The 72089-nt window shown below is 35.4% G+C and overlaps 1 long non-coding RNA gene and 1 pseudogene across 2 annotated transcripts; both read left to right on the top strand.

Annotated features, from left to right (window-relative positions):
• The first annotated feature begins 36510 nt into the window (after positions 1-36510).
• LOC116663666 lies at positions 36511-53772 on the top strand. 2 transcript variants are annotated; one of them, XR_004319946.1, is made up of 2 exons: positions 36511-36522; positions 53569-53772. It is a non-coding gene; the product is annotated as an uncharacterized LOC116663666 (long non-coding RNA). The 2 variants fall into 2 exon arrangements; XR_004319942.1 differs by lacking the exon at positions 36511-36522 and adding an exon at positions 39677-39711.
• Positions 52421-53699, top strand: LOC102507372 (annotated as a pseudogene).
• Positions 53773-72089: the final 18317 nt, after the last annotated feature.

Below are 72089 nucleotides of genomic sequence, written 5' to 3'. Positions count from 1 at the left end.
GTAGAAGGTTTATAGTTTCACATTGCAAATTAGATCCTTGTTCATTTTGAGTTAACTTTTGTATTTGATATAAGGGAAGGATCCAGACTCATTTTTGGCATGTAGATACCCTGTTTTCTCAGTATCATTTGTTGAAGAGAGTATCTTTTCCCCATTATGAAGCCTTGGCACTTTTGTCAAAGATCATATGACCATATGCAAGAGAGTTTATTTCTGGGCTCTCTATTGTGTTCCATTAGTCTGTATGTCTGTCTTCATGCCAGTACCACACTGTTTTGTTGATTACTGTAGCTCTGTAGTAAGTTTTGAAATCAGAAACTGTGAGACTACCAAGTTTGTTTCTCTTTTTCAAGATAATTTTGGCTATTTGCAGTTCATATGAATTTTAGAATGAGTTTTTGTATTTCTGCAAAAAGTGTTGGAATTTTGATCGGGATTGTATTGAATCTATAGATTAATTTGAGTAGGATGGATATTTTAACAATATTAAGTCTTCCAACTCATGAGTACTGCATGTCTTTCCATTTTTTTTGTATCTTCTTTAATTTCTTTCATCTGTTTATGTAGTTTTCAGTGTATGTCTTTTGTGTCCTTGATTAAGTTTATTCTTAAATATTTTATTTTTTGATACCACTGTAAATGGAATTGTTCTTTTAATTTCTTTTTTGGATTGTTCATTGTTAGTGTATAGAAGCACAACTGATTTTGAGGTATTGACTTTGTATCCTGCAACTTTACTGAATTTGTTTATTGGTCCTAGCAGTATTTTGTAGAATTTTTTTGGTTTTCTATGTGTAAGATCATGTCATCTGCAAACAAAAATTGTATTTGTTTCTTTCCTATTTGGATGCATTTTATCTCTTTCTATTGCTTGATTTTTCTGCCTAGGACTTCTAGTACTGTGTTGAATAGAAATGGCAAGAGTGGGCATCCTTGCCTTGTTTTTGATATGAAAGGGAAAGGTTTCAATTTTTCACTATTGAATATGATATTAGTTGTGGGCTTTTCATGGATTGCCTTTATTGTGTTGAGGTAATTTTCTTCTACTCCTAGGTTATTGAGTGTTTAATCACAAAGGGATGTTGAATTTTGTGAAATTCTTTTTCTGCATCAGTTGAGATTATGGTGTTGTTTTTGTTCTTCATTCTGCTAATTATTCATAGTAATCATTTATGATCAGTTTATAATTCTGTTTAAATGTTAGATTCTGTTTGCTTGTCTTTTGTTGAGAAAGTTACATCTATATTCATAAGGATATTATTTTGTCATTTTCTTTTCTTGTAATTTCTTTGTCTGGTTTTGGTATAAAGGCAATACTCACCTCACAAAACAAGTGAAAACTGTCCCTTTGTCTTCTATTTTTGCAAGAGTTTGTAAAAAATTGGTGTTAATTTTTTAAAAAATATTTGGTAGTTTTCACCTGTAAAGCTTCTAAATTGTTCTTTCCTTGGTGGGATTTTTTAAACTTACTAAATCAGTCTCTTTACTTATTATATATCTATTCATATCTTCCATTTCTTCTTAAGTCCGTTTCAGTAGTTTTTATCTTTTTAGAAAACTTTCCATCTCTTTTAAGTTTGTTGGTATACAATTGTTTATAGTATGCTCTTATTATCCTTCTTATTTCTATAATGTCAGTAGCTATATCTGTTCTTTCATTCCTAATTTTAGTAATTTGAGTCTTATCTCTGTTTTATCTTGGTAATTTTAGCTACAGGCTTGTCAATTTTGTTGATATTTTCAAGAATCTACTCTTGTTTTTTATTGACTTTATTATTTTTTATTCTCTACTTCATTAATGTCTTCCCTAGTCCTAGCAATTTCATTATTTCCATTTTCTTTAGGTTCAATTTACACTTTCTCTAGGGTCTTACAATGGGAGATTAGGTTATTGATTTGAGATCTTTTTCTTTTTTAAATGCAGGCATTTGTAGCTATCAGTTTCCTTTAGAGTACTGCTTTTGCAACATCCCATACATTTTATACCCAGTATTTCTCCCTCCGCCCATTTTCTTTTCATCATATTCCTTATGTCAGCTCTTCTCTCGTTAAGTATTGATATTATGTCTTGGCTTATTTCTGACAGACCTTATTTGGGGAGACTAATACTTTATTTCCTAAAACTGCTGATGTATTCATGTGACAAGAAATTTGGACCATGATGGGACTGGTACCCAGTACCATCCATAAACCAAGGCAAATAATGTCTGTTTGGGGCCCTGCTTCTTTTAAGGTTCCACATATTACATACACTTATTATACACATAAACATACATTTATTGAAAACAATATGGGTGACTCTCCCTTTAGCAAACACTCAGTTCTACCACAATATGATCTATTACCCTGAACATCTGTTCTTACAGATAATAATGTCCAGGCTCCAGGAAAACACTTATCTTTCTCTTGCCTTAATACAAAAGACAACTACATATAATGCTGTGAAAGTTTGTGGGTTGGGCTATTGTTTCTGTCTGGAAGAGAAAAGATAAATTAATTGACTTGTCTAGTCTTTCCTCTCAGATACCATGAGCACTGCAGATTCTTGTTTCTCAGGGGTGCTGAGTATCCATGTTTTTGCTTTTCTTTAAATAATCTGTGGTTCCAGAAGCACTCAGAAATTAGTCCAGAATTTTCATGGAAACTGAAGAACTTTTTTCTGTATTGAATATTAAACAGTTTAAATCATTATAGGCTTAATATATGTGATGACTTTTTCACGCCAACTTTGGGCAAATTTTTCTCACCTGCCTCTCTATTCAAAGGCATGGTGCTATCATGTGGTGGCCCCTTGAGCACAGATTTTGTGGAAGGGAAAGAAGGCTTGTGTCATCAGATATATCATCTTTTGGGCAATCAACCTTGGTGCTAACTCTGTGTCTGTGAGATGTGTTTTAGCAAATTTATAGTTTGGTCATTAAGTTTAATGTTCCTTTAACATGTATTGGGCACCTGCAATGTAACAATTACAGTGCTAGTCGGTGAAGGTATAAAGAAGAATAAGCCACTGCTAATGTTCCCAAAGAGCTTTTGGTTAAGGGACATGTGAAAAAAACTACTATTAATGACTATGATATTTAACAAAAATAATAATTCAGATTATAATTATTTGAGCACTTAGGAAGAGATATGAATAAAAACCTGAGATTTAAATAGGGTAAATAACCTTCCCTAGACTGAATAATAAAGTTAAAATAGCAATAGAAGTAAACACCCATGATTCTCATAAGAAGGATGGTTCCAGAAGGTAATGTCAAATTGATTTGGAAAAAGGAAGAAAAAAGAGGACATTTACATCAATTGGAAAAAAAGGCTCAGCTCTATTCTCTCCACCTTCTAAGAACGTTTTCATATACATGCACTCTGTTTTCCTGAAAATTTGACTCTGACACATCATCCTACACAATGGCATCAGCACATTTTCTTTCCTGAACAATGTGGGCAGAAATTATGCTCAGCGACAGGGTCAGTGAGCCTCTTGGGCCCAGAGCCTCTAGACAAATAATTCCTGGATGGTTGTAGTTTACACCACGGTACTTAGAGCTGGAATGCTTATTTAAATCCTGGCCTTGATTCTTCCTCTGTAAACAATCTTGTGACAGTTAAAGAAACTCTGTTCCTTGGGTTTTTTTTTTTTTTTTTAATCTGTAAAATGAGAATGATACCCTTCATAGAATAGTTATGAAGAGTCAATGAAATAATAGATGTGAAGTGCTGAGAACCATGTTTTGCACAGAATAATCTCCTATAAATGTAAGCTCTTCTAAGAGTATTAAGACTTTGATAGATTTGTCTTCTCAGAGGGTCATAAAGTAAAAATAGGAAATTCACATTATAGGGTAGATAAGGAGAATTATATTCCATTAAAGAGGCGTCAACTGCCTGATGTGCTCTGAGTCAGAGGTAAGGAAGTGAGAGGAGAAGGAAGTGCACTGTGCTCTTGTTTTAGTAGCTGTGGTGGCTCTGTTAGAGATAAAGAGAGATAAAGCCTGGATAGTTAACAGAGGTTTTTTAGATCCAGATAACTTTTTAACTGTCAGTCCTAGTTTTTTTTCTTTGATGTTTTAGTATTTCCATGGTTTCATAGATATTTTTAAGGAGAGAAGCTGCTTTAGGGGTTGTTATTAAGATTGTAAAGCACAAGTCACGACAGTTTTTTGTTTGTTTGTTTGTTTTAAACTAAAACCTAAGTGGAATGCATGGTATAGCACAAAAGAATTTCTCATAAGAATTGACCAGGCCTCTTCACCTCCCACCTCTCCTACTCAGATTCAGTAGATAATGTCATATTCGAAGAAAGTAAAGATGATAAAGTAATCAACAGACAACATCAAATGACAAAGATAATTTTAAAATAATAAAACTACTTTGTGACCTAAAACTGCATCTCTGAAAATGTAAGGGTTTGCTCTGGCAGTGGTGGAAAGCCTTGAGGACTTCCTAGTTTCGTAAGAGCTGGGATTCTCTCTTTCCTGTGACTGCTGAGTGTCCTTGGGCCTGACACAGTGCTGACACATAGTGACTGCCCAGTTAATTCCTCTTCCAGGATTAAAGATCTGGCAGTGGTAGGATGCTAACTAGGATCAGAAAAGAAGGCAATGTGTGTGTAAGGCTTGACCAGCAAACCTCATGCAGCAAAGTGACAAAATGTTAAAGCAGTACGCCATGCACCTCCTATGAGAGAGAAACTGAGAAAAGGCAATCAAATTAGGTGGAATGATCTCAACTATCCACCCAATAGAGGCCAAGCCAGGATGAAATCCTCAGTAGAAGCTAAGTATGTAGATGAGTTCTGTCTCCGTCCTTCAACAGGCCATCTTAAAATTCACAGAGAAAATCTTTCCATCGGCTTGATTCTTTTTTAGGGAACAAAAACTTGTACCTTATTTATCTGTAAGGATAAATAAGAAGCAGCACCAAATTTAACACAGTGATCTTGTGGGGAAAGGAAAATAAGCGAGCAAAAAGACATTCATCATAAAATTGAGATTTAGAGATTGAAAATAGACAGAATAAGATGTTAAGGATACCATGAAAGGGAAAACAATTGAAAGCACATAAATCACAGTAAGCCTGAAAGTCAGGTTTTCAAAAAGGAACCCTACAATGAGGAAAATTATCTTTGCAGAAAGAGGAAAATCAGTTAAAAGATGAGACCAGGGTACCTCAAAATTGTGTCAGGTCAAGGGCATAATAAACATTAGGCATGTCAAAAAAACAATTCAAGGAAAATCTGCAAGATTCCCTAATGCCAATAATAATTTCTTTAAGCACACCAAATGCAGAAAACCAGAGAAACAAGCACTTGGCATTGGTTCTGTGAAGGCTGGACTTGGGAAGGAAGAGAGAGAGCAAGGAGAATAAATGAATTCTTTGCTTTGGGGTTTTCTGAGGAAGACGTTAAAGGAATCTCCACTCCCAAATTATATCTTAACAAAGACAGATCAGAGATACTAGATCAAACGCCAGGAAATGCTATGTCTGTTCTATATGTAATTGAAAAAGTAGATGAAGACAAATAACTTGGACTGATATCATCCATCTTAGTTTTTTTTTGTCACAAAAATGCCTTTGCTCCACCTACTCTTGAACTCACTGTCTAGCATGGTAGATATTTGCAAGTGTCTCCCACTGGCCAGCTTCAGTACAGACTGGTTCACACCCAGGTGAGAGGAGCGTGAAGGCAGCTGGTCAACCTCTGAGACATCTCAGTAGAGACCCTGCTTTCTTCTCTGCTGTGTCTTCCATTCCTGTTTCCTCCGTAGCAGCCAGGCTCCTAGTAGCACGCTGTCTACCCGCATGCACCATCACTGACCTTTTGGGTTCTAGAATCTCTCTTAGTCTGCCCTTTGTAAGTGTATGCACTTGAGACCTACCGCATATCGGGCTTACGATGTTGTTTGCCTACACTCCAGCACTTGGTAAAGGATCTGTTTTCTCTTTCCCTATTTTGTGGTCCTAGCATCTCTCAGATCTCTTAGGCCCTCTGCTGCTAATGGAACTCAGGGGTGAAATTGTGGAGTCATTGGCATAAATATGCATGCTGCCATAAAGAAGCCTCTCTGCTATGTGATTGCCGAGGAAACTCCCAACCATGAGTGAGAAGGGATCCCTGGAGACCCGAGAGTTACAGACCAATGGATCTCATTCTTTGTTAGGCAGACTGGTGGGATTTGTAACAGAGGATTGTTCCACTGATCACTGGAGTCAGCACTTCTGAGACTTTCCCAAAGATGACTTAACATGGCCAAGTAGATTGAATAGGTAACACCCTGGGAGTTGACGATGGTACATTCTGGGCATAATTTGAATAAATCTCCTGTAAGAACAAAAGTGCATTTTAATTTTTGTATTTTATTTGATATTTTTGTGTGAATCTTGCATTCTACTACATAATAATATTTGCTTTAGGAGCTAAACTATGTTTTGGTTCTGGTTCCTGAAAAAAGTGATATAGCATGAGCTATGAGCTCCTTCTCTAAAACCAACCAATTGTAGAGGTTGGAGGGCAGCTTAAACCTGAGAAATGAACACAAAAACTATGAGAAACCTTGAAGTTGGAGGTCACAGTAGCTCAGAGTAGAGGTCAGCCAGACACAGCAGTGGAAGATGGCGGTTTGTAAATCCTGCTCTTGCTTTTCCTCCACAGTTGGGCAATCATTGCTGACCCCGTCACCTCAACAACTGCTCAGGCTGCCGGGTGTTGGATGGTGATATGAAGTCATAAAAAGAGTTGCTGGGGTAAGTAGCTGATGCCCAATGACTGGCTGCCTGGCTGCTCTCAAGTATTTGCTTCTCCAAACTCCCAGGGCAGCTGGGTAATTAGTAAAGAGGCTGCCCCTTCCCAGTGCTGCTTTATTCTGGTGGTTAAGAAATGGATTGCTAATTAGTAAAATGTGGCAATAAATGGGAGCAGGAAATGCCGCCTGTGATGCAATCTTCCCCAGGGCTTTCGCTTCACTTCTACAACTCACCAAGAAGGACAAAACTAAGGACTGGATATTGGACCTTCTCCTTTACACATTACTTGGTATGGTAGCTGATAGACTCAGGGGCACGTAAGTCCACTGACCAAAATAACCAGGCAATTGAGACATTGAACTACGGTAAAGAAAAACAACAGACCATACAAGATGGAATTACTGGAACTGGTGAATTAAGAATTTACAGTAAGCAAAATAACATGCTCAATGAGCTACAGGAGGCGATGAAGCAGAAAAATTCATACAAACGATCAAACAAAAATGTTAGGTCTAAAAAAAATAGTGGAATCAAGATCACAGAAGCTGAGATAAACAGTAGAATGGATACAGTTGAAAATGAAACAGTGAGGGGAGTTCAGATTGAGGAAATTTTTTAGTCAGTGGCAGGGAAGAATAAAGGCCAGAAAAATTAATAGAAAAATTAGAGAGTAGAAGTAGTAAGTAAAGATAGTAAGTCCCAGAAAGAGACAAAAGATATGTTTAAAAATTCCAGCTAGTTATTTGACATTTGTCCTCCAAAGTTTGAAGTAAAAAGGAAGATTATTCTGCTTACTCTTTACCCTCAGGAAGATGAACTGCATTCATTCTACAGATTGATATTCTGCCTTTACTACAGAAATACCAGGGGAAAGGTGTCTATTAGTTCCACAGTATGCCTGTCTTGATGGGGGAGGGGCAGTGATGTGCTGGGGGCCATGAGTTATAAACCAACACTCCAGCAAAGAGAAATCAGTAAGCATGCTTTATTTTGACTTAAGATTTTGCCAAAGATTTACATGAAATGCGTGTACACACACACACATACACATACAGAAGTTATCGTTCTGATGTTGGTGATGTTACTTACACCTGGGAGATTCGTATAGGAAAAGAAATGAGGAAGTCAGCATACCAAAATATAGGAAAAATCTGATCATTTCTTTGACTCCAGGATTGTTAAAATGAGTTCCCGCAGGTATTTGGTATGACTGGACCTCATGAAAACTTTTAATAAATTTCTTAGGAGTTTTCAGTAAAACCTCCAGATTTGCTAATCCACTGAGGACCTTGCAATGGTCAAATTCCTAACAGATGTGCTGAGAAGTTGGACAGATTGGTAGTGTCATGTAGCTTGGTTCCTTGGTCATGTTAAACTGAACTTAGACCAAGACATGCATCAAAGTTAACATAATATATCTTTCCTTATTCTTAATATCTATGTTACTCTAGACAATCCAGGGAAGCTTACAGTTGCTGGAGGAAGGAGATAAGTATAACAGACAGCCTAACATCAGGGAAATTGAAAACAAAATATATATTTTTTAATCCTGGAAAGCCTAAGCCTGAAATAATATTTTATTAAAGTTAATTTATTGAGCTAATAAATTCATGAAATGTTCATATAGATTCGTTCACTAGATTTCAGTGCCAAACTCAGAGGGACCCTCTGAGGTACCAAAAGAGGTAAATTTATACATGGCTCATGAAATGGTTTAATTTTATGTGTCGATGTGGCTAAGCTATGGTGCCCAGGTATTTGGGCAAACACTAGTTGAGATGTTGCTGTGAAGGTGGGTGTGAGTAACATTTACCATCAGTTGACTTTGAGTAAAGCACCATAAATGATGTAGGTGGGCCTCATTCAGTCACTTGAAGGCCTTATGAACTAAATCTGAGATTTTCCTGAGAAGAAGGAATTCTGCCCACAGACTAACATGGGATTTTGCCTGAATTTCCAGCCTGCTGGTTTGCCTAACCAGTTTTGGACTTGCCAGTCTCCACAATTGTGTGAGCCAATTTCTTAGAATAAATCTCTTTTGCTGAGTATCCGATTGGTTTCTTTGGAGAACCCTGACTGATACAGCTCACAAATTTGGGGAATTCTTTGGATAAAGAGGCACTAGACAACTCAGTTTATTTAAATTTAATTTATAGGCAAAAGATAGATTTAGATTTATGTAAATCCTAACACATTTACCTTCCAAATATCTCCTGAATGCAATTTCATTACTTGTACGGTCAATCCGATCCAAGCCACCCTTCTCTCAAATGGACAAGTAACAGGGCCTCCTAACTGGTTTACTGCCTTCTACTCTCCCTCATCACACCTCTCACCTCTTGCCAAATGATCTGTGGCAATTGGAAATGCTTATCCAATCCCAAACATATTTACATACCTTTGAAGGGTATGTCTGGTCTGGCCTTACCTGTTTTTCCATCTTCATCTTGATCTAGGCTCTTTTTTTCATGCCCCTCTTGGTTCTAGCCACACAGATTTCTTCCATTCATTTATACATGAGATAGTTGGTTCACCAGAAAGCTTTAACAATGTCGTAATTGCACAGTGCTTTGATGTGTCTGGGAGAATGTTCACTCATTCTTTAGATCAGCTCTCTCGTCACTACTTTAGGGGAGCGACCATTGACCTTCATCAGGTCTAATCCTATTATTCATAGGCCTTCACAGCACCCTGTAGCTCTCATTTGTAGCAGTTATCACAACTCAAGTTTTATGTTTGATAATATATCGATGTGATAATGAGTGGTGTCTATTCTATTAGATATAAAGCTTCATGAAGACAGGGATCATGACTGTTTTGTTCCTCTTTTATTCCCAGAGTATAGGACAAGATGTGACAAATAGCCACTCAATAAAAACTTAATGCATAAGTTGAGTTACAGATTCATGAATCATCCATCTAGAGTGACACAGACTAGAGATATTTGGGGTTACATCATAAACACCCAAGTTTGGCAAAATATACTCTGATGTAATTTATAATATTTAGATTAAAAGGAACAAGGAGAAATATGCTTTTTTATTCCATTTTATGCAATAAATTACAAATGTAAGTTTTAAACATATAAGGTGCCCTGAATCTAGGCAAGTTTTCACTTGATTTTTGCTGTGAAATGTTATGTGGTTTTAGATTATGCTCAGCAGAGTATGTTCATATATCTGTTATGAACTTTTCCTTGGCAATCAGTAAAGTAAGGAAGAAGCAACTTAAATCAATTAGTAGCTGCTGATTCACAAAATGTAAGAGTTTAATGGAAACTTTGGCCAGCACATTAGGTGTTATTAATTGCATGAAGTGGCATGCTTGGTGGATTAGCTGAGTTGGTTAGATTGAGAGACATGATGGGGAAAAATAGGAGTCAAACAGGAGCAAATACATATGAGAAACTGAGTTTTTCTTGTTTGTTGTTCTTCAGGCTTAATAAATTTTAAGGAATAGGTAATAGCAAACATAAAATAATATCACCCTATTATTATAGATAAGGTTTATAAAATGCCAGATAATAAACCTGATCTATTTGACTATTAGTATGGTTTATTTAATAATATGATATTAACTTGTAAAGGGCCTATAACGGTCATTTAGCTCAAATTCCCACCTCCCTTTAGTGGGGAGGTACCTAGACCTAAAGGGGGATCATTGGGAGCATTTGCAGTGATGAGTGAGTTTACTGCCTCCATAAGGAAACCTCTGAGTTCAGACAGCTTTGATAGTTAGAAAATCGTTTCTTAAGCTCAAACCTACAGCTCTGTAATTTCCACCCTTGGGTTCCAGTTCTTGGATCTACATAGAATAAATTGAGTACCTTTCTCACATGTCTTCACTTCTTTCATTAAGTAACAGAGTTGCCATGTGGTCTGATTTTCCTTAGGCTAAACAGTCTGAGATCATTAACCATTACAGGCTTTCTTGATAATCATCCTTTCCCCTCTTACAGAGTCTTCCACTTTTAAAATTATTTCCTTAAATATGTTAATAAGAACTGATACTCTGGCAAGCACAAAAGGCAAAAATGCCGTTGTGGGACTATTATTTTAGTTGATTTAGAGATACTACTCCTATTAAAATTTTATATATATATGTATGTTTTTATTTTGGCCACAATTATAGACAGATCAGTTGAACTTGCATCCAATTGAAATTCCAGGCCTTTACTCATGATTTGTTAGATTCTTTTTTTTCTTTCTCTGTGCCTGTGAAATTGATGTTTTTAGGTTTTATGCAGAGCTATTCATTTATCCATATAAAATAGAATTGCATCCATTGTAATTCATTTTTTCTAGATATTATATCTCTAAATCTTCATTTAAATTTATGTTATTTATTGATGACTCCTAGATTTGTGCATGTGAAAACTGATAGGTATGCCTTTTGTATTATGATAAAATGCTGATTAGTACAGACTAAGAGTATTGGAGAACAAATCCTCCCTTCAGGTCTACAACTATTATTTATCTGTATTCTTTGTATAACTGTTCAAGTAACTACCATCTTCGAGTTCCTATGTCTCCAACAATGCTAAGAGAGAATTGACCAAAATCTACTGACACTTAGCAATAAATATTCTTTTAAAAACCTATTTTTGAAGTACAGAGAACCCTGTTTAATTATAGCTGGATGGTTCCAGAGGGAGGTATGTGACATCGTCAGGACACAGTCTTTTTCTCTTCAGTGCTTTCTTCTGGGATGCCCTGACTCTGATGCAACTTGTCTCTACATGGTGGTCTTCAGCAGATCTAGGATCATATACACGAGCCTCCGTGTGTAGTCCAGATATAGCAGATAAGGGGAGCACCCTCTCACGTGCCAGAATTTCTTAATCTCCTGGCTCTCTCTTCTGTTTCTTTAATCATTTTTTCCTCCTGTGTATTATTTATTTAATTTTGTAATTTCTGTGTTGAAGAACCTGGGTCAATTTATTCTGGAGAGTTTCCCACACTCTAAATTTTGCTAATTGCATCCCCTTGGTGGAGTTTAACATCACTTATTTCCTGTAAATTGGTAGTTTGATCAGATTGCGTGTCAAAGTTGTCAGCATGACTGTTTTATTCATGATTCTGTCTTCTTCCACCAGGAGGCATATAATGCCTGGTTACTAGCAGTCCCTGACACTCACTACTTAGATCAGTTATTAATCCATTTAGTTATGGTGATATTTTACTTTTATCATTTCTTCTTCATTTATTACTGAGAGTATTTGTATAAAAAGACACACTTCCCTTTATCTTGACATGATTACCCTGTGGTGATATGTGGGAAAATTTCCATGGATATCTGATTATTTCCTTCTGTTTTCCAGTTTTCAAATAATAAATTGGGACTATTTGCATACTGAACAATTAGGTTAAATTTTTTTTTACTATTATTTGAACTAATAGTTTGAAATATGTTTGGTATGTTTCAGGTCATTACAGTTTTAGTTCTAATTGATGCTCAGGTCTCCCCATTTTTGATAGTCAAAGCCTTTTCAGATTGGCTCGTAAGTTATTCTGACCCCAACTTAATAGTCTTTGGTAGTTTCTCTGGTATGTCAGAGTGTTACAGATTCATACAGAAATGAATCAGCCAGTTCTCTAAGAAGTCTTGGTTCCATTAAGTATAAAACGGCAGATAGAGACTACAGTGTGGACAGTAGGAGTGCACATTGCTACTGGTTTGGACATTGTTTCTAAATTTATTCAGTGAACAGAACGAGGATGTATTTTTTAAAGATAAAATATATCATGAGTTTGTTTTGATACTTCTATGAGTTTGAAAGAAAGAATAAGAGGGTTTTTACTTGTTTCTTTCTACTATCTTGCCTTTTTTACATAGAAGAAATTACAGTTCTCAGTGGTGGTGCTGAAAATGGTAAAAATGTCCCTCAGTTATTCATTTGCTTTATCCCTGAATACACAGATGCAAAAATCTGCTACTACACTAATACAAATAATTTTGATTAGTAAAAAAAAAGTTGAAGACCCTGTTCGTATTTTTTTTTCTCTAGAATATATTCTATTAGTCATGTAACATTGAATTACTGTTTTAAAGTCTCTTGGAATGGTTTATTCGACTGAATACATATTTAGGTTTATTTATTTTATTTTTAATTAAAGGGATTGATTTATAATTTTAATATTGTTAAAGTTGTTTGAGGAAATACTGCTATAGTTCCTAACTCATATCTTGAAAAGATATATTCAAAGATCTCAAACTTCTTTCCCTATTCCTTTCACACTATTCTGTCTCTTCTAAATAACCACTGAAAAAGTTATGATCTATTCTTCCATTATTTGTTTTTTAAATAATTTTGAGTATACTTTCTGATGTTCAGGAAGGTTGCATTTTTATACTAATGTTTACTTTTATACCAACACTTTTATGTTATTTTCTAAGTTCCTTTTTTTTTTTTCTTACTTAGTTATTTTCTATTGATTTCCTACTATTAGCAATATTGGAATAACTAGTAATCTCTTCTTCCCCTCCCATGTTCTTCCCATCTAGATATTACAGAAATGACATTGCATTCTCTTTACCTCCTATTAGGTGGATGCATGATTCAATTTATCGCATAACTGATGGTATTATCTTTGATTACTTGATAAGGTTGGTTTATGCAAGACTTTGCCATTGTAACTTACTCTTTTCCCTTCACAATTAATAAATATTTAAGGAGAGGGTTGTACTTTGGAACCATGTAAATATTGTGATCGTCATCAAACTTTCAACATATTCGTTAACCTATATCAATATGAATTCATGGATTCCTATTTTGAATAATAGGTCATAATTTGTTAATACCAGTGTGTATTTCTATGCTCAAATTATCTGTTTTAACTATTGAGAGCTCCATCAAGCTGGTTTTGACATGTCCTTGTCATAATTTAAGTACTTTCTTCCTCTCACGACAAGATATTCCTGATTCTTTTGTACTATTCCCATTCTAACCTTGGAATCAGCCATTTCTCTAAGGATCCTTGGTTTCCTGTAGTGGGGAATGGTATTTATAAACCAAGGTCTGAGGGCTAGGTGTCCTCATTACTTTTGGGGCGTCACTGCCCCTAGGCTGTCTTGATGAACAAAGCTACATAATATATGCATACACATGTGCATGTCTGCATCTATATTTGCATCTGTAGTTATCTCTGTATCTTGAGATCTATAGATTTTTACTAACACCTCCCAATTCTAACCCAGTACCACAGTATTAACTTTAGTTTTCTCCCTATGTATGTTTGTTAACTATCTTCTCTGACAGTGAAAAGTTAGACTCTCCTTATTCTTAATATTTTTACTCACTTTATCTTTTTTATGCATGTATAACCAATACTGCATTGCTGCTCCTGCCTCTCCTGCATAACATGACTGCCCTCTTTTATCCCTCCCTACTCTACATGGGCCCATCTTGTTGCGAGGAAGCTCTTCTTACTGCTGCCTGTGTTTGAACTCCTCATGCTGAGCCACTTGCCTAAGCCTTCATGTACACTCTGCTCAACACATTCAGTTTATGAAACCCCTGCTGGGCACTCCTTTCCGCTCCCACGTGGATGTCATCTTCATTCTCCTCAGGCTGTGACACCTCAGTCAGGGCCACCGCTTTTGCCCCTTCTTACCACTGTGCAGACACCTGTGTTGCTTGGTTCCACCTAATGCCTTTTGGAGCGAGTTGTTCAGGTAGAGAAGAGAAGTGGAAGAAAGAAAAGGAGAAAGAAGAAAAGGGGGAAATGGAAAACTGACAATAGACTATTTTTAAATGTTTCTTCTATTACTATTATGCACATCCTCCTTCTTGACATTCGACACATTGTGCCAATTTTATGAGGAATGTAACTTGAGGGTTTTCTGCACATCATTTTGTTAGCTACGATACATTGAATTTTGGAGCTGTCAATATAGTTTCCTATAAAAATATCAGCTGGAAAACATACTGAGAGATATATATGTTTTATAAAGTTTGAATACTAAAAACCAAGTGGTATTCTACTAGGAAAATATTAACAAGCGAGATGTATTAACCAAACAGCATGGTAAAATAATAATGCTCCTTGACCAAATGGAACCTTATTCCAGATATATTAGGATGGGTAAATATTAGGAAATCTATTGATTAATCACCACATTAATAGATTGTAAGGGAGAACTCGTCTTAGATGATGGAAAGACATTTGATAAAATCTATTCTTGACAAAAATTAATTTTTAAAATAGAAATATATTTACCTCAAACCAAAAACCAGCATCATTATTATTGATGAAATACTAGAAAAAAAATTCTACTAACATCAGGGATAAAGCAAGGATGCCCGTTAACTCCTAGATTATTAAAGTTTTTCCCTCAGGTAATAGGAATATGAATAAACAATAAAAAGAAGCAGAATATGTATAAATAAAAACACAGGAATATAATTATCTGCATATGTTATAATTGTCTACTTGAAAACTGTCTACATGAAAATGCAAGATAATTAACCAAAAAAGTCTATAAATGAAAAGAATTCAATAAGGTATCATAATATAAAACTAATGAACCAAAATCTGTTGCCTTCCTATAGATAAACAAAGCTAGTAAGAAAAATAACGATGGTCTAAAAGATCCCATTTATAACAGTCACAACAAAAACAGTAAAATTATAGGAATAAATTTAACAAGACATGTTCAAGAAGAAAAAATACATGAACACTATTGGCAGGTGCAAAAGATAATTCAAACAAATGAGAAGGCTTACCTTCTGTTTGCATAGGAATACTCACTCTCATGAAGATGTTTTTTCTCTCAAATTAATGTATAAATAAAACGTTAGTCCCCCCTCCAAATATCAACAGGTCTTAAGACCAACCAGTGTGAATCTGAAGGTCATGGAAAAATATATCCAAGAAAAACCTGAAAAAGAGCAATCATAGGGGAACAATTTTGAGACTATTATAATTAAGGCAGGATTGCACTAATGTGTGAATAGACAGATCCATGGAACAGAATGAGGATTCCAGAAATAGATCCAAATGTTATGGAGTTTTAGTATATGTTAGAGATGAATTGCATCTAACAGTGGAGAAAATACAAGTTATTTAGTAAATGGTTTTTGGATAACTGAGTAACCTTGCAGAAAAATGTCATTTTCTTATTTCTTACATCTGAAGCAATTTGTTATATCAGACACTAAAATGTAAGAAATGAAATCATGAAAGTTATAGAAGACAATATAAAAGAGTTATATTTATTCTATTGGAGTAGAAAAGACTTTCTTAAATATGACACAAAATGCCAGAGACACTGAAATCAAAGAGTGATAAACTAGATTTCATAAGAAGAAACAAACTCAACAACTAAAACTTAAATGGAGTCAAAAGATAATTGATCACCTGAGCTATTTCTCATTCACATCAAGGTACAAAATATGAATTTTTATAACATATAAAGAATGCCTACAAATGAATAGAGAATGACTAACAACAAGGCTCCAGACAGGCTGCAAAGATTATGTCCTGTGTAATTCTAGGGGAGCCAGTCATACAGAAGTGAATCTTACACAGCTATTCATGGCAGCCCCAGTCAACAGCCCATGGAAGTATGAGTAAAGGATATTAAAAAAAAAATCATACACAAGGCATGAGTGTATTGGCTCTTGAATATATGAAAAGAAGTTTAAGGTTATTCATTAAAAAATAAAAATTGAATTAATAATGGATTACTGCTTTCATTTTTTACTTATTGTCTTGGCAAAATCATACATGAAAATAACTGATACAATGAAGTAGTTACTCATATTGCTGAAGGAATGTAAATTGATTCAATGTCTATGAAGCCAATTTGACAAATATTTATTAAAAATTGATTTTTTTGAATTTTTAGAAGTTTTATTTGTTGAAATATAGTTGACTTAGAAAATTGTATCAGTTTCAGGTGTACAACATAGTGATTTGATATCTTTATACATTACATACCATACAAAGTTATTATAAAATATTTACTACGTTCCCTATATGTACATTACATCCCTGTGACTTATGTATTTTATAATTGGTAGTTTGTATGTCTTAATCCCTGTCACCTATTTCGCCCCTCCCCTCATCTCTCTTCCCTGTGGTAGCCACAAGTTTGTTCTCCGTATCTGAGTCTGTTTCTGTTTTGTTATATTTGTTTGTTTCGTTTTTTACATTCCACATGTAAGTGAAAATATACAGTATTTGTCTTTCTCTCTCTGACTTATTTCACTAAGTATAATACCCTCTGGGTACATTATGTTGTTGCAAATGGCAAGTTTCATTCTTTTTTATGATTGAGTAATATTCCATTGTATATATGTGTTTGTGTGCACGCATACATTTTCTTCCTTGATTCACCTGTCAATGGGCACTTAGGTTGCTTCCATATCTTGGTTATTAAAAATAATTCTGCTCTTGGATATTTATTCAAAGAAAACAAGAACACTAATTTGAAAATATATTGCATCCCATGTTCATAGCAGCATTATGTAAATATCCTTTGATTCAGCAATTCTATTTCTAGGAATTTATTCTACAAATACACTTACACATGTCCCAAATGACATTCATTCAAAAAGAGGCATTAAAACATGGTCTATAATAGCACAGAATGAGAACAACTTAAATATTCATCAACAAGGAGTGATAGAGAAATTAATGGGAATACTAAACTATATACATGTATGTGTGTGTATATATATATATATATATATATATATATATTCTATTAAATGGAATACTTTGGCACTAAAAAGAATGAAGCAGCTCTGTATTATCAATATGAAATAATTTTATATCTATTATCTATCTATCTAACTGGCTAACTATTCCTCTTTTCTATTTTCTATCAGTAGGTGAAAAAAGAATTCAAATAGGAAAGTCACCATTCATGAGTATGTTTCTGTATTTGTATCTACACTTGCTTGCCTATGCATTGAATATCTTCAGCAGGGTATCCTAAAAATTGGAAATATCAGCTGCCTCTAGGAAAGGTGACTGAATGGCTGAGACACCTATATATATTTCATGGTACACATTTTGGTTCCCTTTGCATTTTTTTCCATGTGTGCATAATATATATTTAAATGAATTAGGTAAAAATGTGCACAACATATCTCTGTTTAGATACCATCTATTTCAGTTGCATAATTTAGCTATAAAGATACAGAATGGGTAGCTGCTGAGTGACAGGTGTGAATCAGTAGGTGTGTTTATTAAGAATTATCAAACAAATGCAACAGAATACTACAGAAAATCTATGTAAGCCCCAATGTTAACACCTTATACACAATAGAGCATATCTTGTTAAGTGTTTTCAGTTCCTGTTAGAAATTAGTATGTAGTTATAGCTCTTTCTGAATAAAAAGGGAGTAAAGTAACAAAATTAATTTGCAAATAAATTTAAACAAAAATACCGAAAAGTACCCTAAACCATACTAATTGCAAGAGTCCCAGGGAGTAGAATGAGATTATGCTATTAACCTTGTTTCCTCCTCTGTGCTTTCAGAACATCTGTTAGAGAATATACTTTTCCTTTTACTATATTATGGTTTGTTTATACTGGAGTTAGTTTTTGTTGATTGAACCTCTGCTCTGCTACTGACCAGATACATGAACTTCAAGAGTTTTCTCAACTTCCTTAAGCCTCAGTTTCTCCATATATAAAATAGTGATAATAGTAGTACCTCCCTCTAGACTAAGTATAGGAAAAATGTAGTAGATTTATGTAAAGTATAATAAATATGATAATAAACCCTCAACATGTTTCCTTCCTCCCACTATCTTTCCTTCTTTCTCTGTCTTTATGTCTTCTTTCCTTTCACCTGCATGTTACTCAGTGTTTCCTATATTCCTTCCTTCTTCCCTTCTATCCTTTTTCCCTTCATTTCTTTTTACCTTCTTTCTCTCCCCCTTTCTTCATATATTTATTTCTCTCTCCCGTGCCTTATCCAAAAATATTTTGAAGTAGTTCACAAATCATGAGGTACAGCCATTGTAGACCAATTAAGTTATTGCCATTTCCCATAATACTTTGTGCATAGGATCAAGTGCAAAGCTATTCTCTGACTGTGGTCCTGGGTTCCAGAGCCCTATGATTTCACTGCTCCCCTCATCTGAGTCAGTCTTCCTGACACACTGTGGCCCTCTGGCCACTCTGTCTTGTCTTCTCCCTTTAGCAGCTGTTAGTTCTCTGACCATTTTGTCCACCAGTGGACATCAGTCTGACCACCCGGCTTACATTTCACAGCTTGGTGTTCCTGCATTTACCCAGAGCAAATTCACATAAAAGGGGTTGTTAGAGGTTGAAAAGGAGTCCATAGTACAGGGAGTTGTTAATACGTAACAGAAGTAAGGCATTGTTTAATTCCCCCGTTTATGCTCCAGAAAGTAATTGTCTTATATATATATCAGTTGTACCCATCAACACTGCCTCCCTATCTTTTTTTTTCTTTTTAAAAGATTCTTATTTTTATTGAAGTGTAGCTGATTTACGTTAGTTTCAACTCAATGCAAAATGATCAGTTAAATATATCTTTCGACACAGTTAAAGCCCCAATAACTTCCACTAAGACTTTTCTTATCCACAGATATGTCAAAAATGGCAAAGCTCACGCCCATCCTGCTAAAGACTTGTTTGTCTGTCTCCCCCAGGACCAGCTCCATGATTTGTGTTCATTCATGCCACAGCCTTCACTTACATAGTACCGTGGTAAATATCCCCAAGCCACTCAGTTCAGAAGTTAGGTTTCTCTAGAAACCTGCTTCCTCTAGAAGCACCAGTCTGTGGAAATGCCTGGTCTGTGGGAGCACAGCAGGTGAAGAAGCGCTTCGAGCAGGAGCAGGGACAAGCTGCCTAACCAGATGGGCATGGGGACGAGTGCAGACTCATGCTTTATAGGAGGGCCCTGTGACTTAGAAGATGAGCAAAGCCATATTAGAGGAAATTACAGTTTCCCAGCTCCAGGTGATGAGATTCAGAGGATATTAAAACATGAAGATGCATTTTCAGACAGAATGTATTCAACTGAACTTTTCTAAGTTAGGGAAACAGAAAACAGATAACATTTTGTGTATCAGTTTTTATCTCGTTCATTTAAAACTGAGTAATACGGGGCCAACAGTTAATTAGAAGAGTAAACTTACTGTGATGATAACCATATAATAGATTTCTAGACCAAATATTAACAATAAACTAGATTATCTGGGATTAAAATTTTTTTATTGCAGAGAATAATGAGTTATAAACAATGATGCATCTAGGAGTGGCAGAAATTCAAGGGTATTGGAGGCCATTCCTGGTGATACTTTTAATAACTTCCTTCTGAAGAGTTGTTCCTCAGGGCATGACCCTGACATCAGGTGACTGGCTGTACGGTCTTGTCATCGAATTAGTTAGCTGGCTGCAGTGTTATTCCTGTCAGGATTCTGATGTGTTTATTTTTAAATAGTTTTGTCATTAATGTTTAGATAATAGATGAACAACACTAGTAAGTAATTTAGTAATATTCCCTGACTCAAAGACAAAACTTCACAAACTTTTAACAATTAAATCACTTATTTACTTGCTTATTCTTATTTGCTGTGTTTAATTCTCTGGCATAATGTCTTTTGTAAATATGTCAGCTTGTTTATGCTCATCCGACTCAGTGTAGGTGGTTTTACTTGTTCTCAGTCCTGTGTTTTTTTCTTAATCTCTGAAAAGGCCACTTTTTTTTTCATTGAAGTATAATTGATTTACAATGTGTTAGATTCTGGTATACAGAAAAGTGATTCAGTTAAACACCTCCACACACAAACACATACATTTATATATGTACACACATTTTTTCATATTCTTTTTCATTATAGAATATTGCAAGATTTTGAATGTAGTTCCCTGTGCTACTATACTTTAGGACCTTGTTTATCTATTTTATGTATAGCAGTTAGTAGCTGCAAATCTTGACCTCCTAATTTATTCCTTCTCACCCTCTTCCCCCCTGGTAACCATAAGTTTGTTTTCTATGTCTGTGAGTCTGTTTCTGTTTTGTAAATAAGTTCATTTGTATCATTTTTTAGATTTCACATATAAGTGATACCATATATTTGTCTTTCTCTGACTTAGTAGAATAATTTCTAGGTCCATCCATGTTGTAGCAAATGGTGTTATGTTGTTCCTTTTTTATGGCTGACTAATATTCCATTGTGTGTGTGTGCATGTGTGTGTCTTCATCTTCTTTATCTAGTCATCTGTTGATGGACATTTAGGTTGCGTCCATGTCTTGGCTAGTGTAAATACTACTGCTGTGAACATTGGGATGCCTGTATCTTTTCAAATTAGAATTTTCTCTGGATGTATGCCCAGGAGTGGGATTGCTGGATCATATGGTAAGTCTATCTTTAGTTTTTTGAGGAATCTCCATACTGTTTTCCATAGTGGCCACACCAAACTACATTCCCACCAACAGTGTAGGAGGATTCTCTTTTTTCCACACCCTGTCTCTCCAGCATTTATTATTTGTGGACTTTGAAAAAGCCACTCTTTATCTGAGAACTGTATTCCCTCTGACCACACTTATCCCTGCCAGTTCCTCGTCTGACTCACAGCTGTCACACTCGTGATGTGCTCTGACAGGCTACCTGCTGGCTCTCTTGAAATTGAAGAATAGTCTATCATATTTAACAGGTAAGTAATCTGTGAGCATATTTTTCTTCCCTGTTATATATTAAAGGCATGACCAACAATACCAGCATCTGATTCAAAAAGCATTCCATTAATGTGATAGGCATGCCTCCTGACATTCCTTTCAGCAGTCTCAGCAGTGGGCAGTTTCACATCGTGAGACTTGTGCAATGAAATGTACCACCAGTATCTCTTTCCTGCCACCTTATTCTGTGGACCTCACTAAATTATACCTCCAAGTAATTGCGTTTTTCTGTGTATTTGTACCACTTTTCAAACTGCTCTTTTAAAAACCCTTGTCCTGCTCTCACAAGAAACATCTGTCTTATCCTCCCCTTCCTCTTTTTTTTTTGTCTGGTTGTTTGACAGTGACATGGCTAGGAGGCTGTGCAGCCTAATAAAGTCTGGTTTGGGATGGAAAAGATTTGGTTTCTAATTCTGAATATTCAACATATTAATGATTTACATCACAGAGCCTTTGTTTTTCCCATCTGGAAGTTGGGAATAATAATATCTACGTCATGACTGTATTTGGGCAGTTTTATGAGTTAATACAGGTGAATCTGACTGGTTCACAGTATAGTGGTGACAATTACTGAGGCAGTGAAATTCACAGAGTTTTCTAGTAAATTTAATGTAAGTAAAGGATCAGAGACAAGTCAGGATGTGACTTCTGTGGCTCATAAGAGATGATTAGGACTTTTCTTAGTCTGTTTGGGGTTATTATAACAAAATATCATAACCTGGGTGGCTTATAAACATTTATTTTACAGTTGTGGAAGCTAAGAGGTCTAAGATCAAGTTGCTCACATATTTAGTGTTTGCCTGAAGCCCACTTCTTGGTTTATAGACAGTGTCTTTTCTCTGTGTCCTGCTGGAAGGGGCGAGGGATCTTTCTGGGGTCTCTTTTACAAAGGCACAAATCCCAGTCATGAGAGCTCCATTGTCATGACCTAATCATCTCCCAAAGGCCTCACTTCCAAATACTATCACACTGGAGATTAGGGTTCAGCATGTGAGTTTTAGGGGTACACACATTCAGACCATAGTAGGACCTTAACTTAGGTGGAAGCAAGAAAACATTGAGAGTGTAGGATGCATATGAGATATCTTAAGGTGACGACTTAGAAATACTTGGTTTCTTCGTTGAAGGAATGGTGATAACTTTTTTGATTCTATCTAATGCCAAGCTGATGCTACTCAGAGTAGGAAATAGGGAGGGCTGGACATTATATAAAACATATACAGAGAGCATTAGTTTTGGATATGTTAGGTTTGATTTGCCTGTAAGACATAGTGGAGTCTCATCAAAATTCAGTGAGTGAAAGAAATATCTGATTGAGAATTGGACATATGGCTCTGCTTCTCAGGAGATGCAGTCTCTCCACTAAGGCCTTATTAAAGAAACTCTGTAAATTCACAGGCAGTGTCTTTTGTGAAGGATATAGGACTTAGCTGAGAAGTAATGCAAAAGACCAGGAGTTTCACTAGGAAAAGTGTCTCATACCCCAGGGATTAATGTGATTAGATCATAAGAATTTAATAGAAAGGGATGGCCTGTTCATCACTACACCTAAACCTAAGGGCTTAAATTATTAGTGAGTTCTCTAGTTCTAAATTGCTTCCCAGCAATAACTTTGGACCCCCTGTATTAGTCGGAGGCCTCTCTGTTACAAGTGAGAAACTCCACCTCAAAATATTTGAGGTGAACAAGGAGATTTAATTGTATATACTATGAAGAAATTCAGAGGTGTCCCCAACTGAGCCAAAAGTGGCCTCACATTGATTCAAAGCCTCAAATGAGGTTCTGATTTCACTCCTATTTTCATCTCCAAGTCTATATCTCTCCTGCATTAAAAGCTCCAGAAAGTCTGCATACATCTGATTTGCCATTAGACGCTCCTATATCAACCCTTTTCATTAAAAGGTAACTCATGAGAGAAGAAATTTGCTAAAACAGATTTGGGAAACAGAAGTGAAGCTTAAAATAACAATGTTTAATATAAAATGTGTTAAAAGTCAGTGGTGGTTCTAAAGTAGAATCTATGCCTCTCTGGTGTTTAGGTCTTTTAAAAAAGAGATATAACCTGTGTTTCCATCTTTATGCATGCATGCAGGCCAGGAACACCTGTTTTAGGAGTATAACATTGGGTGTAGCCCTGACAGAACTCCTACAGATATGTGCTCTCCTAACATGTAGTGCTTCATCTTGTGCACGTAATACAGCAAAAAACTTGTAAGGTTAGTGGTCTTGGCATACACACTTCATACAGAGCTCTGATACGTAACCCTCGAGGTCTTGATTCAGAAATACATTACAATGCTCTTGAACAGTTGGTGATGAATATGTAGCCTTATGTACTCCTCTTCACAAAACTAACCAGAGGAATGCCTGAGTGTCCATTAAGAACAGAATGAATAAGCTGTAACAGAGACATGCAATCAATGTCATACTGCAATGAACATGATGAATTATAGATACATACAAGAGTGAACTGTGAGACATAATATTGAATTAAACAAGCCAAACATATTATAATAAGTACTTTATTATTCTCCTTATATAAACCTCTGAAAACAGGTAAAATCAAACTACACTGTTCAGGAATGTCCAATTCAGTAGTAAAACTATTGAATAAATACACAGAAATTGAATTCCATAGAATTCGGTATATTGGTACTGCTAGGGAGGAAGGAAAGGATTTTGTTTGAGAAGGAACATGCTGAGGGCTTCTGGAATCCTGTTAATATTCAATTTCTTGACTTGGAGAAAAGTTAAACAGGTGTTTCATTTACAGTTCATTAAATTACACATGTATGCCTTATGTACTTTTCTGTACATTTGTAATATTACAGATAAAAGAGGTTTAAAAAATGACTATTAGCAGTGTGGTCTCTGGGACAGAAGAAGGAAGGAGACAAGAGCAGAAGTCTACTGCTCCTTGTCCCTGTGCAGGACTGAGTCCAGTCCTGGATTCTGCTTCCAGTGAAATGTCCTTGGGGCGACCAAGGTCTCAGAGGGGAAGAGAGATGAGAGTGATTCTTGCTGAGAAGAAAGCAAGACCATGGGCTCTTTTCTGGATACTCTTTTTAATTTCCAGAGGAACCATACTGGGTGTCTGCCCGGTAACACTACCCACAGCAGTGTGTGTCCACTGTATACTCCGTTCACAAGGGCCCTGCTCTCTCTGCTCACCTCCCACCAGTTCTCTTGGCACAAAGACCAGACAGACCAGGACTCAGTTAAATCCCCATAGATTTTCTTGACCATAATTTTTGGACAAAGGAAGATCACATTATGTGAGCATGGTTCTATCCCTATCTTGACCTCACTCTGAAGCTTCTTCCCATCACGTAGACCCCAGCCTCCCCTTCTGCATCAAAGAAGGTACCCCAGCCTCTCCCTTCCGCATCAAGGAAGATACATGTACCTCCCTTGGCTTGGGGGGTGGTAGGGACAAATTCTTTCGATTTGTATCACACACTGGAGCCACTTTTCTTTTTTTCCATTCCACAGTACTCTCTCCTCAGCGACAAAGGAAAAAGAAACTAACTCCTGCTGTGGCTATTGGAAGTCATCGGCAAACTGGGCCCTTCTATTCTAAAATTGGTCCAGCAGTTCCCCTAGCAACAGAATTAGTGACTCCCACTAGAATTCTCTGGGGATAGAACCATGCTCACTGAAATGATAATGTGATCTTCCCTTGACCAAAAATTATGATCAAGAAAATCTAAGACTGTTTCGGAGTGAAGGAATCTGTGGTAGAAATAGTCATTACTTGATGATTTTTTTCAAGCTTGAGTCCAGCTTCGGGTAGTTCATTAAATTATTCTGCAATTCCTTATTGAAGGAACACGTACCTGGTAGAAATAATACTGATCCCTCTGGGGATGTTAAGATAAGTAGGTAAGAGTGCCTTTCTCTAAAGAAGTAAATATTGTTGGGCGGGGACGGGGCGAGATACAAACAACAACACACATTAGAACATGAAAGGAATTGAAAGAAACTGCTAGAGGGTTCAAAGGAGGGAGAGACCACATTAAATTAGAGAAAACAGTATAGACTTCAGAAAGGAGAGGGCATCTAGTGTGGACCTGAAGTCTGAGTTGTTTATTGACCAGTAGAGAAATTTCCATGTAGAGGGAACAATACAAGTAAGGGCAGAGGGGCGAGAGATGCTACAGGGCTTAGTCCGGTGTGCCTAGGGTACAGTGTATGACAAGAAGGTCTTGGGTAATAAAAGTGAAAGCACTGGGACCAGATCATGCAATATGTTGAATATCCAGCTGAAGAGCTTTGTCTTCAGTTGGAGTGCAACATAGGTTCACTGAATTTTGGGGACAGGAGATGGTGAATATTAAACTTAGATATTGCTAGAATGTGACATTTCTTCCTGTGTCTACTTTTCTGAGGTGTAATAGTAGTGGTTTGCCCTTCTTCTTTTGTTCAATTACATATCTTTTATTATTCTTTCATGTTTATTTTTTCCAATCTTTTTTTTTTTTTTTTTAACAAATATGTGTGGTTCTATTCCCGTACTCCTCTTGGTTGACCACCAGTAGAAAATCATCTAGTGTTTCTTCAGACTCTTGACTTGGGGAACATATCCTCCAGGCTTATGGTTACTTTTGTGTTGTGAAGCTAATGTTGAAAAGAGGTATTTCCTAGTTTTGTCTGCCGAGACTAATAATACCTTGATAGCGATGACTTTACCCAGCATCTAGTTCTTGGTTTATCAGTACCATTCTCCAGTAAAAGGAACTAGGCTCCTTGAAAAAGTGTTTGATTCCAGAGCTAGGGCAGGGAAAACCCAAGATTGTTATGGAAAATCCAGTAGTTATAGAATTAATGAAACCCAGTCCACATACCTCAGGATTCAGGATTTAGGACCTCTTGACTATTCTAGAAGACAGATCCTGTGTCTTAGATGTTTGCTTATAATAGTTTTTCCTCCTGATGCTACCTGGAATTCTAGTTGACCTAATTAAGAAAAAGACTTGTTATTTTGAAATAATTTAGATTTATGAATGAATTGCAAAAATAGTACAGAGAGTTCCTATTTACACTTCACTTGGCTTCTCTGTAGGTTAACATCTTGTGTAATCACCGTACAATTATCAGTACTATTTTCTAAATTACATACGTTAATTTTCACCTGTCTTTCAATTAATGTCCCTTTTATGTTTTAGGATTCAGTCTAGAATCTCTACTGCACTTAGTGGTCATATCTCTTTAGTTTCCTCTAATACTGACGCTTCCTCAGTCTTTCCTTCACTTTGGCGAACTTAAAAGTTTTGGAGAGTAGTGATCAGTTGTAAAATGTTTCTTGGTTTGGATTTGCCTGCTTTTTTTGTTTAATTAGGCCTAGGTTTGCATCTTTAGCAAGCATTCCACAGAGGTGATGTAGCTCTCTTAATGCAGTGTATTAGGGTTTCCATAATGTCGATGGGACTTACTACTGGTGATGTTAACCTAGTTGAGTTAGTGTCTTCCAGGTTTCTCCACTGTAAAGTTACTAATTTTTTCTTCATAATTAGTAAGTATTCGGAGGAAATGCTTTGAGACTATGCGAGTATCTTGTTCGTAAATTTTCATCAGTAAACCTTGTTCTAATGCTAACATTTGATTTCTGTGATTCCTTCTACATTTAGTGATTGTAATGCTTCTATAATGAAAAGCTGTTCCTGCTCCTCCCTTAATTTATTACTTCAATCATTTATTTCTGTCAATATGGTTTCATGGATATTTATTCTTTGTTCACAATCCAATACTATCATTATTTATATTTTTGTTCAGAACTTTCTAATTCTGGCCCTCAAGTGCTCTTGTAGGTTGGCTCCTGAGTCTTTTTTATATATTCTCATTCTCTTCCCCACTTTTTGAGCACTTCCTTACTTTCTAGACCACTAGATCTTGCAGGCTTATGTTGGATTTTCTTTACCCTGGCTCTGGAATCAACCACTTCTGTAAGGAGCCTGATTGCTTTTGTAGGAAAATAGTTATTTATAAACCAAGATCCAGGTGCTAAGTGTGCATATTGCTACTAAGGTATCCTTGCTCTCAGCAGACAGAGCTAAGAAATATCTGTATATCTACGAGACTTTTACACATACTACCTAAATATTTATTAATGTGTCAATCTATCTGAATAGCTATTTTTAAAAAAATCCCCTCTCCCAATACTCCATGAGGACACTCCCTTACCTCTAAGTCCGATCTAGCAACCCAGGGTTCATTCTGGCAGCCCACCTTTGCTTATTTGTAACTTCTTCCTCCAACAGTGAGAAACCTGGCTGTTAATATCTGTAATGTGTTTACTTATTGTTTAACCTAGTATACATACAAAGTAGTTCCAGGATTATTAATGCATAGCACTGTGAAAAACAGGTTACCACAGTCCTTGTGTACAGTTCTTTTTTTATTTAATATTGTAATATCCAGTCAAAACAATGATTTTTCAAAGTCACTTAGGTCAACTCATTTCTTCGGAACAACTTCAGTGTGGTTACATCATTCATTTGAATTACAGTTTATTGCATTTGTCACAGTCTGCATTCCATCTGTAGTCCTCCACACAGTCTGGTTGATATTTTAAAATGTAAGTGCAGTAAGATTCACTTTTTGTGGTATGCAGTTCTGTGGTTTCTAAAAAATGCAGAGATTACCAAAGAGAACATTTCCATCACCCCCCAGATTTCTTTTGCTACCTCTTTTTAGTCAACTCATTCTTCATACAACCCTGGGAACACTTATCTAAGTATCAATAGTTTTGGCTTTTCTAAAATTTTACATGAACAGACTCATACAATATGTAGATTTGGAGGGGTCTTTCCACTTTGACTTATTAAACTTCATTTAAGATTCATGGATCAGTTTTTCCTTTTCATTGTTGTGCTGCATTCCATTGCATGGAATTGTTTGCTTATCATTCACTTCTTGAAGTACATCAGGGTTGTTTTCAGGGCCTTGTAATTATGGATGAAGCTTCTATAAATATTTATGTACAGATTTTTGTATTAACGTAAGTTTTCATTTGACTTGAGTAAATGACTAGGAGTAGGATTGCTGGTTTGTAGGGCAAGTGTATGCTTAATTTATTAAAAGAAAAAAAAGCCTTCCTGTTTTCTAAAGTGGCTTTATCATTTTGCAGTACTACAAACAATGAATGATAGTTCCATTTGTTCTGCATCCTGACTGGCACTTGTTTTGTTTGTTTTTAAATATAGTCATTGTAATAGGTGTGTAGTTATTGTCTCATTGGGGTTTCAAGTTGCATTTCCCTAATGGCTAATGATGTTGAGCATCTTTTTCTATAATTATTTACTATCTGCATATTTCTATGTTTAAATGTCTTTTCAGAACTTTTGCCCATTTTTACTGAGATGTTTTCTCATTGTTGAGTTTTGACAGTTCTTTGCATATTATTAATTCAAGTCCTTTATCAGATTCACGGTTTTCAAATATTTTCTGCCAGTCTGTAGCTTTCCTTTCATTCTCTTAACGGTGCATTTCATGGAGCAACTACAATTTTGATGAAATACAGTTTATCAGTTTTTACTTTATGGATTATGTTTTTGGTGTCACATCTAAAATTTTTTGCCAAATTCAAGTTCATGAAAATATTTCCCAATATTTTCTTCTAGAAGTTTTATAGTTTTACTTTTTACTTTTAGGTCTGTAATCTATTGTGAGTTATTTTGTGTAAAACATTTGAGTTATGTTTGAGGTTTATTTTCATGCATATGGATGTGTAATTGTTCTAGTACCATTTGTTGAAATGATTGTTCTTTCTTCAATAAATTGGTTTTGCACTTTGGTTAAAATATATGACTGTATTTATGTGGATCTATCTCTGGGCTCTATTCAGTTCCATTGATCTTTGTGCTAATTCTTTTGCCAAACCACATTTTCCTGACTACTGTAGTTTTATGCTAAGTCTTGATTTCCAATAGTATGAGACATCCAACTTTGTTGCCCTTGGTCCAAAATATTTTTACTATTCTATTTCCTTTACATTTCCATGTACATTTTAAAATCAGCTTGTTGATATGTATTTTATTAATGAAGGAATGAATTGATATCTTATCAGTATTGAGTTTCCCAATCGAGGAACACAGTATCTTTGTCCATTTACTTAAGTCTTCTTTAATTTTTTCCTAGTGTTCTATAGTTTTCATCATAAAGTCCTGAACATGGATTTGATAGATTAAAATTAAAGTCTTTCACTTTTGGTGGTATTTTAAGTGGCATTTTAAAATTTAAGATTCCAAATGTTCATTGCTAGTATATAGAAATATAGTGGATTTTTGCCTATCCTGTGCCTTTGCTAAGTTCCTGTATTATTTCTAGGGGTTTATTTGTAAGTTCTTTAGGCTTTTCTGTGTAGACATATATGTAGGTAGGGACAATTCAATTTCTTTCTTTCCAATCAATATGTTTTTTTTATTTGGTTTCCTTGCCCTGTGATATTGGCTAGGATTTATATTACAGTTTTGAATTGTAGTACAGAGAGAGGACATCTTTGCTTTGTTCCCAATCTTATGTGAAAAGCATTCATTCCTTCACCATTACATATGGTATTAGTCATAAGTTTCATGTAGACATCTTTTTATCATTCATCATTTACTGAGTTTTTATTATGAGTGAATGTTGAATTTTGTCACATGCTTTTTCTCCCTCTATTGAAATATTTTTGTGATTTTTCTACTTTGGTCAGTTAATAGGGTACACATGATTGATTTTCAAATCTTGAAGTGTTTGTATAGAATTGGTATTTTTTCCTTTCTTAAATATTTGGTAGAATTTGCTAGTAACACCATCTGGATATGGAGTTTACTTTGTTTGAAGTTATCAAATTATGAAATAAATTTCTTCAATAATATAGTACTCCTGAGGTGATCATTTTTTCCTTAAGTGAGGTATGGTAAGTATATATCTTGCAAGGAGCTGGTCCATTTTAGTGACTTTGTCAAACTTACAGACACACATTCAGTGTAATATTTCCTTATTGTTTCAAGTACTGCTTCACATGGAGTGTAATATGACCTTTCACTAACATAGTCCCAATTCTTGCAGCTAATCTTTTGTGCTCTTCCATTCCCCTCTCACAGTAGCTGCTATGCCCGTTGCCAGTTCTGCACCATGAAGGAGATTTTCTCAGAACTTTTTCAATGTTTTCTGTGAACATATGTTAATTACACTTATGTATAATTTATTGTATGAGTAGATATTGATACCTTACAATTGGAGTTTGGAATAAGCAACACATAATTTTTTAGTACCTTGCTTTTCTTCAGAGTAAGACAACAGAAATCTAGAGACTAAAGAATGAGTGATCCTGGTGTGAAATGAGAAATCTCAGAAATTCCTACTGAACTGTGGAATCCACATTTCACAATATTTAGTCTGATTATATTTTGCCATCTTGCTTTGAAATAACTTTCATGTATGTTTTGTAACACTGATGATGTTTTTCAGTTTTCTTGCTATTTTCAGTTGTTTGTTTTTCAGATTTCTTCAAAACTACCTGTATCCTGTTTTATCTTTTATATATGCCAGGTGTTATGTAATTCACTTTGCTAGCTATCATCTTTTATTTTTGTAAAATACATTTATACCTTTTATTTTTATTTAGAAAATAAGACTTTGGATCTAACTTATATCTGAATTAAATTTATTTCTAGCAATGTAGTTTAATACAACATAATTATAAGAATTTTTGATTTTTTAGTATATGTGTTTTCTTTCTGTAACACCTTAAAAATAGATGTAAAGCAAAAGGCATTTCTGCTATAGGTTGGGAATCTCTGGAGGACAGGATTCAGATTTTCACAAGAGAAGGAAGAAGAGTTCTATCCCTGTGTATTTTCACTTAACGTTTCCTAATCAAAATTTGGGTTGATTCATATATGTCTTTTGATAAGGCTTCAATGGGCTGGGAAGAAGATTGAACCCTGATCATTTATTCCAACAGTGAAATTTAAGTTTATTTTTCTGGTTTCTTATATGACATGAGACAAAGAAAAATAAGAGCAAGTATAACAGCCTGGAATCAGAAGGGAGTCAGAGCTTTGATTCATTTCAGTAGTATAGGCTTGAGAAATTCACAAAGGGTCTGAAAGATGGGTTTACATTTGTCTAAGTTATATGTTTTTATTTTTTCATTTTGACATCTGTAGTAATATGTCAGTAGAGTTTCACAATCAGAGAAAACAGTAGAAACAAAATAGTTGAGCAAAGACCTTCATTACTCTTCTGAGTTATTTAACCAAATAACATTTTTCCTGAATATGTAAATAAAAATCTTGACTATAGAAAATCAAATAAGGAAGCATAAGTCCACAAAAATTGTGCCACAGCACTTCTTGGCATAATAATACTATTAAAACATAATAATACCTAAAAAATACACTATAATAATTGAATTCTTGTAATTGCTAGGTTTGTGGCAAAACTGCCTTCACAACCTCAAAAGTTTAGTGAAGACTGTAGAAGCAGGAATTTTCATGACTGATTTTGAGAAGATGCAACAACAACATCAGTATGGACTACAGCTTTACTTTTATATATAAGCCAAATTGTACTTTTACATGCAAAAAATTTGTAAGACTAACTTTTAACACTTGGAAGTCTGTACATTCCACAAGTTATTTTGAGGTGATAAAAGGGTTTTGCAAATGCTGTCAAATGAAATATGCATTTGCAAATGCTAGTAGGATGACCAAATGTACTCTGTGTGTAAGATGTATCTTGTAGTTACTTAAAATTGTTAATTGTTTCAAGCATGATCTTAATGTTACAAGTCAAGTGGTAGTTCTTCTTAAACTTGACTTTTGAAAGAAATTCTGTTGCTGCTATATTGCTTCAGTACAGACAGCACCGACCATACAGTCTACCCACTTAGCATGTTACACAACATTCAGTGAGCTACAGAAGCACTCTTGATGGTGTAATGCATGCCTAAAATGAATTTTAAGATTACGAAAAATTTGATGTGTGTACCAGTCAAGACTTGGTGTGGTAAGAGACAATGTTCAAAGTATTTTAAGCAGAAAGCTATTTAATACAGGAAATTGACTATACATAAAAGTTAAGTAAATATGAGCAAGCTCTAGGCCTATAGAAATGATTTCTAGAATGCTATGTAACTTACTTGCCATAAGAGCTATTACCTTTGAAACTGCAACTGAAAGTTTTGATTTTTAAGAACACTTACCTATAATTATGATTCTAGGATTTGGAAGTCACTACTGCAACTTCCTCTCCATACTAACAAACTGGCTGGGTCTAGAGATGTGATATAGGAAAATCTCATGTTTCTACAACCTTACTTGCTAGTTAAAACCAACCAAAACTGTCAGGAAGATGGGTTGAATTGTATCTCCCAAAAAAGATAGGTTGAAGTCCTAACCCCGGGGACATAAAAATGCGAACTTATTTGAAAATAAAGGCTTTACAGATGTAGTAAAATTAAAGCGAGGTCATTAGGGTGGGTCCTAATCCAACAAAACTGTTGTCTCTATCAAAAGAGAATATTTAGACACACACACACACAGACAGACACAGAAGGAAGACAATGGTAAATCCACAGGGAAGATGCTATGCAAAGATGGAGGCAGAGTTTGGAGTAATGCCGCCACAAATCAAAGGACACTTAGAATGACAGTCACCACCAGAAAGTAAGAAGAGTCAAGAGAGGATTCTTCCCTGTAGACTTCGGAAGGTGCCTGGTCCTGCTGATACCTTGATTTTGGACCGTGAGATGATACATTTTTGTTATTTTAAGGCATTCAGCTTTTGGTACTGTTACAGCAGTCCTAGGAAACTAATACTATGGCCTATACCTGTCTTCTGCTTTAATATCTTGAAATGACATTTAACTTATGGAACCTTATTTGCATCCAGAATCATAGCTGCTGTGATGGCTGTGAAATGTAATGTTCAGAATCCCATTCTTGGCAGTACAATAAGACATTCTAGAATGAGGCTAGAAAGGAAGCTGATTTGATTCATACTGTCCACCTTGGCCCACTTTTTGTGTGTGTGCAAAATTATCAGTAAATTAAAATGTGGAACAGTAAAATGTTTCAATAGTCCTAATTTTATCATACATTTTCCCCATTATTTAGTTTTGTTTGTTTTTTGTAATAGAATTAAAATATCCTTGTTAGAATTGGCACAAGAAAGAATCAGGGGCAGGAGTGTGATAAAAATATATTTTGATGGTATTTTCCCCAAATTTTACTTTACAAATATAAGCATTGAATGTACAGTAATAATTCGGACATGTTTTCAGCCTGAGTAGAACTCATGCATGATGGCTTGTCAGTGAATTCAGTCTAGGAAATGTGTTTCAGTTGAATTTATGGCAAAGAGAAATCTCTCAATGAACAAAAAGAGAGAGAAAGGTAAGTTAGCTAATTTCAGAAATATTAAATTAAGAAGATATATGTTATTCATTTGGAACTTATGGAAAAGGGGTTAAGGAAGACAGCCTGGCCAGATTTGCAGGCTCAAATTGAGAGCAGCAGGCTCAAGAGGGTACTTATTGAACAGTGACGGGAGTGAGCAGCACCATGTAGTGAAAAGTAGGAAGAGGGGATAAATACATGGTAATAGCCACATAGTTATTAAGAATTGAGCAAAGAATAAAAAGAAAAAACAAAGACCATGCAGAATAGGAAACACAGGAATCCGAGATGATAGGATTGATTTGAATTTGCGTGTGTGTGTGTGTGTGTGTGTGTGTGTGTGTGTGTTGGGGGTGGGCAGCTGAAGCTGAAGGCTTTGTCCTGGGGAATGAGACAACCAGAGATGATGTGGGTGAAGGTAGAAAGAAAGTAGATGTTAGAGGTCTTCTATTTATTCCCCACTTCCACTACCCTGAGGTGAGCTGTGCCTACATCCCAAACCTATGATGACTCAGAACTCTGGAACAGTTCTCAGGAGTAAATTCAGTACTTACAGAAGCCCTGATTTTATGAAGTGCTCAGAACTGGTAAGGACAAAGTAGCTAAAGCAGCCACTTTCCCATCCCTCCTGCTCCAACATCCACAGCCTATTAAATTAAAATCTAGGAAGTGTCTCTTCTGATGCTGCTTCTCCTTCGGGAGAAAAGATAAAGCCTTTATTTGTGAAGTTGTTCTGTAGGTGAGACAAGGTTGTGATTTTCTGGTGACTTGGTTGTCTACCATAGAACTCATCCATTTTCCACTCCATACTCCCTGGGGTTTTGGAGATAAATAATATGCATTGTCAGAACTATCGATATTTCCGAGGAAGGGGAGCTTACAGACTAAAATAACAAGACATTTAAGAATTTTAAAAAATGACACATTGGAATAAGCAGTTTGACAGAATTAGAAATATTAGAACAGATGCACCAAAATTTTAAAATTACCCTAATAGAATTCAACAGTAAGAAAGGGCAGATATTAAACATGTATAATAAAAAAAGAAAATGGTGAAAATATTAACTATTAAAAATAATGTTTAAAATAAAGAACTGTTCTAATTAAGACTTTATTCAAGGTGGGATGGTATAGCTCAAGTAGTAAAGCACATGCTTAGCATGCACGAGGTCCTGAGTTCAATCCCCAGTGCCTCCATTGAAAAACCAAATAAATAAATAAACCTAAATACCTCTGCCCCTGCAAAAAAAAAAAAAAAAAAGTCTATAAAAAAAGACTTTATTCAGCTTCTTATACAACTTTCAAAGATTATTCTAAAAGTTATATTGAAAAGAATTACCTGGGTACCTCTGTGATGTTTGGGCAAGAGACGCTTGTCAGATCTAATACTAATCAAGCTGTTGTAATTAGCAGCGTGTGGTGTTAGTGCAAGGATATGTCAGTTGATCAATGGAACAAAGTGCAAAAAAACAAAATCACAGATGTATGGTGTTTGGCATAAGACAGAGGTAGCATGTGAGATAAGTGTGAAAAAGGGATATTCTTCGACTGGAAGTAGAATAAGGGTTATACATGAAAAGAGAAAACTGAATACTCACTTCAGTAATCAACTCCAATTGGATTAGAGACTTAAATATAAAACATAATTTAAAAAACAAATAGAAAATATTTCTTATTTTCTAAAAGGAAACAAGCATTGGCTATAAAATAAAAGATGAATGAATTTGAATATATAAAATTAAAGTCAAGTCCCTTCATTGCTCTGCTTCTGCTCTACTTCTCTGGCCTCATTTTCTTCCCATATTTCTCACATAGCAACATTCCCTCTTTGCATTATTGCATTATTCTTTTCTCCAGGGGCTACTTTCTCCACTTTCCAACCCAGAAAATTCCCACAGCGCTCAGAAAACTAATGCATGTTTAGACTCATAGTCTACCTTTGATGTCAGTAATAAATATTTTTTCTACTACAGCTATCAGAATATTTCTCAAAATACAGGAAATTAGAGTATATAGGCTATAGAATGTAACTTATAAGCACGATCTTTTAAGAAGAAAGGTATGCGAGCAATAAAAACACTGAAGTTCTGTAGTAAAAGCTGATGAAGAATCGTAATGTCATCTATGACATTAAATTTCACAGAGCCTCATCAGTAAATAATAGTTGAGGATCTTAAAGTAAATGGAAATGTGAAGACCATTTTAGTTGAGGATCCTTTCTGAATTCAAACACAGAACTTTCTCCAAGGTTCTAAAGTCAGTTTTCTCAGCAGTCATCCAACAGTACACTTTTGTCAAACATTTTATACCAAATGGTCTAAAAAAAACCCCAACTGTTCTGCAGAAGCAAAGTGTATCTTTTCTAACAAGGGCACAAAAAAGATTTTATTAATAAATGCAAGAAAAGTGCTCCAAGCTGACCCATGCTGATAAAATATCTTGAATTTATATTCAAATGCAGCTCTATAAATTCTAATATCATTGTGCTACATATGACTAGGTTTAAAAAATAAACAAGTGAAAAACAACAGGCAGCACAATCAGGATTTGAAATTGAAAACACATTTTCAAATCTTGGGGTTTCAGAACATCACAGGGTGTTTGGACCAGACATAAGGTCCAGGAGAAATCATTCCTGAGGATTCAGAAATGATGACATGCAGAGTGCAGTAAGCTCTTTCCCCCTCAAAGATAGTCAATTAAGTAGATACATGTTTTTTAAATGTTTTAAGTCTCCTGAAGTTGTTCTAGGGGCATACAGCAAGTGAAGAAACATTAAAGGATATCTGCTATACCTGGGTAAGCATGAGAGACAATGGCATTTGAGCCATCAACTTCTTCCTTATCCTTCATCCTAGCCTTGCTTTATAGGAACTCTTCTTGGGGTGCTTTACTCTGAGTGGATGCAGCCAAGAATACAGGGTTCTCTTTCCTCCCCAGACCCAGTCCAGGGCTGTCATTCTACTTAGAGCAAGCCATCAGGGTTCTCATCTTCCCCAGTCGTATGTTGCAGAAGCTCTATTGTGTTGTTAAAAGACTGTCCCTTAAAATACCCACCTCTTTTGTGTAGGAAGGACAACTTTACTCCAGCAACAGCAGGGTGAGAATACTGGGAACCTGACTGCCCCTGACCTAGCTCACTTATAGGGCAGAATTTCCATATCAAAGGGGCAATCTGAAAAGGCCAAGAGGTACCTCCATCTCCCAGTGTCTATCTGTAGAGCAGCGACGTCACTCTGAGATAAGGGGATCACTGTTCCTGCCTCCAGTCCTTACATAGTGGCAAAGACGTCCCACCTGAGAGAGAGGCAGCGTATAGGATGAAGAGCGCCACAGCTCTGTCTGAGGAGGCTGACTCATTCAGATCAGGGCATGGAGAATTCCATGACTGCGAGTGTTACGGCGAACAAGGCAATCTTAGGGAGATTCTCATAGCCCCATGCTACTTGTAGAAACAAGCAGAATGGCAGAGCAGCTAGAAATTTAATGGAGGGGACAAGGGAAAAAGACAGTCAAAAAGAGCTTCCTAGGATTGGAGTCAACCCTGAGGATTGAGATGTCTGGGCAAATTCATTAGCCTATGAACACTCAGGAATGATCAGAACAGAATGTGGGGCAGACTTGAAAGCATTACCAAGCTGGACATAGATTCATCAGTAAAGGGTTTAAGCCCCAGTGACACAAGGGGTCTGTACCCACAAATGGATCTGTACCCACAAACAGATCTGTACCTGCATACATCATAATCAACATTTTTTATTGAAGTACTGTCAGTTATGATGTGTCAGTTTCTGGTGTAGAGCACAGTGTCCCAGTCATGCATATACATACATATATTCACATTTATATCCTTTCTTCATTAAGGGCTATAATCAGCATTTTTGAAGTCAAAGATAGAGGGACAATCTCAAAAGCACCAAGAGATAAATGACTTCTCATGTACAAGAGAACCTCAGTAAATTGACAGCAGACTTGTGACCAGAAGCAACAGAGCCAGAAGGAATCACACACTCAAAGTGCTAAGGGTAAAAAACTATTGACCAAGTATCCTATATCCAGCAAAACTACCTTTTAAAAATGAAGATTAAAATACAGACTCCCAGATAGATAAACGATAAGAAAATCCGTTGTTGTCAGATCTTCCTTACAGTACTTAACAGTTGTTCTTCAAACTAGAAACAAGTAGCATCAGACAGTAATTTAAATCCACATGAGTAAATAAAGAATGTTAATAGGGTACTTATGCAGGTGATTTTAAAAGATGATATGACTGAACTGTTTTCCTTTTTTCCCTTGATGGATTGAAAAAGTAGTTGCATAAAACTATGTGTATAATGTATTGCTGAACTCGGAACATGTAAATGTAATATATTTGACAATAATAGCACAAAAAATAACGATGGAAACAAAACAGAAGTGGAGTAAGGAAATGATATGAGATGGTAACTCAAGTCCATAAGAATAAATGAAGGGAATCAGAAATGATAAATACTTAACATAACAAGCTCTATAAGTTAATTCCTGCTTTCCTTTCTTCTCTAAGCTGCCTTAAACAACATAACACTACATAGGACGATTTTAATAATGCATTGTTGGGTTTGTAACATGTATTGAGGAAACATACAGCAATAGTAGCACAAGTAAGGCAAGAGGAAATGGTGCCACACATAAGTAAACTTTCGGTATTTCACTGTAATTAAGTTATTGAAAATCTAAAGTATATTTTGGTAATTTAAGAATGTACATTGTAAATTCTAGGGCAACCATGAAACATTTTAAGAAAATATGATTAAATATTATTCACGGAATTAAAATACTACACCAGGAAATCCCTAAAAAGAACCAAGAAGGCAGTAAGAAAGAACAGAGGAATAAAAATAAATAAGACATACAGAAAACAATAAGGGAAATACTTAGAAGTAAATCTAATCATATCAGTAATAGTAATAAGTGTGAATAGATAAAGCGATATAATTAAAAGTCAAAGAACATGTGATTGAAAATAATAATAAGTAAAAATAAGCTCCAACTGTGTCCTGATGAGAGGAAACACATTTTAGATTCAAATATGCAAACAGTTTGGTAGTAAAAGAAGGGAAAAATACAGATCGTACAAAGGGTAATTATAAAAAAGTTGGAGTGTCTATACTAATACCAGAAAAATAGGCTTTACCACAAAATTACTAGAGAAAAAGAAGAGCATTTACAAATGATACAGGGTCAATCCATGAAGAAGATAGAGTGATTAAAAATATACATACACCCAACAATAAAACTCCAAAATATATGAAGCAAAAACTGACAGAAGTGAAGGGAGAAACAGGCATTTCAACAATAAAATTGGAAGCCTGCAATACTCTGCTTTCAATATGGATAGAACAACTAGGTAGATGATTAACAGGAAATAAAAGACTTGAACAAAAGTATAAACCAACTAGACTAACAGACATCTCAAGAACACTCCACTTAACAGCAAATAAACATTTTTTCCAGGTACCTATGAAAATTTACAGGATAAATTATATGCTAGATCATGAAAAAAGGAACAATAAATTTAAAAGAATCAAAATCATTCAGAGTATGTTCTTTAATCAATGTGGAATTAAATGAGAAACCAACAAAAGGAATTTTTGTAAATTCATAAAAATGTTGCAATTAAACAACATACCCCTACTGAATGGTTGAAAAAAAGAAATGACATTCCCAAACTCAGGAAATGCAGCTAACTGACTCAAAAAGAAATAGAGAATCTAAAAGATTTATAACTAGTGCAGAGACTGAGTTAGTATTTAAATAACTTCCCACTAATAAAAGCCTATATGCAGCCTTCACTAGTGAATTTTACCAAATATACAAGACGAATTCCAGTTCTTCACAAATTTTTAAATAAATAAAAGGAAGTTTTTTTAATAAGTAAAAAGAAAATTCATTCTATGAGGACAGTATTAGCCAGATAACAAAATCTGACAAAGATACCACAAGGAAAGAAAATTAGAATCAAATATTCTCACAAAAATCCTTAAAAAGTCACATCCAGATACATATAAAAAGAATTGTATACACTGACCAAGTAGGATTTATCTCAGTAATACAAAATCATTTTAACTGCTAAAAATTAACCCACTAGCATATCATAGTAATAGAATAAAGGACAAAAAATACATGATCATATCAATAGACACAGAAAAAAGCATTTGACAAAATCCAACAGCTTTTCATGATAAAAGCACTTTACAACATTGGAATAGAAGGACAATTCCTCAACTTGATGTAACATATATACAAAAACACAGCTAAGATCATACCAAATGGCTAAATATTAAATGCCTCCTTTCTTAGGATTAGGAACAGAACAAGGATATCCACTCTTGCCATCTCCATTGAATATCGCATCTGGTTCTAGCTGGGGCAGTTAGGCAAGAGAAAGAAATGAAAAGCATCAAAAGTGAAAAGGAAGAAGTAAATTGTCTGTACTTGCTGGTAACATCATCTTACATATAGAGAATCCTAAGAAATACGCTTAAAGTATCAGAGCTAGTAGATACATTCAGCAAGATTGCAGGATTTAAGATGGATGTTCAAAAATTGGTTATATTTCTGTATATTAGTAATGAAAAAATGTGAGTATGAAATTAAAACAATTTCATTTACAATAGCACCAAAAATTATAATACTTAAGAGTGAATTTAACAAACTAGTGTGAGACTTGTACACTGAAAACTACAAAGCATTGTTGAATGAAATTAAAGAAGTCTAAGTAAATGGATATACATCCCTTGTTCATGGATCTTAAGATTTAATGTTAAGATGGCAATACTACCCAAATTGGTCTATAGATTTGATGCAGTCTATATCACAGCTCTTACTGACTTTTTTTTCCAGAAATTGATGAGTTGATCCTAAAATTCATATTGAAATGTGAGGGAAACAGAATAATCAAAACAGTTTTGAAAAAGAAGAACAAAGTTGGATAACTTTCCAAATTCAAAACTTACTACAGTGCTATAGTATGACAATGAGAGATATAAATCAATGGAATCAAATTTAGGTTCTAGAAATCCATATATTTAGCCATTTAATTTTTGACTAAGGTGAGAAGAATAGAATGGGAAATGAATAGTTTTCAAAAATGATGCTGGGACAACTGGATATACACATATACAAACAAGAAATGAATTTGGATGTCTGTCATGCACCTTACACAAAAATCAACTCAAAATGAATTATATACCTTTTGGAAATGTAAGAACTAAAACTATAAAACATTTACAAGGAAATAGGAGAAAACCATTGTGACATTTGGTTGAGCAGTGGTGTCTTTGATGGGACATCACATTTACAAGTGACGAAAGAAATAGCTAAATTGAAGTATGTCAAAATTAAAAATGTTTGTGATGCAAATGGTACCATCAAGAAAGTGAAAAGAAAACTTGGCAAATCATATTTCTGATAAAAGTCTTATGCCCAGAATATGTAAAGCACTGTTAGAAAAGAATAATAAAAAGACAAATGACTTGATTTAAAAATGAGCAGTGGTTTTGAAAAGATTTTTCTTTAAAAAAGATAGACAATTACATGAAAAGAAACACAGCGTTAATCTTTAGAGAAGTGCAAATCTAAGCCACAATGAGATACCACTTCACACTCACTAGGCTGGCTAGTCTCAAAAATGCAATCAGTAACAAGTGGTGAGAATGGAGAGAAATTGGAACTTTATGCATTGCTGGTAGAAATGTGAAATTGTGTAGCCACTTGGAATATCCTCAAAATGTTAAACATAGAGTTACCACATCTCCTAGCAATTCTATTCCGAAGTATACAACCAAGAGGAATGAAAACATGCTCGTGTAGAAACATGTACCCAGGTGTTCACAGCACCATTACTTACAATAGCCATGGATTCGAAACACCCCAAATGTATGTCAGCTGATGAATGGATACACAGAATGTGGTATGATTGTTCAATGGAAGGTTACTTAGCGATAAAAAGGAATGCAGTACTGATACATGGCACAACATAGATGAACCTTGAAAACATTATTCCAAGTGGAAGGAGCCAGTCCAATAATTCAGTTTCTATGAAATAACTGAAACAGGCAAATCTGTAGACACAGAAAGTAAATTAGTGGTTGCCTGGGTCTGAGATGGATAATGTGAATGGGAGTTTTTGGAGGGGTGATGAAAGTGTTGTAATCTTACGTTGTGATGAGGGTTGAACAACTCTGAATATTCATTGAATTATATACTTTAAATGGGTGAATTTTATGGCATGTGAATAAAGATGCTAAAAGAAAGGAGGAAAGAAAAAAGGTCTGATTTTTGCCTTGGTGATGATGAGGAGTTTTGCCAACTGTGAAGTTAGGCAGAACACAATCCACACAAGACCACTCTCACTTCTAACACTAACTCTAAGTTCAGGTTCAGTAATTCACTAGAAGGAAGGATTTACAGAATTCACTGAAAACTGTTACACCTGTGGTTACAATTTACTATAGAAAAAGGATGCAGGTTAAAATTAGGTATGTGGAAAAGCACACAGGGTGGAGTTGGGAGAAGCACTTCAGTGCTGGTTTACAAACGTGGAGTATTGCCCACCATGGAAGTTTGTCTGAAATGGGGAATTTGATTGAACCTCTAGTCCATATTATAATCAACGACTGATTAATTGACCAGCCCTTCTGGGAATAACCTAAAGCCTCTATCCTAGTCACATTATTAAACTATCCTGGCCCAAGACCTCCAGACAAACTCCCATCAGACATGACATTTTAGAGGTTACCTTCCAGAAGCAGAGGACAAATGCCAGGCCTCTTTTGGGGCACACACAGGGGCATCGCCTTTGTATCAACTTGGCAAGATTTAAATCCCTTGGAGGCTCAACTGTACTCCCTCATCTGCCTCAGATTCCTTACCCTTCTACGCTCAGTGGATGAAACCACTTCCTTTGTAGAGATGCACTCATTAAATAAGGATAAAGTGGGGGATGTAGTGGTGTGTAATCCTGGTGCTGCTCATAGCTGCTTATAGAGAGGTCAGGTCAAGACTCCTGTGATTGTCCAGGTTTATTTGATTTATATTATCTTTGGAAATAGCTACCATTGCACCAAAACAAGTGGCGGTGTTTCTGACTATGTTTTATTCAAGCACTTTGAAGAATAATATTAACATTTTTTAAATATGTTGAAATTATATCAACATTGATTTAAGAGTTGATCTATGAAGATGTCAAATCCCACTTTTATACCACTGGTTTCTTCATTTTTTTAACTGGGGCATTATCATTCTCACATCACACTATTCTAACTCTCCAGTTCTGACCCCATGGGGACACTCTACAGTATTCAGAGCCCCTCTAATGCTGAAGTATACAGGTAACAAACAATGCCTACAGGTTTCTGAGCAGAACTTTTGTTCTTTTCTCCTGTGATTACCACCTTTTACTCTTCCTATTGCTCTAAGCTCATTTATCATGAGCACGGGGTGTATTACAGCTTCATGGGAGGTAAACAGGGTCAAGTCTGTTTATGGTTCTACTCCGTAATTACCTCATAATGCTGGAAAGAACCTCCAAGATCTTGTATTCCCATAGAAATGAAGTGACTTGCTCCAGGTCACACTGTTCTAGAGCCCAGAAACCTAGCCCTAAACCAGTTATTTTTCTACAAAAAAAAAAAAAAAAAAAGTCTTCAGCTTACAACACAAAGCATCAGATGGTACGAGAACTGCTGAGAGATGGCTCAGAGACTGATAATAATTAGACAAATTCTCATATGGCAAAAATATTCAGTGAACATTTTTCTTTTATTCCGAAGTTCTTCTGAGAACAAGTGCTCTCTGTAAGTTCTTGATGTACTGAAGATACTGATTCAAGAAAATGGAATACTTTTCTTTATCTAACTGTAGTATCGACGTTCCTTCTGTCCTCAAAATTTTGCCTATTTCTTATAAACTGGCAGGATGGAGAATATTTTTTTTATAGTTTAGCAGCTTATAGTTTAATCTACTACATTTTAAGGCACTCTCCTAGTACATTTGTAATTGAATAAACTATGCTTTAAATTTTAATATATAAAACATGAACATTTTATGAACAAACCAATTAGGTCTAATACATTTTTATGCTTCTAAATTAACAAAATTGCTTTAGATATATAAGAGATGCTAAAAAGTAAACATTGCATTTGTTTCTGTCTTCCTTGAAATATCTTTAACTATAATAACAAAAAAATGGAAAGATTTTTGCTGGCTGAAAAATCTTTGTAAATTAAATCTCTACTCCTATGGGGTCCTAGTTTCTATCTCAGACATTTTAAAGCAACTAAACACATGCTTTTTCCTATATACAAAAGGAATGGCAGAGATGATGAAGGAAACTAGTGTTTAAACTCACACTCTGCTCTATCCTTCTGGCCTTGCCCCTTGAGTAGCAGATACCAGGGCTATAAAAGATAATGAAGAGAGGATTGTGGGGAGACACAGTGAGGGACTGAAAGTTTTGCAGCAATGGATAAGGAATGAGAGGAAGAGATCAAAATACCTGGAAGATGTCATATGAGGCAGGACTTGACAAAACCTTGCAATCATCCTAATGTTCTTTCAGTTTTCACCGTATAGCTGTGTACCAACATGTCTGGTATTTTTCTTGGTAGATTTTGCTTTCACCTTCTGTTCATGTCCTGGAGGAACATAAATCCTTTGGACAACGCTACCCTAAGCACTAATTTGTCATGCCCATTTCTGAAGAACACTTCTTCCCCCACCCCCCACTGCAGTGCACTGCTGCCTGGATTTGAGCATGGCTAAGCAGTCTCGGGACATCTGGTTTACTATCCCAGGTAACCTTGTTTTTATCAGGTCATCTCCAGTCTTCTTTCAGGAAGGTCCCTTGATCTTCAGAAATATTTTGCCTTATTTCTGGGCTTTCTTTGTTTGCCGTGAGTACCAAAGGCATAGGATGCATGTTAACTATTTCCACAGCTGTAATTTAGTTCTCCTTACCGAGGTTTCCATAATAAGATCAGGTTCTTGTATCTCCAGTTGTTCTCCAGCATGCTTAGTTCCCTTGTTAAACCATATTTCTTCTAACTTGATGAAGAGTCACTAGGGAAGATGGAGCAAAGGGCAGGTTGTGAGTTGGCTACAGTGCTTGGTGAAGCTCAGAGGAGGCTAATGAGGACTGAGCAGAATGAGGATGTCTGGGAGCACCAGTGTGTCTGGGTTTGTTTCCTGGCATTGAGGACGTGTTTGTCATGGGCCCCGGTCCTCTGGTCAGGGTTGTCCCAAGTCCCACCTTTTCATGCAGTCTGTTCTGTTTATTCTAGTTTGAAGTCTCTTTTCTGACCTTCTAAAGGACTAAAAACTATGCAACTTAAGTTACAGTTTATATTTTTGAAGTCTTTTTGATATCTGTTTCCCTAGACTCTTCAGCTAGATAGTGTATTCCTAGTCTATTTCCCTAGACCCTTCAGCTAGTGTATTCCCCAAAATAACACATCCTTTATGGTTAGAGTGATATTCCGAATATATTCTGTACCTTTAACAGTATCTAATATAATTTTAGATGCAAATATGAATTGCTCAAATCTATAAAGTGGAAAAGGACTTAAATAGGTTGAAATACAGGTTTATTAAGCACCTGTTATATGCTGAGTATTTTTCTGGAATGCAGTGAAAACTCTGCTCTTAAGGAGCTTAAATTTATTTGGGGAAAAGAATCAGCACACAATTTAAAGGTATAGCAACATGCTATGGCGATTTAGAGAATGAGTACCAGTTTGGGGATGGGTGTTATCCAGAAAGAGGAGGCCTTGGAAGATGAGTAGAATTTGATGGGTGGGAAAGGGAGGAGGTGCTTTCTATGTTGAGGAAATACTTATTAGGCTTTTTTTTCCTACAAAGTGTTTTCAGTAGAAATTTAGTTTTAATGAATATTATTAGTCACTTAAAGGTTTTTATGTATAAATACGGAGAGAATACTGAGCTGAAAGAGTCTTACTGTATTTATTGTAAGATTTCATAGTATTTCTTACATTGACAAGTAATATGAATCTTTACGACCAGCATAGAAAAAGTATTTTTATAATTTACTTGATTTTGAAACCATTAATTCCAAAAGTATCCCCCAGGATTAGTGTTCCCTAGAACACATTTTGGAAAATTCTGAGCTAAATGAAAGACTCAGAGACATGAACATGTGTGGCATGTTTCTTGGACTCACCAATACCTTGTTACAACCGATTTATGGTAAACGTCCATGGTGGTGGTAATAAAAAAAAAAAATGTATTGATGCAATTATAGGATGGAACATAGGGAAAGGCCTAACTTTAATCTTCCTTCCTAGGTTATGAAGAGGTATTAAAGGGTTTTGAGGATCAGAGTGAGATTATCCAGTGAGGAAGATAATTCTGGTTTAAATGTGAACAATGTGTTGCAGGAGCCAAATATTTTTGACAGCAAAACCAATTAGGAGGCCATTACAGTGGTGCAGGTGAAAGATAATGGGGAAATGCACTAACACAAGGGCAAGTAGAACACAGGAAGGACAGACAGGAGGCATCATAAAAATGGAATAGATAGAAATGTAAAGATTGGTCACCCTTAGAAAAACTATTAATGAAATTCACTGCATTAATAGATTAAGGGGAAAAATCTGCAATCATATTGACATTAGCAATTATTATGTAAAATTCAATACATATTCCTATTTTCAAAACAAAGAAAAAACAATCTCTTAGTAAAAATGGAATAGCAGTAAACATTCTTAACTTGATTAAAAGAATTTACAAGAAGCCGGTAGCAAATAGGCTATTTTATGGTTTTACCTTAGCGCCATTTTTATTATAGTCAGGACTTATTGGAGGTCTTAGTCTGTGAATAAGAGAAGAAAAGGAGGAAAAGGAAGAAGGGCTAGGAAACAAACGTATATTTATTTGTGGGTGGTATCGTCTTCTATATAGAAAATCTCCCAAATATTTAGACATACTATGAATTAAAAAATAACTTATACAGGATGGCAAATTGCAGCTTTCTAAATGCTACTCCAAACTTTTGTAGCATGACTTTATTGGATACTAAAAGCTAGAAATCCTAAGATTATATTTACCAATCTCCCTTTCAGCTCACTTTCCACATGTGATCTGGCTTCCAACAGCAGACATTCACAGGAGATACGTACAACTAAAAATGAGGCAGAGAACATGCTTCTGTTGTTCTTGCCGGCAGTGAGAGCTGGAAAATCATTTGGTGTTCTAGGGTGGCAGTAACAGTGTCCCCAGTGTTTGCATTCTCCCTAGTTTGTAGCTGCTAAGAGGTTTTCACCTTGGAGGTGGGAAGTGTGGCTCTGTAATCCATAGCTATGTATGCTTCTTGATGGCTGGGTTGTGACTGAGCTGTGGTCATGGAGTCAGCATGTAGACAGTGATTTTTTCATTCCGCAACATTCAGCCTCTGGCAGAGATATTTATTTCCTTGGCAGGCCAGTTCTAAGATGCTATTCCAGGTGTCACTCTTGGAAGCTCAGCCTAGAGCTTGCTCATCTGGCCCTTTCTACAACTTTGTAAGCACTTAATTCCCTGTATTAAATCCTTTTTTGTAGGGGCAGGAGTGGTATCTGTTATCTGTAAGTCTCTGACTGATATAACTAGGTTGCCTGATACAAGATTGACACAGTCCAGTCTTCATTTCCATAAAAGAACAAATCGATAGTTTATAAATTAAAAATGCCCACTTATAATAGTAACAAAAAATGCATCTTTGAGATAATCACAAAAGATTGCTTAAACACATTACAGAAAACATGAAAAGCCGTATGGTACTCATGGCTTGGAAGATCCAATATTGTAAAAATATCAGTTCTCTTCAAATTGAAATAAAGATTCAGTGAAATTTCCCCCCCAAACCACAATATGTTTGTGTGTGTAGAGGGGGACTTGACAGTCTTATTAAAAACACTGAAATTACAGTAGAGAGGCCAAATAACTTGAATCAGTTTATATTGATTTAATTACTGAATGTCAAAGACAACTATATTGATTTTTTATTGAAGTATAGTTGATTTACAATGTTATATTAGCTTCAGATGTACAGCTGTGTGATTCAATATTTTTACAGATAAGTAGCTATTGTAAATAGTGCTTCTGTGAACATTAGGGTACCTGTTTCTTTTGGAATTAATATTTTCATTTTTTCTGGATATATACTCAGGAGTGGAATTGCTGGATCATATGGTAGTTCTACTTTTAGTTTTTGAGGAACTTCCATACTGTTTTTCATAGTGGCTGTACCAATGTACATTCCCACTAATGGTGTATAAGTGTGCCCTTTTCTCTGCATCCTTGCTGACTTTTGTTATTTGTAAACTTTCTGATGATAGCAATTCTGACAGATGTGAGATGATAGCTCGTTGTTTTGAATTGCACTTCTGTAATAATTAGCAATGTTGAGTACCTTTTCTCATGCCTATTAGCCATCTGTATGTCTTCTTTGGAAAAATGTCTATTATAGATCTTCTGCCTGTTTTTTTTTTTTAACTGGATTGTTTGCTTTTTTTGATACTGGGTTCTGTTAGCTATTCATATAGTTTGGGTGTTAATCCCCTTTTGATCATACCATTTGCAAATATTTTCTCTTACTTTGTAGGTTGTCTTTTCGTTTTGTTGTTGGTTTTCTTTGCTGTGCAAAACCTTTAATGATTAATTAGGTCCATTTATTTATTTTTTTATTTTATTTCTTTTATCTTAGGAGACATATAAAAAATATTGCTATGATTTATGTCAAAGAGTGTTCTGCCTATGTCCTCTTCTAGAAGTCTTATGGTTTCAAGTCTTAAATTTAGGTGTTTTAACCATTTTGAGTTTATTTTTTATATGGTTTGAGGAAATGTTCTAATCTCAGTCTTTTACATGTAGCTGTCTAGCTTTCTGAGGACCATTTATTGAAGAGACTCTCTTTTCTCCATTGAATATTCTTGCCTCCTTTATCATAGATTAATTAACCATAGTGTGTGGGTTTATTTTTGGACCCTCTGTTCTGTTCCATTGATCTATGTGTATGTTTTTTGTGCTAGTATCATGATGTTTTGATGATGGTGGCTTTGTAATATAGTCTGGAGTCAGGGTTATGATACCTCCAGCTTTGTTCTTTTTTCTCCAGATTGTTTTGGCAATTTGGGGTCTTCTATGGTTCCATATAAATTTTAGGATTATTTGTTCTAGTTCTGTGAAAAATGTCATGGGTATTTTGACAGAGAATGCATTAGATCTGTACATTGCTTTGGGTAGTATGGCCATTTTAACAATATTAACTATTTCATTCCAAGAACATGGGATATTTTTCTATTTCTTTGTGTAATTTTCAAATTCCTTCGCCAGTGTTTTGTAGTTTTCCAAGTATAAGTCTTTCACATCCTTGGTTAGGTTTATTCCTAAGTGTTTTGTTCTTTTTAATACAATTCTAAGCAGGATTGTTTTCTTACCTTCTCTTTTTGATAGTTCATTATTACTCTATAGAAAAGCAACAGATTTCTGTATATTAATCTTGTATATTGCAACTTTACTGAATTCACTTATTAGTTCTAATGCTTTTTTTGGTGGAGACTTTACAGTTTTCTATATACAGTATCATGCCATCTGCAGTGGTAGTTTTACTTCTTCCCTTCCAATTTAGATGCATTTTATTTATTTCTCTTGTCTCATTGCTATGGCTAGAACTTCCAATATTATGTTAAATAGAAGTGGCAAGAGTGGGCATCCTTGTCTTGTTCCTGAATTTAGGGGAAAGGCTTTCAGCTTTTCACTGTTGAGTATGGTATTAGCTGTGGGTTTGTCATAAATGGTCTTTATTATGTTGAAATATATGCCTTTTGTACCCATGTTGAAGAGAATGTTTATCATGAATGGATGATGAATTTTGTCAAATATTTTTTCTTCCTATATTGAGATGATCATGTGATTTTTATTCTTTCTTTTGTTATGTGACATATCATGTTGATTGACTTATGAATATTGAACCATCATTGCATCCCTGGAATAAAATCCAGCTTGATGATGGCGTGTGATCTTTTTTATGTACTGTTGGGTTCAGTTTGCTAATATTTTGTTGAGGATTTTTGCATTTATGTTCATCAATGATATTGGCCTGTAATTTTCTTTTGTTGTGGTTTGCTTCTCTGGTTTTGGTACCAGGGTAATGATGGCCTCAGAGAATACATTTAGGAGTGTTCCATCCTCTTCCATATTTTGGAATAATTTGAGGAGAATAGACTTTAATTCTTCTTTATGTTTGATAGAACTCCTGTGTGAATTCTGACCCTGGACTTTTGTTTTCTGACTATTTTTTTAAATTACAGATTCAATTTCAGTACTAGTGATTGGTCTGATCAAATTGTCTGTTTCTTCCTGATTCAATCTTGGCAGGTCGTATGTTTCTAAAAAACTATCCATTTCTTCTAGGTTGTCCAATTTTTTGTCATATAACTGCTCATAGTATTCTCTTATGATTTTTTTTTATTTCTGTGGTAGTAATTGTTATTTCTCCTCTTTAATTTCTTATTTTATTTATTTGGGTCCACTCTCTTTCCTTCTTGATGAGCCTAGCTGAAGATTTATCAATTTTGTTTATCTTTTCAAAAAATCAGATTTGGTTTATTGACCTTTTCTGGTCTTATTTAATCTCTAGTTTATGTATTTCCTCTCTTATCTTTATTATTTCTTTCTTATACTGACTTTGTGTTTTGTTTGTTCTTTTTCTAATTCCTTTAGGTGGTAGGGCAGGTTGTTTATTTAAAATTTTTCTTATTTTTAGAGGAAGGCCTGTATCATTATAAACTTTCCTCTTAGAAAGGTTTTTGCTGCAGACCATAGATTTTGGAGTGTTGTACTTCCATTTTTATTTGTCTCAAGGTATTTTCTGATTTCCTTTTTTATTTTTTAATTGACCCACTGTTTTTAGGAGCATATTGTTTAGTCTCCATGTGTCTGTATTTTTTTTCTCATTTTTCTTGTAATTGATTTCCAGTTTCATGTCATTTTGATCAGAAAAAAATACGCGATATAATTTCTGTCATCTTGACTTTGTTGAAACTAGTGGTATAGCCTGTGATCTATCCTGGAGAACATTCTATGTGCACAAGAAAGAAACATGTATTCTGCTGTTTTTGGATATAATGTCCTGTAGATATATATTGAGTCCAACTGGCCTATTATGTCATTTAAGACCACTGTTACTTTATTCTTTTCTGTATGGATGATTTGTCCATTGATGTCATTGGGGTGTAACTGTTCCCTACTATTATTTTATTATTTTCTATTTCTCCCTTTATGACTGATAGTATTTGCTTTATATAGCTAGATGCTGCTGTATTAGATGCATATATGTTAACAAGTGTACTATCCTCTCCTTGTGTTGATCCCTTTATCATTATATAATGCCCTTCTTTGTCTTTTGTTATAGCCTTTGTTTGAAAGTCTGTTTTGTCTGATATGTGTATTGTTACCCCTGCTTTCTGATTGTCCCTGTTTGCATGAAATATCTTTTTCCATATCCTACTTTCAGTCTTTGTGTGTATCTAGCTCTGAAGTGAGTCTCTTGTAGGCAGCATATAGAAGTGAATTATTTTTTTAATCCAGTCAGCCTCCTTATGTCTTTTGATTGAAGTATTTAGTCCATTTACACTTAAAGTAATATTGATAGGAGTGTACTTATTGCCACTATGTTAATTGTTTGGAGGTGGTTTTTTGTAGTTCCTTTTTGTTCCTTCCTTCTTCTTTTGTTCTCTTCCTTTGTGATTTGGTGATTATCTTTTGTGTTGTTTGGATTCCTTTCTCTTTTTTGTGTGTATTTATTATAGTTTTTTTCTATTGACCTTTTCATTCAATGCAATTCCAGTAAGATTCTAGCAGTCAAGGTGCTTTTAAAATGAATATGGAAATGCAAAAACCTAGAATTATACAGCAAATAAACAAAAACTTTGAAAAACAGAAATTGGAGGACTTCAACAGCTTGTTATAAAGCTACAGTAAATAAGAGTGTGTTATATTGACACAAAGATAGAGACAGAACAACATGGCAGAATACAGACTCCAGAAGAAAAAAATCCATTTTTATACTATCAATAAAGGTACAAGGGAGCTTCAATAGAGAAAAAAAAGGTTGTTTTTTTTTCCCCCTAACAAATGGCTCTGGAACAGTTAGCTATCCAAATATAAAATGATGAGCCTTTATCAATACCCTATAGCATAGACAAAGTTATCTCAAAATGAATCACAGTGCAAAACCTAGAAGTACAAAACTTGTAGAAGAAAACAGGAGAAAATCTTTGTGATTTTAAATTAGGCAGACATCTTAGATTTGACACCAAAATCACTATCCATAAAAGAAGAAATACTTGACAAATTGGATTCTATCAAAATTAATTATTGCTCTTAAAAAGACAATGCTCAGTTCGATCAGTAGCAGGAGCGGAGAGCGGACCCCAGAGAGCCCTGAGCAGCTCCACCGCCGCTGCTGGCCTAGTTACCATCTCACCCCAAGAGGAGCCACAGCTGCTGCGGCCGGCCCCAGTCACCATCACCGCAACCACGAGCAGCGAGGCCGAGACTCAGCAGCCACACGCCGCCCCCGCCCCCGCCCTCAGCGCTGCAGACACCAAGCCCTGTACAATGGGCAGCGGCGCAGGGAGCGGCGGCCCGGGCGGCCTTACATCTGCGGCGCCTGCCAGTGGGGGCAAGAAGGTCATCGCAATGAAGGTTTTGGGAACAGTAAAATGGTTCAATGTAAGAAACGGATATGGCTTCATCAACAGGAATGACACCAAGGAAGATGTATTTGTACACCAGACTGCCATAAAGAAGAATAACCCCAGGAAGTACCTTCTCAGTGTAGGAGAGGGAGAGACTGTGGAGTTTGATGTTGTTGAAGGAGAAAAGGGTGCGGAGGCAGCAAATGTTGCAGGCCCTGGTGGAGTTCCAGTGCAAGGCAGTAAACACGCAGCGGACTGTAACCGTTATAGACGCTCTCCACGTCGCAGGTGTCCTCCACGCAATTACCAGCAGAACTACCAGAATAGTGAGAGTGGAAAAAAGAATGAGGGATCAGAGAGCGCTCCTGAAGGCCAGGCCCAGCAGCACCAGCCCTACCGCAGGCGGAGGTTCCCACCTTACTACACGCGGAGGCCCTATGGGCGTCGACCACAATATTCCAACCCTCCTGTGCAGGGAGAAGTGATGAGGGTGCTGACAACCAAGGTGCGGGAGAACAAGGTAGACCAGTGAGGCAGAATATGTATCGGGGTTATAGACCACGATTACACAGGGGCCCTCCTCGCTAAAGACAGCCCAGAGAGGATGGCAATGAAGAAGATAAGGAAAATCAAGATGAGACCCAGGGTCAGCAGCCACCTCAACGTCGGTACCGCTGCAACTTCAATTACTGATGCAGACGCCCAGAAAACCCTAAACCACGAGATGGCAAAGAGGCAAAAGCAGCCGATCCACCCGCTGAGAATTCGTCCGCTCCGGAGGCTGAGCAGGGCGGGGCTGAATAAATGCCGGCTTACCATCTCTACCATCATCCGGTTTAGTCATCCAACAAGAATAAATGAATATGAAATTCCAGCGATAAGAAATGAACAAAAGATTGAAGCTGAAGACCTTAAGTGCTTGCTTTTTGCCTGTTGACCAGATAACTAGAACTATCTGCATTACCTATGCAGAATGGGGTTTTATTATTTTCACCTAAAGACGTCTCTTTTTGGTAACGACAAACGTGTTTAGAAAAAAAAAAAAAGCCTGGTTTTTCTCAATACACCTTTAAAGGTTTTTAAATTATTTCATATCTGGTCAAGTTGAGATTTTTAAGAATCTCACTTTTAATTTGTAATAAAAGTTTACAGCTTGATTTTTTCCAAAAAAAAAGTCAACAAACTGCAAGCACCTGTTAATAAAGGTCTTAAGTAATTAAAAAAAAAAAAAAAAAAAGACAATGCTAAGAGAATGAAAAGACATTCCACAAATTAGAAGAAAATACTTGCAAACCTATATCCAATATAGAATTTATTTCTAGAATATATAAAGAAATCTTAAACCTTAATAAGAAAACCAACAACCTAATTTATTAAAATTAAAGATCTTGTTAAATAAAATTTTTTTAAAATATTTTAAATATTTCTCTTAAATAAAAGAAGATATAGATGTCAAGTAAGCACATGAAAAGAGGCTTATCATTAGTCATCAGGGAAATGCCAGCTAAAACTGCAATGAGATAACCTTTCAGAACCAGTAGAATGCTTAACATTTAAAACAAACCAACAAAACCAAAAAATAAAATACCAAGTGCTTGCAAACATATGGACAAACAGGAACTCTCATACACTGCCGTTGGGAATGTAAAATGCTACAACTTTGAAAAGCAGTCTGGCAGTCTCTGAATAAGGTATATGCACTTCAACCACATGATCCAGCTATTCCTGTCACAGATATTTTCCCAGACATTAAAACATATGTCAGCATAAAGAATTATACACAAATATTTACTGCAGTTTTATTTGTAATAGCTAAAAACTGGGAACAACTCAAATGTCCAACAGATGAATGGATAAATGGGAAAAATATAGCAACATCATATAATTATAATATCTGTGATGACATGATTTGGGGTATGACACATTTGGACATTGGCTTCTGTCTTCTATTCCATCCAGTTTTGAATGGTTTCAGAAGAAAATCCTTATTATTTTCTGCAAGAAGAAAGAGTTATATATTAGGGTACAGTAAAGTTAGGCAGGGAAGAAGAAATTTGTATTATAGGAAATGAATGCAGGGAATGGGTACCCAAGTATTCAGTTTCCCTTATATTCTTTCAGTTTAATCTCCCCTGAGCAGGATGGTGTGATTAGTGCCAGCCAGCTAGGGGAACCCTGGAATTGCTGTCTTTGTCCTGCCAGTCTTAGAGAGCCACAATGTATCAGCCAGGGATTTCCAGAAAAACAGACCCAATAAGATATATACATGTATAGAGAGAGTTTCATTGTAAGGAATTAGAACATGTGATTATAAAGGCTGAGAAATCTCATAGTCTTCCATCTGCAGGCTAGTGGCCCAGGAAAGCCATAGTGTGATTACAGTCCAAGCCCAAAGACCTGAAAACCAGGGGAGCCCTAGTCTGAGTCCCCAAGAACCAAAGGAGCCCGTGGCCCTAGTGTGAGTTCAGGGGAAGACAGGTGTCCTCGCTCAAGCACTTAGGCAGACAGTTAGTTCTTCCCTGCTTCGGGTTTTTGTTCTCTTCAGGCCCTCAATAGATTGGATTATGTCCACACAGACTGGGGAGGGTAATCTGATTTAGTTAGTCTACTGATTTAAATGCTAATCTCATCAGGAAACACTCTCACCAACATTCAGAAATAATGTTTAGTCAAATATTTGGGTACCTTGTCCTACAGTCAAACAGACAGATAAAATTCACCATCACACACAGGTCCCAGAATACTCCCCACAGCATCTGAGTCAGACCAGCAAACAGGCACCAAGTGGCAACAAAGTGCAGCCCAGATCTGGACATACTGATTTGCACTGGCAGACCCCAAACTATGGCAGGTTAGGTGTATGGACTCAAAAATCCTGCCTTTTACAGAGTTGGATTATTATATATCATCATCATTATTATTTTTTATTGATAGTATTAGAGTATTTTGCCGACTTTTCAATATACTTGCAATATATGTGACAAAATGCATTCTTAATACATAAGGATCGCTTATATAGTGCAAGGAAGAAAGACAAGTAAATTTTTTAAATGGATACATTTATAGAAGAATACAGAGGACCAGTGTACTTTGTGGAAAAACAAGCTGTACTAAAAATCACAGAAATGCAAATTAAAGCAAAACAGCATGAATGTTTGTACATCAGATGGGAAAGAATGTTGTGAAAGATTGAAAATTTTTGGTTTTGATGTGTTTATGAGGAAATAGGGATTATCTTCCAATGTTGGTGGAAATGTAAATTGGCACAAGTTTTTTTGAAAAGCAATTTTCTAGATTTTATCAGATGTAAAACACACATAACCTCTGACCTAGAAATTTCATGTTTTGACTCTATGCCAGAGAAATACTCACATATGGGCACAAACTTATATACAAGGATATTGAGTTTGTCGTTGTAAATAGCAAAAAAACGAAATAAAACAAAAACACATGCACACAATGTTCATTCATGAAGGTAAAATTTACTTATGGTGTATGTAGGTAATTTAATACTATGTGGCTATTGCAAAGGTGATGGATGTATTCACACTACCATGGAGACACCGGCATTGTTCACGTTGTACACTATATGGGAAAAAGTCACAGAAATACATTTATAAATAGGATCCTGTTATTGAACTATGTACATGCAGATAGGTACATTTGTAAATTCATTGAAACTAATCTAGAAGAAAACATTTCAGGTTAGCTTTTAATGAAGTTTCTCTTTAAGGAGGGAGGTGGAAAAGGAGTGGTGAGAGGCCAAAAGGCACTGTTACCAAATCATCCTACAAACTCATAATTTATTGCAATTAAAAAAATAATGAAATCGAAAAACATTAGCATGACTTGACATCTGAGTAAAATATGTGCATGGGTGAATTGGAATCAGTTGACAGTATCTCTAAGACATTTAGAATTTGGATTGATGGTATTCAATGAAAGATAAGTGGGAAAGATTTTATTTAATATGAGAGAAGAATATGGTTATTATTACTATTTGAGAACTGCTGAATTTTTAGTTCCTTTGGTTTAACAGAGTGCTCTTCCAAAGTAGTTATATAAAATGTAATGCTCATTACCATGAATATCTGTATCAGAACAGTTTTTTCATTGAATATTAAAATCATTTAGGAGTCTGTAAGAAGTAAGTAAAGAATGGTTAAAAATATATTTATAAAAAATGTGAAATTTTCTACCCCAGAGTGTTTGGTATCAGCTCATGTATGATATTATTTTCAGTTCATTCAATTGTTTTGTCTATTTGTTCTTCTGTCTTTTCTTTCTCTCTTAAAGACGTACAGGGGATTTACAACAGAGCTTTTAAAGATGAATAGTTAAACAAAGGGGAAAGGGTATTTCAAACAGAGAGAACTAGAGAGAAGGAAAATCAGAAGAACCTGGCACAGTCATAACTCTACAACACACATCTTATTACTGACATTTGAAGAGGAGAAATTTCTGCAGGGATAAGACTGGGGATGGGCTGTGTTCAGAAATTTCTCAAGAATGGTTCATTGACAGATTGGCTGGCAGGTTTCACCCAGAGGTTTAGAATGGGCATCTTATCTTCCAGATGGATCACTGTTGTGGGACAATCAGGTGAGTCATAACAGAGGCCACTATTTCTCAATTTGGGGACTAGAGGGAAGTGATCTGAAGACTGAAGAACTCATGAGCTCCTTCTGAAGTAAATCACTTCCTGACTAAGATCTCCTCAGAACAATCTCTAGAAGCCATCTCAGCTTACAAACTTTACTTGGTTATTAAAGAAAATAAGGAGCATGGGATTTTAAAGTTGACTTTATGAAGAATGACTGGAATATATGTCAGGGCCAAAGTCAGGCAATACACTAAGTTTGTCCTAGAATATAATTTCTGACACTTTTACATATTAACTGGAATCAGAAATAATGAAAAAGAATATGAAAACGAATATATGTATCTGCATGACTGGAACATTGTGCTGTATGCCAGAAATTGATACATTATAGTTGACTATACTTCAATTAAAAAAAAAAAAAAGCAGAACCAAAATTTTTGAGTGCCAACCTGAAAAATAAAAGAACTGTTAATGTTAAACAGGACCCACAAAAATTTGAGAGTATGATGTAGAGAAGGCAAATTGCAGAAAAATTATTAGAACATTTTTTCAACCTGTATTCTGTTTACTGCACATATCATTGTGTAGATAACAAAAACAATGAAAGTAAAATTTAAACTCAAAAGGAATTTGTCTTCTGATCCAAATTTTAATGGGATAAAGATATTATCAATTAGGTGAAAGACCCATTTATTAACAAATGAGTAAGTTTATCAACCATCAACAAGCAAACATGGTACAAATACAATGCTACCCATCATGAGGTACTTGAGATAACAGCCAACTTAGTATACAAGTGAGCAAATGGAAAGTCAATTTATGTTATTTACAGTCTACTAAAGATTACATTAAGGAAATAATTAAAAGGATGATAATTCTAAAACATCTGAGTGCCATTTACATATCTTCATTTGAGAGGGAGGAGAAAATTATCCTTTAGAACAGGATGATCTGGGTTTCAGGACTTGGCAAAAAAGAAATGATTCTAAACCTTCTTTCTGAGTCTGCTTTCCAGTGAACTGCATTCAGTGACATTTTTAAATTTCTGGTGCTCATTTTACTTCCCTAACTGCTTCTGTTCTGTAATCTTCACTGGGTTCCCTTTACATATTTCCCTTCCTCTCACCTCCATGTTATCATCCACTATGAGTTAACACTCTCTTTACAAGAAACTTGGAAAACATGGATATTCTAATGACTTTAGCTAGTATCTTCATTCCAGACCCTTTCTATAAACTTCATTACAATATTTCTCACTACTCACAGATGTCTTCAAGTCAGCGCCATTCAAACTGACTTCTGGGAACATAAATCCTCATCCGCGTTTCATATTGTGCTGGCTGCTGGGGATTGCAAAATGAATAAAACCTAGATCCTCTTCATAAGAATTTTAGTAGCAAAACCGGATACCTACATAAATAGCCACAGTGTACTACCATGAGTGGCAAAATTATTTCTACAAAATGGTGAGAATTTCAGTTCTTTCAACTGGGGCAAAGAGAGGCTTTGAAAAATGTGACTTTTGCCAGGTCTTGAGGGATGAATAGGACTTAAGTGGTAAACAGGAGTGGAAGAAGAGCTTAATAGTCTAGAAGAACAGTATAGACAGAGCATCTGTGCACTGAATTCTGTAGTGTGTTTGAGGGTCAGTGAAGAATCCAGTGTGGCCAGACCCATTGCTGGAAATGGGTCACAAAGTAGCCTGGAGTCAGGCTTGAAGAAGTCAGTGCTAGGTTTAGGGGCTGTCATATAGTGTCTGAGAAAGTCATTGATAGTAGTATTGTAAAAATACAGTTTGGGGAAAAGTTTGGAATGAAGGTAGATTTTAGAAATTAGATCTGTTGCAATAATGCCAGGAAAATAATAAGGATAGAACAGATAGGCAAGTGAAATGTGGGGGCTGGAACAAAGGAAATAGTTTTAAGAGCCTTTCAATAGTATCCACATGATTTTGAAAAGCAAGGAGAATTTTACATATTCAGGGACAAATGATGGTGGTTGAGAAATGGAAGATGTCAAGAACTACTTAAATTTTTAGCTTGGGCATCACAGAGAGTGATGCTGTTAACTAAGAAAAAGGGTAGGATTGGATGGAAGGATAGATTCCATTTTGTATGTGTTGGCTCTTGTTCATGCAGGTGGAAGTATTAAGTAGAGACCAGCACAGTTAGTCTGGAGTTTAGGAGAGAGACGGGCTGGAGATAGACCTTTGGGAGACATCAGCACGAATTGATAGTGAAACTTTGAGAGTGGAGAAGTTACTCAGAGAAAGAATAAAGAATGAGAGGAGCGGCAAGGATATCACATTGGTGAGAAAGTTGGAATCATTGCTGAGGAGGAAGGCAGGAAGAAAGATCCAGTAGGAGGCATTTCACATGAATATCTTTCTGCCTTTTAAAACTTTATTTGCTCAAAGCCATTAATTAATCTTCCTGTAACCAGTTTCTTCTTGCTCTTCCATTCTTGTTCATAGAGTCAACATTGTTCCTTGAAACTAGAATGCAAACTTTGGAGCTATGATCTTAGTAGTCCTCTGTCTCTCTCCATGTTTACTTTAGATTCCTTCTCATAAAAATTTCTTCTATTTTCATCTTTTCCACTCTGGCCTTCTTCCCCTTTGATCTACAACATCTCATGCCTCTAACGCTGCAATGACTTACCCAGTATTTCTCTCCTGGTGCTCCTGCCTTCTCATCACTAATGTATTGATCTTCTTAAAACATGTCTTTGATTATATTGAGGGCAGGAGTGTTCATTATCTCCACATTAGTTACAGAATTGAGGTCAGACTGCCTTATTTGTCATTCACCTTCTTTCCCAGTTGAGTTCCACCTTCTTTGTGAAGACTTCTACTGCTGCCTACATGAGTGTTTTGTCGAGAACAGTTGTTCCATGGGTGGTAACCCTGGCAGTAACTCGACTTCTGTCCCTTTGGTCATCTTTATTCCATTTTACTCCCATTATTTCTGTAATTCCTCAGTGTATTTCAAGCCCAAATATCACATTTCTATGGTTCTCATTTTGAAAACTACTTATTTGTATCCTATCATAAACAAGTATTGTTAATTTTTTTATGCATTTGTGTCTCTAAACTGCATGTGCCTTAAAAACAGGAACTGTCTTAACCTCTCCTTTGTCTACTCCATGATCCTACACGCACCAGGGGCAAAGTTTGGCTTATGTGATTCTCGAGGATATAGTGGGTAAATGAAAATAATCATGGGATTATTAATTATAAATTTTGAGAGGAATTTTTCAAACCTCCTAAGGATTTGTAGCAGCATAGTGATTTTACAACACAAATAGTATTATATTGCTCACCTTCCCCTAAAACAATCTTCTTGGAAAAGTGAACCTTATAATATTTCTAAGCAAAATTATAGTTTGTTTGATATTCTGTTGTTTTGCATACTTTTGTTGTGTCTGGATGTCAGGAAAGCATATCAATACAAAACTCAGTGGGCTAACACTCCAAGTTTCTCCCTCTTGACCCACCTGAATTACTGGGAAGGCTGGTGCAGCTTTAAATTACTGTTTCCGTCAACATCAAAAGAACAGCTATTATCATGTAATACATATTAATACCAGAGCAGATCAACTTGAGGCTCACCTGGGGGGCTCCGATGACTGGTGGTTCCTGAATCATTTGCAGAGCAGACTATTTTGTATGTGAGTGAAATATACTACTTCTTAGACAGAAACATTCTTTGGGACTCTTTTAGTTTTATGGTCACTTCTATGTTTCCCTTTTGCCATATATTTTAAAGGCACACCTGATTCTCCTGTGTTCTTTCATGCACAGCCCATTGCCTGGCTGGTGGGCACGGTGCTAAAGCTCACCTCCTCTGCACAGCTTGTTAATTTCTGCTCTGCTCATGCTCTGCTGTGGTCAGGGAACATTTTCTAGTCCTCTTATCCATAACCACTGATTCCCTATTTGAGATCCATGCAATTTTTCCTTTTAAAAGAATAGCCTTGCCTCATACATGTGGAAATCCATTGTGTTTATTGCCAGTGTCATTTTGAATTCTCATCTTAACCGGAATGTTGCTAAATATCTCTACCAACCTACGTTTTTATCCCATTACCGAGGACACTGATGAACTTTAAAAAAAAAAAAAAAAATTGGTCCCAGTATTCACCCTGGCAGAACACTGCTTCCTATGTCCCCTCTGGGTAACATTACTCTTATGGAGGAAATTTATTCTGAATGACCCTCCAACTAGCAATTAGGCAGTCTGGGCCATAATTTCTCATCAAATTGATAATGGTGTAATGAAGGAAAGAATGTAAAGCTTTGCTAAAGTCAAAAGGGGCTCCATTGTCTCTCTTTCATCTACCTATCCTGTCATTTCTTCATAGAAGATTAATCTCGTAATTTCATAAAATGCTGACACAAGCTTTATGGCTTCATCACCAAGTAGTTGATATCCTCATTATGGCCTTCTTGTGGCTGGAATAATTCTTCTTACAACATATTTGAATTCAGACAGAGATGGAATTTCAGAAGCTTACCAGGATCATTCTTTATCGGAATTTTGCTGGTATTTCTCCATAATCAAGCGGAATGCCTAGCAAAGCTTCTGCAGTCTTAATTTGACTGATAAATTCCTTTCTACCTGTGATAGGATAGAGCTCTGTTGTGGTCTACAAGATTGTAGTGTAGGCTTTGTTTCTGTTGTGTGATGGTCATTCTCAAATGTGCTGGAGGAGGAGATAGCAAAGACATGGTGTTTATTCTTTGAGTGCCCACTGTGTCCTTGTGACTCTCTTCTAAGCACTACTTTGTATGTCATGAACGTGAGTCATTCAGAAGGGGCAAAGGGCCCTTAAGGCTAAACGTATGGTAAAAGATGGTTATGGTGTCGGAAAACAACAACATTCTTCTGATGCTGATCTTGTTATGCATTAACAGACAGTCTCCCTAAGGATTAACTTGGCCTGGCATTGCAATGAGTTGTCCATGAGGCCCCGTCTATGAACTGGCATGTTTTCGCTTCTCTGAACAGTGACTCATTAGGCCACTGAAATGATCAGAGTTTAGTGTGTATGGGTTTACTGCTCACAGCTCCAGAGCTATCTCAGGTTTAATGTGCCTTCATCAAGATACTATGATGCCCTTCAAGCTGCTGCATCGAGTAGAGCTTTTTGAACATCCATTGCAGAATTTGTGGTTCTGTGTAGTCTTCAAAAAGGAAGGTATCACTTTTTTTTGAGGGGCATGACATTTGATTTGGGTTTAGTTTGCATCTTATTGACTCCATCAGGTCTTCTAATCTTTCTCATCATTTCCTCATTGAAAAAATACAGTTTTTTTCTCATGCAACTCCCCTAACAGGTTCTATATTAATTTGACTTTTGATGTTTATCTTTTTTTACTATATTTGTTAACATTTCTGTTACTTCTCTGTTTTTAATTCATTAGTCTCTGACTTCATCTTTCCTTCTTTCAGCTATTCTTTTGAAAATATTAAATCCTTACTTGTATTTGATACATGACATTTTCCTTATTCCTTAATTGTTAAGAAATTTCATGCTATGCAATTGCAACAATAGTTTCAGCCACACGCCTTCTCAGTGAGGAGGCAGGCCAAGCTGCTGTAACAAACAGATCCCAAAATACAGTGGCTCAAACAGGTGATAATGTGTTTCTCTTCAATACAATAGTCCAGATAAGTAAGCCGTTAAGTGCTATCATTCATGGGACTTAAGTTTCTTTCATTTTCTCATTCCGTCATTCCTGCCGTACTGTCTTCATCTGCATCTTCAGAACCAAGACAACACAACTCTCAAATCTAGTCTACATAATAGAAAGAGAGAAAAAGTCCAGAATAAGTGACTTTGTTTATAAGATGCTGACCTGGAAGCTGCACCAGTTATTTCTCTAGATCCCATTGGCCAGACCGTTGCTACATGGCCAACTGTAGTTACAAAGAAGGTTGGAACCAGTTGTACTACAAAACAGGTTGGAAAATGTCTCCAACTCTGTGACATTCTGTATCAATAGGAAGATAGGCAAAATCAGTTTTGGAGCCATACCCTTATTGTAATAAGTGATGTTCTCATTTTTACTATTCCGTAAATAGTTTATGATTTTGTTTTCCTCTTTGATTCAATAGTAATTTTGAAGAGTTTTAGAATACCATTAATTTGAATTTTAAACATATTTATTATTTCTAACAATTGTGTAGCAGTTAAAGAAAGAAATGTTTGTTTTCTTCTTGTTTTCAATGAGAGGGCTTAGGCCCTTGTCAATTATTGTAAATGTTCCATGGATTCTTGGAAAGAAAGTCTACAATCTGTTTATAGGATTAAAAATCCAAATGTATGTCATAATAACTTTCATAATAATATTTTCAACTTGTCAACCTTTTTCAGTACATTTTTTCCATTGATCTAGCAAAAATATGTAGTTCCATTAAGATATCCCACAATGTTATTGTATCTCTAACATTTTTGCTTTATATATTTTATTCTGTCATTCAACACCTAAAATTCTGTAATTCTTTTATTCTGAAGGTTATGTTTTATTAATATAAAATAACCCCATTTGTTCTTTTTAAATTTTTATTTGAATTTAATATCTCATACTGTTAATGTTGAAGTTTTTGCTTTGTTTTTATTAGGTTAATGAATTTAGTAAGGAGAAAGTTAAATTATTTTTGGACTTAAGAAGATGTATTCAGCATGAAGGGTGCTTGTTGGTGGGGGGAAGGGAGGAGTGTGTGAAACATTTTATGTTAAAAAATAAAACAAAACAAAACCAGGGACTCCCTGGTATTGAGAAATGCTTTCCTTCCTCAAGATTTAAGTTACTTAAAGGTATCAATGTGGTCAAGAGTGACCTGTCCAGATTCTAGTGACCAGGAATAGCTAATCTTCCTGAAATAACATTACCATGAAGGCTTAAATACGCTGGATCAGTGGGCTTATCTGAGCACTAAGTTGGTTGTTAAAGGTGAAATGTGCTTCTAAATTCCTGAGACAGTGGAAAAAGAACTTTCCCAGCCCTGCCATCTTCAGATTAAGCTTTTGCCCAGAGGAACCAAGCCTGCAGGTGAATCTAAATTGCTTTAACATCCAAGAGCCTAGATTTTTGTTGGCTAAGAACACTTTGGTGGATCATAGCATAGAGGAAAGGATGTTTTCTGTGGAAAATTCTCTGTGATAGATTGTACTATTGTATCTCATCCTCAAATGTGGATGAAATATATTTCCTTACCCTATTCTCAGGCTGTGCCACCCTCATTACTTATTTTAACTAGTGGAATTGAGATGATATGCTATCTAATTATCAAGCAGCTGTTTTAAAGAAAGTTGTATGATTCAGTTAAGCCCCTTGTGGTTTCTCCTTCAGCTATGAGAATAATGTGGTTCAAATAGGAGATGCAGCTTCTGCCACACCCTAGAATGAAGACTTGTGAAACATATCTGAACTGAATGCTAGCATAGAACATAACTGCAGCTGATCAGCAACCTAAATGTAATGTGAGAAAGAAGTAAAACTCAGTTGTAATTCACTGAAATGGGGAGGGGGGAGGGTATTTTTTACACAGCCTAACCTAGCAATACTGACTAACACAGAAGTTTGTTACATGGAAGTTTTGTCTCTGTGGCAATATGGAAGAATACGGAGTAGATTTTTGGGACATGTGCAAGCAATGGGAAGATTTTTTTTTAAATATATTTATTGTTTATTCCATTTATTTGTTTTGCATATATAAGATTAGTGTTGGATAAGAAAAGTTGTTATTTTAAGAATTTTTTTTACTAAAATGGTATTCCAAGGTAAGTGTATCCATATTGTTCCTTTTTTAACCACTCATGCAGACAGTGAAATAACCTTAAAAACTCTTCAGAAGTTTGTATGTGGACATTTATGAAACTTGAGAATACAACATAAAGAATTTCGATATAAACTTCACACAGCTTGAATAGTTAACATTCTACCATTTTTGCTCTGAGTGACTATCTGAATATTCTTGCTGTAGATCACTATATGGTATTAAACTCTATCTATCTATCTATCTCTCTATTTCTCTATCTCTTTATCATCTATCTACCATCTTCTATTTGTCTATATCATCTCCCACTCTTTCTTTAGAGTTTTTCTTTGGTTGTTTTTTGATATTTTTTGTTTGCTTTTTGTTTTAATACAATGGACCAGTCTTTATATATAAATAAAATGTGAAACTCTTTTGAGTTTAACAGATAAATTCTTCAGTATTTCTAACAGATATGAACTTAAAAATCGTAACTGTTATAACTGTGATACTAATATTACACTAACATTTTAAATTTATTTAATCTTATCTAGCTGTCAATTATGTTGACTTTTTCCAAATTATTTCAGAAATGCCTAAATAATTGGTTTGTGTGAATTAGTATCAAATGGTTCACAAGTTTATGTTTGATTGGCATATCTGTTATGTTTCTTTTAATCAATAATAATTCAGCTTACTTTTATTCCACCTCCTTTATGCTGTTAAAAAATAGAGTCACTTTGTAGAATTTCCCCCATTTTGAATTTGATTGGTTATTTTCTCATACTCTCACATAACTTTGTATCCTATAATCAGATTTCCGGTAAGCTAATAGAGCTAGAAGCTTGGTGATGTTCAGGTTAATTGGTTGTTCTTGATGATGACAATGCTATTCCTATTGCATTACATGGAGGCCCATGGTATTTTGTGGTTGCACTTTTAGTTATGCTAAGATTGGCCTATAGGATCAGGCCTATTCGTCTATTCCCTCCTTTAAATTTCTCCAACAATGTTTCTACTGATGGTTTAAGCAGTTATTGTTGGTAAATATCTAAATCTATTATTTCATTAAGGTTTATAAAATGGTGATTTCTTAGTTTCGTATTTCTTCTGCATGTATTAGCTGAGATTCTTCTACAGAGGAGGTATATTTGATCAACTATTTGTTTACACTGAAATTTTGTCCATATGGGAAAGGCAGGATAGATGCTTGAATTTTTTCTTTATCAATTTTCAAAATGATTACTTTCAGTGGTTAGCAATAAAATTTTTTAGCATAATTAGGAAATCAAATTATTTTATCTTTGGTTATTTGAGGTCCTTTAAATTTGACTCCTGTGTCTCTTTACAATGATCCTCCTAGTCTTTGATAATGCTTTGCTTTTAAGCAAATCATAAGCAAGTCATACATTTATATTTCCTGCATCCAAACATGGATTCAGCTATTTTTCCTAGAAATCCTGGATCCTCTTAATTATAAATGGGATTTAGGGATAATAATATGAATACTCAGGGTACTAACTGCTACTGAGTTGCTATTGCTTTTAGCCCATTTTGAGTGGACAAAACTAGAAAATATGTAATTTCTACAAAGGGAAAATAAATAAATTGAGTTTCTGCTCATCTTACTAATTCAAATGAAAACATTGTTACTCAACCCTATTTAAATTTCTATAATATTTGTATATCTTTCCTCTTATTCTGAAAATCTTGGATCCTCATAATATTAATAGTGTTTGTTCACTCCTCATCTATCGATCATCTTTCTTTCTATCTATATCTATCTGTAATATTGAGGTCCTGTTTGGAGGCCAGTAATTTGCCCCTCTTGAGTAGCTAATAGAGTTCATACCACAACCAATTCCCTTTTCTGAGGTTGCTGTGCACCCGCCCTTAATCATCCTGGGGCTGTCTATCAAACAAGGGAATCCCTATGCCCAGGAACCTAGGAATTTGTTCACATTAGCTAATCCACTGGAATCCTGTGAAACCTAGCTAACCTCATCCCGCTTGCCATACATAAGCTGCTTTCTCCAGCTCCAGCTCGCTGTTTCCTTGACCCTAGTGCAAACCCCTGTGTGGACCTGTGTGTTGGCCTTCTTTTGTTTGGAGCTGTAAATAACAGAGGTCTGCCTTTTATCTATTTTGTTTTTGTGTGTACCACCAACAAACGAAAAGATCTTTAAATCTTATAAAACATCATCTTTCTCTCTCTCTGTTTCAAAATAACAACACAAATATTGTTATCAATAATTAGATAAATGAATGCAGTTTACGTATCTTTGTGCTTATTTTGTTTTTAGAATAGTTCCTCTTGAGGGAGGTGCAGCCCAAATACTGTGTGTTTCAAATTCCTTCTCTTGCATACTTCTCATCCCTGGAAATAGTATTCTGTATGGCTATGCCAACAATTTGACATACAGTTAGGCTTCTTTGTTCCAGCTTGTTTTTGAATTTAGGGATTACTTTGCTATTTTAAAATTATGTAAAATATTTGCATACCTGCAAGGCTAAATGTACAAAACAACAGAGATGAAGAGAAGTCTAACTTCAATAACTGCCCCCCAAACCCTCTCCCATTCTGTCCTTTCTCTGAATGTTACCATTTTTACTAGTTCTTGATTTCACATCCCATTGTTTCTTTATGAAAAATTCTATATATTCACAAACACATACACACATGCATGTGCATGTATTTTCTCTGATCTTCTTTATCAAACATAGTATATTATGCACACTTTTCTATACCTTGCTTTCTTAATTAATATTTCCTGAACATGACTCCATACAACATATAGCTATTTCTTACTCTTTTTAAAAAAAAGAATTTTATTGTTAAGGACAGTTTTACATTTGCAGAAAAATTGCAAAGGTTGTACAGAGAGTGCCAATAAACCTGCACTCACCTTCCTTTATTATTGATGTCTTGAGTTAATATGGTAAATTTTTACCATGAATGAACCAATACTGATATTATTAATGGAAATCTCTACTTTATTCATATTTCCTTAGTTTTAATCTAATATTCTTTTACTGTTCTAGAATCCCATCCAGGATACCACATTACACTTAGTGGTCATTTTTCTTTAGAACCCTCTTGGCTGTGATAGTTTCTCATATTGTCCTTGTTTGTGATAACCTTGATTGTTTTGAAAAGTACTACACAGATATTTTATAGAAAGTCCCTCTATTGGGATTTTTCTCATGATTTTCTCATGATTAGGCTATATTGATATATTTTGGGGAGGAAGACCACAGAGGTAAAGTGCCATTTTAAAAGCATCATATCAAGGATATATACTATCAACATTACTTGTTACTATTTATGCTGACCTTATTCACCTGGCTGAGGTGGATCTCTCGCTATAAATTCACTCGTCCCCCCCCCCCCCTTTCATACTGTTCTTTTTAAAAGGAAGACATTATGTACTGCCCACACTTAGAAAGGAGAGATACTCTCCATTTCCTTGAGAGTGGAATATTCATATAAATTATTTTGGGGAGGTTTGTCTTTTCTCTTCTATTTATTTATTCAATCATTTATATTAGTGTAAACTCATCAATATTTATTTGACATATTGGGTTATAGTCTGATACTGTTTTACTTGTACTCTTGCTCACATGACCCTTGGTTTGGCCATTCAGTGGTCGTTCAGTCGGCTTCTGTGTCCTTCTGAAATACACCAAAATTTGTAAGAGATTTATTTATGTTGTTGAGGACTTCCTTATTTTTTGGCACAACAATATGCTCTAGAATCATCTTGTATATTACTTGCCCCAGTCCTAGAATCAGCCATTTCTCCAAGGAGCTCAGGTTCCCTTCATTGGAGAATGACATTAGAAACCAAGATCTGAGCACAAGTTGTGCTCATTGCTACCGGGGTGTTATTCCTTCTGAACCCTCTCAGCTAATAGATCAAGGAAATACATATGGCTATATTAACACTTATATACACATAACCATAAGTATCTCTATATGTAATCATCTGTATTTATTAGTTCATACTGATGTCTCCAACTTAATCAATTACTGCATCCAGCTTCCTCCTCTTGCTTTATCTGTAAACTCCCACTGAGTTGAGAGTTTAATGAGAAAGTTGTAAACCCAAGGAAAACAGCTTTATAAACAGGAATACAATGCTTATTGGCAGTGGGTTTTTGTTGTTGTTTTTGTTGTCGTCGTTTTTTCCTTGAGTTGACAGATCCCAGTTATTTCCAAAGTTACTTAGGCCATACCTCTTTCTCCCAGCCCCTTCAGTGAGCTTGTTGGCTTGTTTCCTGTATTTGTAATACAGTTACTTTTGTCAGTCTGCAGTCCATGCTAGGATTCCCTGACCAGAAGTTTTCTGTTTGTTTCTTTTATTACTTACATTAAATCTTACTCTTTGTGCAGTAAAGTTCTATGGATTTTGACATATGTATAATATCATATACAGACCATTATAATAACATTCAGAATAGTTTCACCTCTGGTGGGTGGGGAGGAAACTTCCCTTGTTTAATAAATCCCCCAGCTATCATTGACATTTTTTATTGTTTCCATAGTTTGTCTTTTCCAAAATATCATATAATTGGAATCATACAGTATAAGGCCTTTTCTGACTGTCTTAATTCACTTAGCAATATTCATTTAAGGTTCATCCATATTATCCCATGAATTAATAGGTTTGGTTTTTTTTTTTTTTGTATCATTGAACATTATGTTACTGTATGGATATACCAGTTTATCCATGTGCCTACTGAAGATAATCTTGATTGCTTCTAGTTTTTTTGCAATTATGAATACACTGCTATGAACATCTGTGTTCAGGTTCTTGTGTGGAATTAAATTTTCCATTCATTTTGAGAAAGCCTTAGGAGCATGATTGTTGGATTATATAGTAAGACTGTGAAACTGGAGAAATAAGTCTTACTAATATATTTTATTTAACACAATATATAAAAAATTCACTTCAACAAATAATCTATATACAACTTGCATGTAAGATATTTTACATTATTTTTTGTACAAAGTCTTTGAAATCCAGTATATATTTTACACCCTCAGTAGTCTATTTTGTCTAGCCACATTTCAAGTGTTCAGTAGCCACATGTGGCTAGTAGCTACTCTTTTAGGGTTAGCAGAGCTATAGACCATAATTTGTTTTCTTTAAGCTTTTATAACATGTTGAAAGATAGAAGTATTTTTTAATTCTACCAATAATAAATTTATAAAATTCATATTTTAATCTGTAGCTCTCAAATTATTATAGTAAAAAACAAACCAATTTGTGACTGTCCCTATACGTTTTGAAGAGGTTGGTATTATTTAACTGACCTCACTCTCACGTACTTAGCAAAATTTTTTGATTACTCATCATTGCTTATTGTTGGTTTTTTTAAACATTTTTTTATTGAGTTATAGTCAGTTTACAATGTTGTGTCAATTTCCAGTGTAGAGCACAAATTTCAGTCATGAACATACATATATTCCTTGTCACATTCTTTTTCACTGTGAGCTACCACAAGGTCTTGTGTATATTTCTCTGTGCTATACAGTATAATCTTGTTTATCTATTCAATATATGCCCATCATTGCTTATTGTTAGAAAACTCTTCAGTGTTAGGTATTTCTTCTAAATAATACAGTAGTTGCATTTCAAAAATTTTCATTTTGCTATGAGGTAATTTGTACAGAACTGTATAATAATTTAGGCCTATTGCAAAGTCATATTTCTTATACTTACAAGAATTGTTTTGTTCAAAAAGCCATGTTACCCAGAATGCCATTTTCTTCCATGAATTTGCAACTTTGCTTTTGTGTTAAGAGAAAACCTTATTAATCCAATATTGGTTTATTTAGGACAGCAAGAGGACTGCTAGTCCCCAGATATCTAGATGCTCTGTTACTTTAATAAAAATATTTTAGATAATCTCAAGCAAGTTAATTGCAATTCTGTACTTTTTTTTCTCTTGGTCCCCTGTGTTAAGAATTAATAAGATTTTTACTGCATTATGTTAGCATTTTCCTGATACTAAAATTAAGCTTATAGTACTGTAGTTTCTAGGGTAATTCTTTTTTATATTTTAAAATGATGGTAGTACTCTGACTTTTATCAAATATTCTACTTGTTTCCCGTAATGTCTCAAACTATTACCAAGATCTATGTACATAATTTTATGGGTTTATATCAGTCTTGGTTTAATTAAATCTATTTTTATAATTTGACCAAAAAGATAAATTAGGAAGTACTTTCTAAAGTTTTTTTTTTTTCCAAAAGTATTGTTCTCATTATAGAAGCAGTCGCTATAGATTTCCTTTCAACAGCACACTTACCTCTTGCCAAAGTGCTGGAAGAAGTGTTATCTATGCATGTTTGTATCTTGAAAGGACAGAGTGTATGTAAAAACGGAGAGGGTAAAATATAAATGAGAGAATTGGTACTGAGAGGGAGGGAAGGGATCAAAAGCCCAGCAAAGAGAGTCTTATATGAGCAATTAGGAGGTGCATTTCTTCTGTAACTACGTTTATACTTGAGACAATTAACCATCAGCAAGACAGAACTGCCCCTAAGGAAAATAAAGTTTTCCCATATTTATGGATAAGAGGCTGAAAAACCCACAGGTATCTTCTCCCCTTTTGCCATCTTACTTGCGATCATTATGAGGAATTAAAAGAGTGTAGAAATATACCTGGGGATGGAAAATGCGAAAAAGTGCTATTTGTGCAGCAGTCCTGAACTTGCATCCCTATGTGCTATGGAAAATTAATAAAAAGAGAGTGATACATAGATACAGGCAGGATGTATTTCTGAAAATGTCAATGATTTTAATGATAGCAGAAACGTTAAGGCCAAAATATATTACACATGAACAGACAAGACAAAAAGACAAAAACAGATTACCTACAAATTAGAAAAATCAGTTTGATCTCAAACTTCTCTCAAACATTAACCCCTTAAAATAAAATATATATTGATTTATCTAGCTAATTTGTTCTCTTCCGAAGGACACAGAGAATTGTTCAGATGAGAATGCGTATGACAGTAGAAAAATCATATCCCTGAAAATTTTCTTGAGACATTTCAATGTTCACAATTAAAAACCTGAGCCAAGTAAAGTTGTGATAATCATTTACATCAGTTAAATATATAATTCATGTTACTTCCATTTTATTTTTTATTAATTTATTACATGCATATTTTGGAG

Source organism: Camelus ferus, chromosome 1 (assembly GCF_009834535.1).
Source record: "Camelus ferus isolate YT-003-E chromosome 1, BCGSAC_Cfer_1.0, whole genome shotgun sequence".
Taxonomy (NCBI): Eukaryota; Metazoa; Chordata; class Mammalia; order Artiodactyla; family Camelidae; genus Camelus; species Camelus ferus.
This window is presented reverse-complemented; position numbering and strand designations above follow the sequence as displayed.